General features: G+C 42.7%; 2 protein-coding genes across 2 annotated transcripts in view; both read right to left on the minus strand.

Moving 5' to 3' along the window:
• Positions 1 to 19,201: 19,201 nt before the first annotated feature.
• On the minus strand, positions 19,202 to 46,127 carry TFAP2B (transcription factor AP-2 beta; the record flags this gene model as incomplete). The annotated part of the gene is made up of 7 exons (XM_084201693.1): positions 19,202 to 19,502; positions 21,513 to 21,654; positions 24,334 to 24,452; positions 26,970 to 27,189; positions 35,194 to 35,254; positions 40,368 to 40,826; positions 46,047 to 46,127. The coding sequence occupies 7 exons, from the start codon at positions 46,125 to 46,127 to the stop codon at positions 19,202 to 19,204; spliced, it is 1,383 nt and encodes a 460-aa protein (XP_084057819.1).
• A 22,188-nt stretch (positions 46,128 to 68,315) lies between these two features.
• TFAP2D (transcription factor AP-2 delta) overlaps positions 68,316 to 72,089 on the minus strand; it is a gene marked incomplete at its 3' end in the record, with an annotated part of 48,929 nt that continues 45,155 nt past the window's right edge. The window contains exon 8 of the mRNA XM_084203669.1: positions 68,316 to 68,535. Within this exon, the coding sequence (XP_084059795.1) occupies positions 68,316 to 68,535 (220 nt within the window). The remainder of the gene's footprint in view (positions 68,536 to 72,089) is intronic.

The raw sequence follows: 72,089 nt of genomic DNA on the forward strand, positions 1-72,089 counted from the left end.
CCAGATGCCAAGGAAGTGGGGTCTGATAGCTCCAAGCTGTCTGCTGTGGAGGATGGACTCATAACTCCTTATGTTACAAATATTTGAGTTTCCCACTGTTTGAATATTTTTTTTCTTCTTTTTCTGAAGTCCAGAAAGGCTCACTGGAATGGACAAAACCTGGCATATTTTTCTCCTTTCTTGTGAAGCTTTTCTCATGTTCCTCCCACATCTTCAAGCAAAATGACAGTTGGCTAAATGCCTGCTTTAAAAAAAAAAATTAAATGTGAAAGCAAATAAAAAATTAAGTGGATAAAAGATAAAAGAGGGTAGAACAATGAAAATTGGGAAAATTAAGATCTAGAATAACATAATTCATAAAGTGAGGAGATTCAGAAGTTACTAGAACAGCTTGTAATTTTTTCACATTTAATTTTAAGTTAGTAGAAAGAAGGAGGAATCAAGACAGAAAAGAGAAGTAATCCTTACAGCTGACCTTACTGGTGCTTTTCCTCAAATCCAGGTCACACTTCAACTCTTCCTTGTGCACTGCATCATGTCATTCTGCTAGCTGGCAGAGCAATGAGTGAGTTGACGTTTAAAAGCAAGCCAGAAAGGTGTTGCTCTGCACAAATGCTAAATGTTGCTGTTACCAGGTGAAAACTGCTGCTCCATTGATCTCACAAGGTGGAAAGGGAGCCTGGTGTGCCTCTGGCTGGGGACACAGCCAGGCCAGGCTGAAGTCACACACAGGCTGTTGTGTAGGTGCTTCAGGACCCTGCCAAAACAAGGTCTATAAATGCGATATATGGTTTGGAACCATGGATCATGGCCAGCCCTTGGAAAACTTGCTCACGTTTCAGCCTGCAGGTTAATCAGGGAGACTTGAGGGAAGGAGGGACTCCTGTCCCCATTTCTGGTGGGGCTGCCAGGAGCTCCTGCTGCACTTTACACTCCCAGAGACAATGGGGAAAGGAAAAAACTCCTCACAAATTTTCAGCTGGTGAGTGCATCAGGAAAGCCTCTCCCTCTCTCTCTGCCACCACTCACGCCCAGAGTTACTTTCTCTAAAAACCTTTCACATGGCCTGAGAAAGGCCTGGCCAGTTCCTCTCTTTTCCCCATAATAAGAAAGAGCAGAAGAAACTTTGCAGTTTATGGACGCAGTAATCTCATTAAAGCTTCACCGTGGCTTCCAGAAGTTTTAATAAACCAGCTGGCTAATCACAATAATCTCCCTGCCCCCCTCCACTTTATGGAAAGATCCTGCGGTCAGGAAATATAAAACTCTCAACACATTGACCACAGCAAGGATTACAGCCTCATGCAGTGACACTTTTCCAACTGGAGATCTTGTGTGCTGCACAAACCTCAAACAACCTCATAAACAAGTTTGAAGCAGACCTAAAGCCAGGCTTGCCAAGGAGAACATCAAGAGTGATTCTGTTAATGAGGTCTGGCTGGAGCTGAAACACCTCTCCTAAGTGTGTTATTTTTAATCAAGTCATTTCCAACAGGAACCTTTATGGGAGTGTGCACTGATTCATTCCTTAAAATTTACACTTGAAGGCCCCAGTCTTGGGCCACTGATGTCACCAAAGGCTGTGGCAGTGGTGGGTGGCTGTTGAAGCAGACACCACGCTCAGTGACTCAACACCCACAGCTCAGAACTGAATCCACGTCCTCAGACTCTCATCCCTCAGAGAAGGCTGGGAACATAATCCAAGGGCTTTCCTCTACAGCAGAAAAGAACATTAATCACAAATCAGAGAACTATCAAAGGGATGGAGCACTTTTATGGAGACAGACTGGGAGAGCTGGGGTCGTTCAGCCTGGAGAAGACTTTGGGATGACCTCATTGCAGCCTTCCAGTACTTGAACAGGGCTTATGAGAGAGGGAGAGAGACTTTTCACATGGGCAGATAGTGACAGGACAGAGGGAAATGGGTTTAAAACCCATTATGTTTCCTAAAAAATGAGAGATGGTGTCACTTCCAGTCCATAACCACTTCTATTCAAAGTGTAACTGAACTAAGAATTGTTTTTTCCCAGAAAAAAGGAAATTTAGGGTTAGTGTCCTGCTCCACTAGAAAGATTTCAGGTCTCTGTTTCCCAATAAGGCGCCATAAACATGAGGCTACTTTAGGAAAAATAAAATAAATTAAAAAAAGAAAAAGAAATCTCACCCCCTCATGCTGCAATTAAGTGATTGTGAAACCAGGAAAGAGGAAACAGGGGAGTCTGATTTCCCCTTGGACAGCTACTGTGCCCCCCTAGACTTGTCTTTGTATTACAAAGAGTGGCAAGTGTTTAATGTGGAGACCACATCCAAAGGCTCTGTGCTGCTGGTAGACATTGTGTGCTCCTCCTGTGGCAGCAGAGCAATGCCAAGCACCTGCAATTGTGTCACAAGTGTGACTCTAAAGATGCTGGGAAACTTGAGCTCATGTCTTACCTATTAGGCCTCGAAAGCTGAATTCTCCTAGGTCAAACAAGTTAAATCCCCTTGCACAGAAAAGCACAGCACAGGGAAAGACAAAATTCTGCAGTGACAAGACTGCTAGGGAAGTGCAATTTTTTGTCTGAAGACCTCAAAATTCTACTCAGCATAAATTAAGCAACAAAAATCATCTTTTTGCCACTTATCTCTGGCTAATTTAACAACTTATCAGATACAGCCTCTCAATTCATTGAGGGCATCACTAAGCAGAAAAGGCAGTTCATAATATCTTCTTTTAGTTCTCTGGGTGTCTGCAAAGTCCACTGAGAAGCAAAGATGTAGAAATTATGCTATTCAAGCCAATCTTGGTACTCAGGTCAGGGTGACACAAAGCACCCACTGGACGTTCTTTCTATCCATTTAGAGGGAACCTCTGCAGTATTTACAGGTGTCTCCTTATAGTCACATAAAATCAAGTGAGATTCTAGTGAAGTTAATCTAGTGAGATTAACTTCAGTCTTAGTAAACAACCAGAATATGGCTCTCTATCCCCATTTATGAACATTAAAAATGAGGGTTAAAGTAGCTGCTCAGGTGGAGCTGAGAAAATACAGCATTTTTTCCTCATTCCCATTCCATGTCTCTCACCCAGGCACATTGTTTCTCTAAAGGTTTTCTACTCCTGGAAATTTACTATTTCTGGATAATGGTTCCCAAGTAGTTGCTTAATTAAAGTCCCCATGTAGCCCATTTTATTCCAGAATTCTGGAATAGCTATTCTGGTAAATTCTGAAGTGTCAAGAAGCCCTAAGGCATGAGAAGAGAAGTGTGTGCCTGTCTCAATGAGAAGCCATTTAAAGGAAGGTGAAAATAATAGGAAACTTTCATATATTGGTAAAAGCCAAAGAGTGTGTTGCTGGTAACATCACTTTAAATCATTCTGGCACACAAACAACTGGAGCTGCACAACTAGTTTGGAGGGGAAAAGAAGGATTGAATTAATGCACCTTTCTTTTTTTGTATCACACATGGTCTTCAAGGTTGCAGTTTAGTCATTATCTGAATTAACACTCCTAATAATTTCTTGGAGGCATCTCAGTCTCAGGTCTATGAGCTGTTGATTGTATGTGTTTGATACATGAAAATCAAGCTGTGCTAATTAGTTTTGATTTTACATATAGTTTATGATGTGTTAGCTCTTTGCCTCGATTGGATTAATGCAGCTCTTAGAAACACTTGTTACACACCAAAAAAAAGAGTATTTTCAAGTACCTCTGACACAAATATCCTTTAACAGTCGTTGGAAATTCCTTGTTTGTGCAAATTTTCCTGCAGTAAACTTACAGGTTAAACTGTACATTAAAAAAATATGGAAAAAAAAAGGGAAAAAAATACATGCAGTATTTTATTTGAGCAAGAAGTCAATGTTCTGCAGACTAGCCCAGCACTGCTCACTACTGGGTTCATTAATTGCATCCACTAGTTTTGTAGCCCTTGTTGCTGGCACTGAGAGTCCTCTGCTCACACACCAGCCCCATCAAACACACACACACACACACACTGACCTTCAGCTTCAATCATGCCCTCCTGCCTGCACTAACACGTACTCACTCAGACACTTTCACATTGGCTTACGTGCACAACTCCTGGCACTCACATCCAGTTATGTCCAGGGTGTTACACCCACACTTAATTACAATCACACCCTCACACTCCCCATCCAGTTACACCACCAGGGCTGCCCACCTCCCCCCACGGTCAATTATCATCACATGTGATTAAAGCTGCAGTTCTGCACCTATAATCCTCCACTGGCATTCACATCCACTTATGCTCACCAGCCCTCCCTGGGATGCATGTCTGCTCGTCACATCCATGCATGCATGGAAACACTGGGCTCCTTCTTTCATTCTGACACTGCAGTGGGTTTTTTTATTTTAGTTTTCCTTTCCATGGCACAAAGAGCACCCACTTCCTACGAGGAACAGAAAGACTTGCTGTTCTTTAGACTGTTGCCCTCACCTTGAATCCTTATTTTATACTCCTGAAGAATGTATGAAGTGGTGGTTTTTATTTTAGTTACTGGCAGGACTTTAAATCAAGGCACCATTATGCAAAATGCTGTGTACTTGAAGCAAAGGGCAGTACCAGCACTGTAAATTCAGGCTGTATCTTTCATCTGGGGAGAGTGATGAAGTTTCTTATGGAGGAATACAGTCACCTCCTCAATCCCCTGTTTCATCCATGGGAATGCTACAAAAGCAAATTCCTGATGTTCCCTGACACATGGACTAGAACCCACCAAGCAGCCTGCAGGCACCTGAGGTGGTCCATAAAAAAAATTATCCCCTCTGCATGGTTGCATGGCCTTCCTGAGCAGTTGGTCATGAGCAGGTGAAATCCTTCTTCTCCCAAATTCAGCAAAAGGGTTTTTCAGTGACCACAGGCCCAGAGGTGTCCAAGGCCAGGTTGGATGGGGCTCCCAGAAACGTGGTCTGGTGGAACATTCCCTGTCCATGTCAGGGGAGTTGGAACAACATAACCTTCAAGGATGCTTCCAACCCAAACCATTCCATGATTCCTTACCTCTATGACCTCTCTCTTAGGCTTATCAGGTCTTCATGAAGACAAGACCCACCTCAGAGATGTATGAAACCCACACAAATGTTAACAAGAAATCTGGGAGGCAATGGGACTGGTTTCACCAGGGGCATTCAATTCCAGGAACACTAACCACAGCCATGAATATTAATAAAAGATCAGTAAGAAAAGAGGATAGAAGAAAATGTTGTGTTCAGACACTTCAGAGGCACAAAGAGAGAAGGTTTATCTGTACCAACTCATGTACACCCACATGCACAGATATCACATTTTTTTCAGTATTTAAAACCCACAGTCAGTTTGAACCAGACTTAAGAGGAAGCTCTGAGAATCTGAGATAATTTCTAAAGGAGGTTTTGATTTAGGAAGATAAGGAAAAGACCTGACTAAAAAGCCAAATTATTTCTGACAGAGACTTACTTGGACTGTAGTTTTTATTAATCAGGACAAGATCCCAACAAAATTCACTTCTAGAAGTAGTGGCAGGTGGTGGGAGAAAGGAAAAAGAAGAACAAGAGAAGAAAAATAACATAACCTAAACCATCCAAACCTAAAAAACCCTGCAGGACGAGACAGAGTCTATGGATAAATGCCTGCCACCACAATAGGATACACATGGCCTGCTCAAAAATGCCTTTGCAGGAACCCAGGCCACAAATAAAACAAGACATATGGTGTGGGGTTGAATTGGCCACTTTTTATTAAATAAACAATTGATCCACATAAAGTAACTCTAAATCATTTAGGAGGTCTTTGTTGATCCTGACCAGAACTAACATGTGCAGATAACCTGCACTTGGCATCATGATTATCACTCCCTGTACATCTACCACCCATCAGAAATCCCAATTCTGTGTGTCCCAGAGGGGCAGGAGAGCAGAGGAGAGAGAAGGTAGGGAGAGACACAAAAAGAGGGAACAATCTTGGGAACAATCTCTTTTTTTCATCCAAACATCTTCAGGACTGTCCAAGTCTGAAGAGATGCAAACCACGGAGGGGGACACACCTGTGTCAGTGTCACAGGGATGGCACCCCCATCCCACACCCACCACTGTGTGCTCTGCACAGCATTCCATGCAGGGACTAAAATACCACGACTGCTCCTGACATAATTCTTGGCAAAGCCAACAGAAGGCGGTTATAAAAATATGGAGGGCTAAATGCATCTTGCCATGTCTTCATGGAAAGATTAAAAGCCAGATTTTTGACACAATCTAATAACTTTAAAGATATAACAGAAATTGTAATGCGGCATAGAAAAAAATAGAAACTATTTCACCACAGCATTGTCATAATCAACAAAGATCACAATAACAAAACAGAAAGAATATTTTGAACAAATGCCTTGCAAAGCTCTTGTGTTTGAAGAGGGTGAGATTCAGGTTTGGCTGCTGTGAATACTGCAGGTTCACTTCTGTGGTTATGGTGCCTTCAGATAAGTTGTCTTGCTGCAATGTTCTTGTATAACTTTTATAAGTCAGAGGAATTTTAATCATCATTTTCCAAGCTGCTGTTTACTGCTTGCTCTTCATTCTTTTTCAGGAGCCCATCTTTTAACCACCATTATTTTAAAGCCACACTAAGTGCCACCACTCCATAGTCACCACTCTCACACACTCTACAGAAATTGAAGCATTTTGGAAAATCCAATCCTGATGTAACTAAGATAACACCTGTGAGCTTCTGCCATACTTAAGGCAAGGTTAAGGTCAAGTGGCAAAGATCTGGGTTCCAAAGAATGAAAAGCTTTATGGTGACAGTGAGCATTACAATTCAATCATTTGCTGGGAACATGAAAAAAATTTTAATTGTCACTCTCTAGGAGATGCATTCTGCTTTTCAGCTGATGATCCATCACTGCCTATTTTGATTTTTCAACAAAATATGAAAAATGCCTTCAGAGTAGAATTTTTCTGGAGGCTTGATCCTCAAAGACCAGACCCAGCCCTGAGGGTCCATCGGGATCTCAGCAGTTTCTGTGGCACCACTGGCTTCCCAGTGCTCAGTTAACTTTCTCTTGAGAGGGTTTTTGTGGATTTACACCCAAAATGATCCACATCTGATGTTTGTAGAGGGCTCATTTCCTATGGAGTAAAGGAAGGGAGAAAAATCATGCAGCACAACATATGCCATTATTAAAACAAAAACTATTATCAGGACAGAGCAGAGAGAGCAACTTTGCAATAAAAAAGATCCCAATCCACATTTTGGCTTCACACCTCTCAAACAGCTTGTGGGGAAATAGTAACAGCGACAACAATAAACACAGGAGCAACAAAAATGTGGAATCCCAATGCCTGTGCCCACAGTGAGAATAAAAAATGCAAAGCCTGGGCCACCTCGCCTTTAATTTCCTAACTGCTGTTTTGTAAGGCTGTGTCATGCTTCTCAGTTCAAACACGCTTTGGCTCTTTATTATTCATGGGCCTTTTTCTCAGTCAGTGGTGTTGAATAATAAAACAGCCCAGGATCAAATGGGCCAATTCTCCACGCCTGACACCAACTGCTACTGTTCGCTGGGCTCTGCCAAGCGTTGCCTCTGATAATGAGTGGGATTTGGTTAAACAGTAAATTAATGAATAATGAAATATCCAGGTTGATCAGTTAGAGAGCACGCTTGCTTTGCCCCCGGCCAAGTGCTCGGGGCAGAAATTACTCTCAAACGGCACTTGCCTGTGTGCTGGGCTGGATAACTATTTTACAGCCTATTGCTTGACAGGATGTTGGGAAGGGGGCGAGGGGAAGGGGGGAAGTCGGGGAAGCAGAGCGGGCAGAGCAATCTCCTTATCACCCCGCATGGAGGGGAGAAGGGGCCGCTTTGGGGTTGTGCAGACCCCCCTAGAAAGGGGAGAGAGTTGCAGGGTTGAAGGAGGTGGTGATGAGGCTGGGAAAAGGATCCCTCTAAGGTCTTCCTCCCTCTTCTCCTGGCTTTTTTATTATTATATCTATTGCGGCATCATCATCATCATCATCATCATCATCAATAATAATAATAATAATAATAATAATAATAATAATAATAATAATAATAATAATAATAATAATAATAATAATAATAATAATAATAATAATAATAATAATAATTCCTAGTCAGTATTGCCGATATCACTGAGGTTAGCCCAAATTTACCCCCTTCCCCATCACTGTTAATTCTCGCTCTCCAGCAGCCCTGTCTGAGCGTGTTTCAGAGCGGGGCCATCTCTCCCGGCAGGGCTTGGTGCCCAGACTGCAGAAAGAGCCTCCCGGAGTCGTGTGTCAGGTGTTTTGGGCAAATAAAAGAGCCTGTGAAAGGCTCTGCCTGCATGGGATGGGGCACAGAAACAGAGAGGTGGAAGAAGCAAATGCGGAAAGGAGGAAACAACCCTGAACCCCTCATTTTAATAACCCCGTACCCTTCATTTTCTGCATCAGAAGAAATAGGTAGTTGTGAAATATTTCCCGCAGGTCAGTAACACAAGCACATGTAAATACACAAACGTACAGGCATGATTTTTACCGCTGGAGAAGGGGAAAAAACCCTGCTTGACTTGCACACGCTGGACTGTATCCCAGCCCAGGTTGGTTTTTTTGGGGTGCTGGTATTGCTCCATATCAGCGAGAAAACCACTACAATTATCACCTTTTATCCAGACGAGAAACTCTCAGTAATCAACTTGCCTTTTTTTTTTTTCAATGGTTATTCTTTCCAAACTTTCCAAACAAGCCCAAACTTCTAAGCCAGCGCAAGGAGGGAGAGGAAAAACTATATACACATACTAAAATAAAAGAAGGGAGTAGAAAACCCATTTCTTTTCAGGTCGGGGCTCAGCTACTTTCGCTCGTCTCATCTCACTTCTAAGTTAAATTTTAAAGAAACCTGCGAAGCGTGAGGAGAAGGAGGTCCCTGCTCTGCCTCGGCCATCGCCCCGTCCTCCCCCGGCAGCTGCCGGGCGCAAGGAAAAGCCTCCGGGCAGCGGCTGCGATGGCGAAGTCCCGGGAAATCAGGATTGGAGGGGTTTAACCACTGCCTCCTTCAGTCTCCGTCTCCATTCATCGGCGTTGTGTGAGTGCAGGGACGAACAGACGGCTCTGGGGCATGTCAGAGCCGGTGTTTGCTTCATTTCTCACATTCACCCTCTCATCTTAATATCAAAATGCAGAACTTTTCGTTTTCAAGTGTTTCGCTGCGTTCCCTCCTGCTCTCCAATTTAAAAAAGCATTTTTTTACTCCGGACTATTTCCGTAAAAACCATTTACCCAAAAAAATGTTTTCTAGCCCCGTCTGCAGTTCTTCCACCACCACCCCCCGCCCTCTTCCCAGTTATTATACTGTGATTTTCTATACAGAGCTAGAATCAGGCTCCCTTTTTCCCAGCCAAAACAGGTTCCACTCTGCACTGGAATAAAGTGGAGTTTAGGGGTGTCCGGGACTAATCTCACCCCAATCTTTGGTCACAGCTTTTTTGAGAAAACTGCAGCTTTTGGTTAAGTTGCTGGCAGTTTCACAGGAGAAAAAAAACCTGCCAAGTGATGCTTTGTGCACGAAAATAAACTATTGTCAATGCTGATTTCATGAGGCAAAAAAATCTTCCCTGGTACTTTGACGAGTTTTTACGAGGAAAATAAATGCCCACATGCATTTCATTCACATTGGTGTTTTAAACGAGTAAAACTATCGATCTAATTGCAATTTTAGAGAATGTTCTCAGTAAATCTCGACGTGCACTGATTTAACACCTGGAAGGAGCCAGAGGTTTTTCTTTTAAAGGAAGTGTTCCTCTGGACCTGAGGAAAGCGTCCTCCTCTTACGCTGTCAGGAGATGCATGAGATTTCTGTGCATACTTAACAAGACTAATAGAGACCCCCACAGCACTTCCCCACCCTGGGGAACCGTGGAGGTCCAGTGGTTGCCTTTGTATTAAAAAACATTTTGCAAATGTTAGATTTGGGTGGTTTGGGGGTTATTCTGGTCGGGGAATTTTTTTGTATGTTTGCCCCATTCAGAGCTGGAGGGGGTAAAAAGATTCTGAAAATTCGGGTGAGAAATACATGCGCAAAGACACACACACACACTTTAAAAAAAAAAATTAATGTTGTTTGGAGGAGGCTCCAAGTAATTGCGGTCATTTCGTAGTTGCGTGAGGTTCTGGGGTTTTTTTCTTCTTCATATAAAGCAGAGAGTATAGACACACTCTTAACTCGTAAACCCCCAGAGATTTATCCCTCCCTGCGGCAGGAAGCGTTCGTAGGCAGAGGGGGGATTTTGCTGGAAGGGTAATCGGGGCAGCCCTTGCTCCGCTGGGACGCCGGGATGCGCGGAGAGCAGCAGAGCCCAGCCTGAGGGGAGAGCTCCGGGAAGGACCGGCCCCTTGCACCGGCTGGACTCTCCTGCAAGGGTTAAATTCCGAAGGCAGAGACGAGGCGCATTTTTGTTTTTCCCTTAACTCCTAAAAGCCAGTGGTGGAACGGACTCTGGAGCTACGCGAAGTTGTGAGACAAAATGTAACACAAAGTCCTGGTACAGCTGTGCACAGACACAGATACACTTCCAGCTGCCCGGGAAAAATATGTGTGGATGCCTGGTTACGAGACAGACAGAGAACACGAAGGAATTCGGTGGATATATCGGTCCTGGGGGTTATTTAAGACATTTGACTAGTTCCATCATAGGGACACCAGATGTTATTTATGAGGTCTCGTATAAATGTGGGCCATACCATGCAGGTAGGGAGGGAAAAGGCAGGGTAAAAGGAAGGAGAGAAAGGAGTTCACCCCAAAGGGATGAAAGACAAAACTGGTGTTTATAACGATATAAATCACGCTGAAGTTTTGTAATGGAAACTAGAACTACCTGGAGTTTAAAGGAAGAGAACGGGGCAAGGCTGGAGACGGCGGAGGGAGGGAAGATCCCTGCTGGTCATGGCTGGGAAAGCAGATGGGAATCCAGCGCCCTGGGGAGGGGAGGGGAGGTGGTGCTGAGCTGGGCTACGGCCGGGCTTGCTGGGGTTACTGCGGCTACTCCTGGGTTTATCCTTAGCTGGGGCAGATGTCAGGAGGAAGACCAGGACATAGGTGGATAGGTAGGCAGACAGAAAGAGGGAAAGAGGGAAAGAGGGAAAGAGAGAAAGAGAGAGAGAAAGAGAGAAAGAGGGAAAGAGAGAAAGAGAGAAAGAGAAAGAGAGAAAGAGAGAAAGAGGGAAAGAGGGAAAGAGGGAAAGAGGGAAAGAGGGAAAGAGAGAAAGAGAGAGAAAGAGAGAAAGAGAGAAAGAGAGAAAGAGAGAAAGAGAGAAAGAGAGAAAGAGAGAAAGAGAGAGAGAAAGAAAGAAAGAAAGAAAGAAAGAAAGAAAGAAAGAAAGAAAGAAAGAAAGAAAGAAAGAAAGAAAGAAAGAAAGATAGAAAGAAAGAAAGAAAGAAAAAGAAAGAAAGAAAGAAAGAAAGAAAGAAAGAAAGAAAGAAAGAAAGAAAGAAAGAAAGAAAGAAAGAAAGAAAGAAAGAAAGAAAGAAAGAAAGAAAGAAAGAAAGAAAGAAAGAAAGAGAGAAAGAGAGAAAGAGAGAAAGAGAGAGAGACATCAATCTGATCTTGTCATGTTGAAGATCTCTGGGAAGATGTAATGAAGAGGAGATCAGCAGGAGCATTCCTGCTTTCCTGACACCACTTTTCCAGAGCTCAGTGTTCCAGTGTCCGAGCTGGCTGCCCGGCCCGGGAAAAGGCAGGACACGCCACTGCCTCCCGAAGCAGCGAACTGCACTTTGTTATAAACAGACACATAGCTGTGCTTTGAATTTGCAACCTTGACAGTCTCCGGGAGCCTGGGAAACTCGGGGTGAGCCCTTCCTCGTTTCGTCGGGTCCCGTTTTAGAGGGAGCCCTCGGTTTCCACAAGCGGGGGCTTCTGCTGAGCTGCAGGAGAGCTTTTCTCGGTGCATTTGTTTTTGTTTTGGTTCGGGTTTTTGGTTTTGCTTCTTTGGTTGTTTGGTTGGTGGTTTTTTTTATTTGTTTGTTTGTTTTCTTTCTTTTTTTTTTAAATAAACCCCTTTTTACATAACTGTTGCACAGTTCCTGAACAACAGAGAAACTTCCTGATCCCCTCCCTCTCCCTCTCCCCCCAAACAACCTCCCCCCAGACTCCGCTGGGAACGGCGAGGGCTGTTTTGGAAGGTTTCATGCAAAACATGTGCTCTACTAAAAATAATACCATCGGTGCGATTAAAAAAAAAAAAAAAACAAACAAAACAAACTCAAAAAGCGTGGCATGCAGCCTGGCTTTAGGGAATCGGCTCCAGCGCCGCTGGCATTCCCAGCCCACCGGCATCCTTCCCCCCCACCTGCCCGCAGCTGGCTCGGAGGGACTGGGGAGGGGAGGTTTGGGGGTCCTCGCTCCCCGCCCTGGAAACTCCAGGTAAAAATCAGGAAAGGGAAAGCAGGGGGATTCCCTTTGCTCTTTCTCCCCCACCTCGTTTCCCCCGCGCTCGGACCCCGGGCGCTGCTGTCCCCGTCCCTCCATCCACCCACCCTCCCGCCTCCTCCATCCCGGGCCCCACAAACTTGCTCCGGGCGTTTTTGCCATCACACCACGGAGAGAAAGTAGGTCACGGCTGAGTCCAAGCCTGGCTGAAGCCGAGGCAGCCGAGCCTCGAAAGCTTTCCCATAGAACACACTTTGGGGTCGTCGTTTGCAATGTTGTTTGGTTTTGGTTTTTTTATTATGATGAAGATGATGATTTATTTTGGACACCGTGGGCGATCAGCTGAGCCGGCTCCTGTAGTCCAAGCTGGAAGGAGAGGGAGAAGGGAGGTAGTTTGGGGATGGAGGTGGGGATGGATTTCATTTTTGTTACTCCCCCATCCCCTCCAAGAGAAATATTAAGTTGCAAAAACCGACCCAGCTCCTGTCAGGGCTCCTGCACCTTTCCGTCTGCCCTCTCCAACCACCGACCGCTCTCTCTAAAAACCAGCAGATAAACCCCAACCCAGACGAGCCTTCAGACCGGGTATTTAACTCAAATAGTTCACCGCAGTAAAAGAGAGGCTTTAAACCGGTTTTCCACCCTCAGGGCTCCGTTCGAGCACACGTGTGTGTTTGTTTTCAGGGTGACTGTGCGGAGGGTTAAATTGACAGTCCTTTCCAGGAAAAAAAAAAAAAAAAAAAAAAGGTGTCTTCTATAAGACCGGTCAAAAAAACATTAATTTAAAAAAAACGGAGGCCCTAATCTGCTCCCCCTCCTCCTTTTCCCAGCCGCAGGGTAAACCCAGAGTCACTCCGGAGTGGCTCCGGGTTCGCCCTGGGGATCCGGATCTCCCCTCAGCTCCGCGGCGATTACAAACCTAAATAAATCCGATTAGGGAACGGGGGCGGGGGGAAGGGAAGGGGGAAGGGGGAGAAAGAAGTTTTCGTTTGAATATTTCCTTTTGCTAATTGCTGGTGCTGCAAATGTGGACCCAAAGGTAGAAAATAAACCCACACTGTGAATACAAACATCACTCCCGATCTCTCTCTATATAAATATGCACCTATTTACAGACATCCAGGTAGGCATAAGAGAAATGTACAGTTACAATGACACAGCGGTGGGAGGGAAAAAAAAGTTTGCTGAGCTGCAGGCTTACATAAAATTTTCCTTTAATGGCTCATACTTTAGAAAGAAAAAGGTTTACTCCGAATTCAGCTGGTTAAAGCAAAATGAAACAAAAGCTCACATTAACATGACATGAGGTTTATTATAGGTCGGCTTAGAATGAAGAGGTAAGAGTGGGGAAAAAATATGGACACTTTTGAGTCAGACAGAAATAAAATACCAACATTTCTGAGAAGCAATATTTATTGTCTTTTTCTTTTTTGTCTTTTCTTTTTTTTTTTTTTTAATGTAGAGACATGTCCTGAATTTCCCCAAAGCCTAGATTGGGAAAATAAAGACTTCTTGGCATTATAAGTAAATCCGTCTGCAGAATCAAAGCAGCACCAACATTCAAAAAAACTGAAGAGGAAAATACAACAAAACACAACAATCTCTTTTTTTTTTATTCTTATTCTTATTATTTATGTAAATCAGGTCATCACTGGACAAGAAACCAATTTCTACCCATTACCATAACAGCTTGTCTATAAAGAACAGAAAAGATTCAGATAGGATACTATCTAGTCAAGCGGGAATTTTTTTTTTGTTGGTTTTATTTTTTCTTTCTTTTTTGTTTGTTTTTTTTTTATACTTTTTGTTTTTAAATTCCCCCACCCATTCACAGAGGTATAGAGTCACAGATAAATAACCCAAAAACTACTTGCTCGCCATATTTACACATTCCCATTAAATTAAGCATAAATAAATATATACAAACTCAATACTGAATGCCTCTCCGCATTTCTTCTCAGGAAGAGTCGATAAACTGATATTTCTCACTGCATGGTCAGATTTTTCAAGAAGAGGAGGTGAAAGGGATCGTTTGGGGCATAAAAGGAGAATATTTTTATTTTTTTTCTATCTATCCAGTTCCTCATTCGCTTTTTCATAGCTTTGCATTTGTTTGGGTCCTTTTTTTTTTTTTTTTTGCCTTTATTTCTTGCTGGCACACAGTGTTTCGTCTCTCTCGAAATGTTCAGGCGTTTGCCAGTGTGTTTGGGGATGTTTTCTTTTACTTTTTTTTTCCCTTTGTATAAGAAAATATACTATTTGTAAAAAGCCTACGGTCTCTCTCACACAGGGAAGCCGGAGGGGAGGGGGAGGTTGTCTGGGTCGATCTGGTAAATGCTTACGGCAGCTGAAACGAGCACCAAATTCTCCGAGAAATGTATTAAAACAGAGCCGGACAGGTCTGTGTGATAAACCGGTCAGAAAGAGAGGAGCAGGAGAAGGGAATAAGCCCTTAGGGCACAGCTAAAGGTCTTAAAACCATCCTTCCCCCGCTCCCTCCCAGCCCCAAATGCAAATTTGGGGATTTGGGGAGAGATTGGTCTGGGGTGCAAAGGGACTTTAAACAGCTTCTCACAGAGAATTTCTATTAGGTGGGACAAGACACAACCCGATTTTAAAGAAACCATCGGGTTGTAAAAGGATTCCCATGAAATTGGCTTCTTGTTTCCATCACATCTTGTGTGAATAACAACCAGGAAAAGAAAAAAAAAGTCAGGGAGCGTACGAAAGTAAAGATCTTTCCAAAGGCAAAAAAAAAATTGTTATTAAAAAAAAAAAAAGATTGAGACTAAGAATGAAATAAAATTTACAGCAACCCACCTGTTTGGTTTGAAAACAAACTTTTCATGGTCTCTCCTCAAACTTTTCCCTTGAGTTACAAAGCAAAGCCGCCTTGTTAATCCTCCTGTTTATTGATTCATGATCCCGAGGAAACCAAATCTTTTAATAACTCAATTATCAGATAAACGTCTGAGGTGCCCAGCCAACAGAAGTAGTCGAGCTGGGAAAGTGGAGGGGAGCAGGAAAATACCTTCCAGAGGGAAGCTGAGTTTAATTTGGGGGGATCCTCTGTACTCAGCACTGATAGGAGCCACCAGGCAATGCATAATTCCCTCTGGGACCAGCACAAGGCTGGGGGGAAGGACAGAGATGTGCTCCTCTCCTGTTTTCTGCCTGATTGCATCAAGTCATAAACCTCGTGAATTTTTATCTCCACACTTTGGGAAGCAAGTGAGGGGAGGGCATCCCACTGCAATCAATGGGAATTTGGGTTTATTTGACCTGAGCACTGCAGTTTGTCTCCTCCAGGTAGAAGGCACAAGGGACAGACTCAAACTCTTCCCTCAACCTGCTCAAGGTTTAGGCGTGGTCCAGGTGACCAAGCCTGTGTCTAGGGAAGATTTCATCAGCAGCAGGATCAGGCCCTCACACATGTAAGTCTTTCCCCAAGAAGTTCCAAGGGTTCCCTCTCCCCATTAACCCACAGTGGTGGTGGGATACTGTCCTCTGCAGTTAAAAGGAGAATCGCCTACATTTCCCCAAACACAAGGAGAGGCCATTCCCTACATAGCCCCAAAGCCTTCAGCTGGAAGCTCTGGGGCAGCAGGGGCAGGTTCCCGTGGCCCTGCACATGCAGCTGGGGGTGTGGAAGACTGAGAGCTAATTTGGGGTCTCCCCACACCCAAAATTCCCACTGGGCTGGGCAATGCTGAAGGGCTGAACCCGCAGGCTCCTCACAAATCCTGTTTGCAGGGAGAAGCCAAAGCAACATCCAACACTTGGTGCTCTGCTCCAGTAAACAGGAAATTCCCATCAGGCAGAGAAGGGATCTGTGCTTCCAGGTGGAATCCTCCCCAGATTCCCTCTTTCCCTTTCCCTTGCATCACTGCTGGGCCATGCCCTACACTGGAGCCTGGATTGTCCTTGCCCAGAAGCCTGGCGAACTTTGGGGTGGTTGGCAAGGGGTAAGATTTGGAGGACTGGGGATGATGTTTTTCAGTCTGAAGGTCCCCAGCCTGCTGGTGGGAGATCCATGGTTTGACCACCACACCTCCTCCTCTTGGTGACATCCACAGGGATGTGACAATCCCTGCCGCAAGCCAGGGTCTAAGACTGCCTCCAACTCATCCCAACAATCCATGGAGAAGGCTGCCTGCCTCAGTTCCCCCATTTTCTCACAGGAGAGTCCCCAGTACCCCAGAAGAACCAAAGGTACATGAGCAAGAAGCAGCTCAGGAGGGGCTGGATGATCCCTGGATTTCTATTGCCACGTGTGCCCAAGTCACAAGCAGAGAACAAGAGCTGAGACCTGGCTGCAAGAAGATTTGAAAAGCAGAGCAAGCCCTCAGCTGCTACCATGCCTCAGAGAGCCAAGGTCACTAAAGGGGACAAGAGGATCTGCTCTTTTGTTTTGAGAGCATTTCATCAAAGGGCGCTGAGAGCATTGCAGAATTATTTCTCCCTCACTCTCCACTTTGGAAGGTATCTCAAAATGAAAGGAAGGCTAAGGTTTCTCTCTCTCTTTCTTGTTTTGAGCTCAGGTGTGCCTGCCTGGGATGGTGGGACTGAGTCCTGCAGCTTTTACAGAGATCCTAGGGGGAGGCCTGACCCCACTGGAATTTTGCCAGAGACTCCAGGAGTTTTACCCACACCCAGTTCTGACATAAGTAAAAAGATGTGTTAGTGCACAAGCCCTACCCCACTGAGAAACATGCAATTACCCAACACGGCAGAATCCAAACAGAAATTCATATCCTTACACTTCAGCGTTATTTTTACCACAGAGGACAGAGAAATGTATGTTGAAAAAAGAAAAAAAGAGAGAGGAAAGAAATAAGACTTCCCCTTCACCCCCACCCCCCCAAATCATATGCATAAGACATCCTGTCAGACACAAAACCACCAAGAAAAACATTGGAGTTAAGAAGTTTTTGCCCCCCTCACCACACTGACTTGTTCCAAAGCAAGAGTCACAAGATTTTTTTTTTCTTAAAAAAAAAACTTTCTAAGAGAAACAGATTTCCTCAGACTGAGCTCAGAAATCAGGATATTCCCTGGCAAACCCTCCCCACTCCCATCACGAGGAGCCAGCTCACATGGCAACTCTTTCCTCCCTGGGTACAAAACCCTAGTGCCAAGCAAGTGCCGTAACATTCAACACAGCTCTTTTTCTCTTTGCAACAGTACACCTCGATTCCAACTTATATTTTTATCTTGTTCAAATTATTCCCTTTGAGCTTCTTTAAAGAAGTGCACCTACAGAATTCAGTAACAACTGGCTTTGATTTGAAAAAGCAAAAAAAGCAAAAAATAAAAAGTATCAGAATATCAGAATTGTGGATTTTTTTTCTCTGTACCTGATATATTGTGTAGGGATCTCTAGTCCTCTTTGAAGAAGCTCATAAGCCAAGCGGGCAAAGCTTTAGGAAACAGAAGAAAATAAAATAGTGCATACTCCTGAGAAAGAATTACATACTCATATCACTCATTTTTTGTTGTTGTTAACAGTTCTTTAAAAATGGGGGAAGAGCTCTCTCACACACACTAGTCAAGGAAATTAAGGACTGAAACATTGGCATAGTTTGGAATATAAAACTCCCTAGAGAAAAAGAGGAGATCTCAGAAAATTAAGAAATCAGACAGCGCTGACATTGTACCAGACCTTACTTCCAAAATTTTTGCAACCCATTATAGACAAGGCATTTTACCATCAAAGACAAAATTACTAAATTACAAAGGTATGTTTGCATGCACTAATATGCGTGGCTGCGCACACATATTTCCTATATATATATATATATATGTATATATCCACATATATACATATATATGCACAAACATACAGGGGATACCCGCGCCCCCCTGGGGAGCCGGGCGTGCACATCCACAGATGCGCACGCAGAGGCACACACGCACCCAGACACACCTGTAAACGCTGCCAATCTAAACAGAGAGTCTGTCTAGACCAGGAAAAAACGCAAAACAGTTCTTAAAAAACAGAGCTGGCAGATTCAACTGAGCCACGGCGACCCCGAACGTCCCCTCTGGTGGCACCTAAAGTTAAGTTCACGCTGCTGTGAATGCAGCTGGTGTTGATGGCTTGGTGAGGGGTCTGGGAGCTCCCCTCCTTTCCTAGTCTAGACAGAACCAGGGTGGTGAGATGAGGTGGGAAGAGCTGAGGGGAATGAGGCCGTGGGGTTGCTCAGAAAGGAACACTCTGGAAGGTTGTTTTAGTCTAGGTGGAGACAGGACGTTGTTCAAAACAAAAAAAAAGAATAAAATAAAAAAGAAAAATAATAGCAAGACAGACCATGCAGCTCAAGAAATCAAAGCACTGACACCAAAAATGTTTCTCCGATTTCTTCCAATAAGTTATTCATTTCTTTCTTTTATTATTATTATTAATTATTATTATATTCCCCTCCCCCCCAATCATTATTTAAAAAATGTGAAAGAACAGAAGTGGGGAAAAAAATCCTGGTGGTTGTCTTCACATGTTCCTGGCAAGAGACTCTGAACCACTGGTCTTGCGCCATTGTGCTCCTCTGATCTTAAATTATTGTCTTTCTTTTATTATTATTATTTTTATTTTATTATTATTATTATTTTGTCCTACCTAATAGAATTCTTCCAAAGCCCAATCCAGTATTTTTAAAGCTAAAATTAAGACGGTTTTGTTTTAAAAGATTATCTCTCTCTCTTCTCCTTTTATTTATTTAACTTTTTTTTTTCTCTTTTCCTTTCTTTCATTCTAATTTTTTCCTCTCTCTCTCTCTCTTTCTCTCTCTCTCTCTCTCTCATTTTCTGTGTTTCTCTTCCTTGTCTCCAGTTTTACTACCTGGTCCTTCGCCAGATGTGTGCCTGTTAGCAGTGTTGTTGTTCAAGAACATCTTGTCCATGCCTTTGAGAGCTTCAGTCAGGTAGTTTTGGAGGGCCGTGAGGGCAGCGCAGATAGCGGGGGCCCCAAAGCCGTGGGTGATGAGGCTGAAGTGAGTCAAGCAGCTCTGAATGCCCGGTTCCAAAATGGGGGTGGGCCGGCTGTTCCCAATGGGCGTTCTGTCCTGGGCCAAGAGATCTGTAAATTCTTTACAAAGTTGCCTGCGGGGAAGAGAGAAAGGCAAAGAGAGGGGGAGAGGGAGAGAAGAGCTGTTGTTAGGCTCATCCAACACTTTTCTGTGACAACCAAGGGGCGGGTTCAGGCTAAAATTGATCCCAAGATACAAGATGGGACCTTTTTGCCACCATCCTTTCCCCCAGAAGTTCTTGGGGACCAGCCAGGGCGAGCCAGCAGCTCCCTGCTCAGAATGATGCTCTTCAGGGGATAACTCCAGTTCTGGAGGTTAAAATCTCTCCAGCAGCCACAGGGGTGCTTCTGAAGCACTGTGAAAACCCAGCCCTGCCTGGTGGCTTCAGAAACAACCAGGCTGAAAGGGAAATGTGCCCTGGATCTGCCAAGCACCCATCCTCCTGGAGGCCTGACCCTGGCTCAAGGCAGCTCCCAGAAATACTCTTCCTGAAGGAAAGCACAGCCATGCACTGAGAGCTATTGGGTGCCACAGGGACCTGGCTCAGGGAAGGGCTAAAACAGAGCCTCTGCTCAGGCTGGGCCACCTTACTGAGAAAAATCAGGATTTTGGGACTCCATGCTGGCTGATTCGTGGCATGAGAAGCCAAGCTAGCAATTCCCATTTTATTCTGGGGGCATGACACCTCAATTACCACATCAGAGTTGACATCTGGCTCTTGGTTGTTTGTCTGCACCTTTGAAAAATCTGATTCGATTTTTCTAATGAATTCACACATAAACATTTTATTTTAAATTACTCTGGTCCAAAAGGCCTTCAAGTCAACAGGTGCCTGGGCAATGCAGAAACCCTGGAGGCTGGTGGGGTTGGTTCCCACAGGAATAGTTTCTTTAAGGATACCCAAAGGAATTAGGTTTTTTTAAGACAGGTGCCTACCCAGGGACTGGAGATAAAAAAGACCAGAATTAAAAGGGGAAAGGAAAAAAAAAAAAAAAAAAGAAACCCTTAAAAAAGACTTTCAGCTCTCATCCTCTGAAATTCTCTGAAATTCCCAGTGGGTTAAAGGTTTCAGAGGGTGAGGAAAGATAAAGGTCTACTTCTATGTGTATTATCCATTAAGAAAGTGCAAGAGAGGAAACTTTGAATTTGGAGAACAAACAGTAATGAGTCCAACATTTTACATCTTCAAAGAGCAAAGCAGGGTCTGCGAGCAATTAAAGTTCTGGGACATTAATATCTTCTGACCCTGCGGAAAAGGGCAATCAAATTCCAATCACGTCTAAGAAACATCTGGACAAATTTGAGCAAATGATTTTTCAACCCTCCATATATTTCTTTAAATTACACTGTCATCGGAGGCAAGCCACGTCCCAGAGCGTGAAATAAATGAGAGCTGTTTGGGCTGGGATTTTCCTTTTTTTTCTTTTTTTTTTTTTTTCCCCTTTTCATTCCTGACAGACAAAGATGTGTGAACACTCAGCACCCACTGCCGAGTACCCGAGCAAACCATGAAGCAGCCTGGGAGGCACAGCCTGGTGTAGATCATCACTTACAGCAAACCCACAGAGGAACTCCCAAGGGACCGAAATGGGTTGGGGGGGGCAAATCGAGAATAATTAGCAGTGCATGGTGGTGGGCTTTATTTTTTTCTTCTTTTTTTTCTTTTTTTCTTTTTTTTTAATTAAATCGTATGGGAAAGGCATTGCAATTTGGTAGCAGACAGACAGGTGTGTATGTGAGCAGCAGCAGGGACAGAGAAACACACCGTGGAAGCAAATAACAAATTTTTGGTCCGCTTTACACCAAAATTATTTGACTGGGCATGGCTTGGAAGTGATGCCCAACAGCTAGGGGAGCACCACCTATAATCTCTATAGGGGCAGGGTCTGTTGGCAGGATCCCCACTGAAAAGGGGTGCACAGGTCCTTTGGGCGATTTGAGCATCCTTCCTCCCCGCGGGCCTGCTGGAATTTAGAGCCTGGAAATTCTGTCTGCTTTCCAAACGGGCTCAGAGGAAGAGTTTGAGGACGGGGAGGATTTTCCTCGAGAAGGGCAGAAGGACAAGAGTTAACTTGGCACTCACTTTGTAGCAAGCAGCATGTTTTTCCTGGAGTGGAGGTCGCTGGGGTCCGTGTGCTGTCTGTTCAGGTACTCAGAAACAGCTTTGGCTGGGAACTCCGTTTCACAGATGTACCCAAAATCCCGAGCTAAATGAACGGCCTCACCTGGAGGGAACGAGACGGGAATTACCTCCGGGCACCGCCGGCCCCGGGCTGGGCTGCCTCCGACCCGCCGGGACACCGGGCGGAGCCCACGGCTCCCCTGGGGACACCAGCTCCTCCGAGCCGTGTTTGGAAACCTCTCATCACCCCTTCCAACTCAGGGACAGGCTCCAGTTGTGTGTTTTCCCCCCACCAGCCCTACTTTGGGGACAGAAGTCGATGGGACAGATTTTGAGCTGATAAGATTGGTCTTTGCACTCGTGTGGGTCCGTACCCATCAGCTGATTGTGCAGAACGGAGGGAAGAGCTCACACACACCCACCACACACACACACACAGAGCTTTAAAATTAACTGGACCAAGGAAAAACGCAAGAGGAAACTGGTCAAATCCTGAAAAACTAAGGACCCAAACTTCTCTAAAGACAGAGAAACCATTCCTGTTTCAATACTTCATATCATTGTCCAGATTTTTACAGATGTGGATATATTATTATTCTTAATGTTAATTCTTTGTTGGATGTTATAGACACAATTTATTCATACACAGGGCACTACCATCATTATCACAGTTATCACCACATCTGTAAAATTATGGAGATAATTGCATTTAGCCTGATGGCAATTAAAAAATCTGCATTTTTAGCTGACCATCGTGCGACAAGAACTCTTTTCTGCCGAGTAGAAAGATAACAGCTAATGGCAACTTTTTCTGTGAACAAAATAATTATTATTCTAACTCTAATTCTAATTCACTTTCCCTGCCTGCCTGGTTTCAGGTTTCTTGCCTACAGAGGTTTGTGTCATCCAACTCCTACTGATGTACTTCATGCCACAAGAAGACAGTAGCTGCAGAATGGAGGAAAAGAGGAGGGGGGGGAGAAAAAACCCTCAGACTCTAGAGGGATTCCACCAGATTATAGCTCAGCCCCTCTAGAATAAAGCGTTAAACCCTTTAAAGCATCGCCCGAGGGACGAGGGGGAAGATTTCCAGCAAGCAGGTATGTCTAATAACTCCAGGACCGCGTTATTTTTAACTATCAGGAGCCGCTTTCCAACGTCATCTGCTGCTCTCCAATGGCTCTCGCTAATCATCAAACCGGTTAATGAAGGCGAGGGCACCCGGCAGAGCCTGGAGGGGGGGTTCCCGACCCGGCACGGTCCTCCCAGGCAGCCTTCGGGCACCGCGGGCCGGGACCGACCGGAGCGTTCCTGTTCCTGGCCATGCAGGAGCAGCTGTGCTAAACCTGGCTGCTGGCAGGAAGGAGGGAAAAAAAAATAGGAAAAAAAAAAAAGGAAAAAAGGAGATAAAACTCCATCAGGTGCAGCTTCTTCCAAAAGGAGGGAACTCTCCGGAGGCAAACTGTTGATTTGTACGGGAATCAGGGGAGTGGAGGGGAATGTACACCTTACTGCACACTTGACACAGATTTTAGCATCACTGCACAAAACCCCACCGGCTTTTGAACCTCACACCAGCTGCGGGGAGGGGCTGGTGCCTCTGCGAGCAGAGGGCACCGTGTTCCAGGGCACTAACAGGGAGCTCAGGGTCACTCGTGCCCCCCGAAATGCTTCACACCTTCTATAGCTGCACCCGTAACCCACCCTGAGCCTCCTCTCGGTGGAGCAGGAGCTCCCGCCCCTCAGCCCCCGTCTTTTTGCGAGCCTTCCTCCAGCTCTGCAAGCGGCAAGGTCTTGTCGCTCACATAACTCAATCAAAAGAGTGGAAAAGTTAATATCTAGCACAAATATTTGTGCTCGCTTTATGCGCAGAAGAGATAAGTGGATTATTTATACGCCTCTCGGTGTGTGTGTGTAATGCAGATACATGTAATTCATAATTGCAGCCATACTATCCCGGTTAGGTTTTTTTTGGAGGAAGTCCAACTTCTCTTAGCATAAACACGCACATAACCCTAAACTTATTAGTGGCTCTAACTTTTCCTTGTCGATACAGTAACAACAAATCAAAGAAACTCGCTGGCCACCAAAATGACATTAGTTGAGTTGAAACGTCAGTCTGCCCTTCCCTCTCTCCTTCCTGAGGAGTAGCTGGTCTCTGTTCCCCTCCAGCCACCTTAAGGGAAACAGAGCTCTGCTACTCTCAAATTCCTCTGCTTTCTTACCAAAAAACAAAGAAGGAAAAAAGTAATTTTGCATTGTTTTTCCTCGCTGAGCATCCTGTAGTGGCCATAAATCAGCTCAGGAAGAGTGAATTAACAGGAGGATGGAGATCTGGAGTTGGAGATCACAGAATGGAAATTAATAGGATGAGGAGTGGGACTGCCCTGCAGAGTTACACACGCACACAAATGTACACGCACATTTCCACACGTACACACACAGACACGCTCCCTCACTCTTGCCACCAAGAGGAATCAGTGACCCTCCCGCCAGTGGCTTCATTTTTGAGAATGGGATCCTTAACCATGACGGTGTTCCCCCTAACCCACCCTGATTTTCACCTCTACAAGGCGTTCCCACCTGATCCCGAAAGTTGGTGGGGTTTTTTTGGTTGGTTTGTTTGTTTGTTTGTTTGTTTGGGGGGGAGGGTTGTTTGATTTAGTTGTTTTGTTTTTTTTTTTAAATTTTGGGTTTGTTGTTTTTTTTTTTTTTTTTTTTTGTAAATGCCAGACGGGAGCTCAGAGCAGAGGTGTAAAGGGAGCTGCGACCCTCGGCTTACCTTCCACCAGGGAGGTGAGTAAAGTGACATTTGCGGCCTTACGCCTGCCGGCTGGTAAATTCAAACCGATTTTTTCTAGCCTTTCTCGCAAAGATCTCCCCCCGTTTTTCGATTTGGCTCTAGAATTGCAAAGAAATTAACATCGTGATTAACCCCGCAGTGTTCCTGGAAGAAACGTTTATTCTGTGCAGTCAGCAAAGCCTGGGAGGATTTTCACTCGACGCTAAGGACTCTGGGGGTGTTGGTTTCTGCTCGGGTTTGCTGGGATTTTCTTAATTTCACCCAGAGGTAGAAGTGGGGATGAACCCACTTTTCTCCCGATTTTATCCAGGGAAATCAAAGAACGCCAAACAGGAATAATTAATGGAAAGGTTCTGACCTAGAGAGCAAGTGGGTATGATACCAAATTGTATTAAGATGTAATAAAGGGATGGACAGGAAGGTAGAGGAGGATTAAACCCTCTGTTGTTCCAGGAAAGAGCCAGAATAAGACGAGGGGATTAAAAAAAAACAAATAAATCTGAGAAGTTTGAAGGGAGTGTGCATGCGCCTGTGGATAAACTGAAAAGGAGGGAAATATTTATTAAACTGTTTCCCGCCTGTGAGTGTGTTCTTGTGCGAGGAGGCGATGCTGAGAGGAAGAGCTCACCTGAGGCAGGGTGCGTTATAAAGGGGGAATGGATTGCCTGGGGGAAGATTGGAATATCTGTCGGAGGTTACTGATAAGGGCAATAAAAGGGTGAGTGGGAAATTCAGAGCTATTGTTCGAACGCCCATGCATATGTAAACCCCCAGGGATGAAATCTTGCCACCTGCGAAGTTAGGGAGAGTTTTGGCACCTAAGAACAAAGTCTATCCCAACTCTCTCCTACTTCTTACTTAAAATTTGTTTAAGAATTAGAAGTCGCACTTAGAGAAAGGAAATCAGGAACTACAGAGGAGCCAGACTGGCTTCCCACTATTTTATATCGAAGTAAATAGGGCTGGATGGCAGAATCGCAAGAGAGCAGCTTTCTACGTCTCATCTGCTCTGAACCAAAATCTTGTTTAAAATTTAGATTCAAGATAGGAACTGAAGTCAGCAGCAGCCAATAATTATGGCTTGGGCCACGTCCAGAAATCTGCTGAAGTCCAATAATAATGCTTCTTTACCTTGGTAATTCTATTTTCTACAGAGCATCTCTCAGATGTTCTCCCTGCTCCATTTGTAGCTGTACAGAAGGAGCAGGCAGGTTTGCATCTGTAAGTAAAAATCTCTGCTGCTCTCCCTGGCAGCTGAACAATGATTACAGACATTCACATGGAACAGCAGCTATTTTAGGAGACCCCAATTCTCACGTGGATATTTGGGTGACTGGCCGCATGTGGCAGAACTTTCTCCCTCATCTCCAGACACGGAGCCAGAGCCCTTGACGTCATCACAGGATTTTTTTTCGGGGGCAAGGGGGGAGCCCCAAACATCGACTTTATTTTAAGGCATCTTAGAGCCAACATATCCCAGTTGCTGCTATAGGAGTTTTCAAGATATTTCCTCCTCTAAGATTAGCAACTTTTAAACAGGATCTAAGTTTATTCATTGTCAGTTCGCATGCATCTCTCCCCATTTAAAAGTTACGATTTTTATTCCAGTCTGGTGTCTGCCTCACACACAGAAAATGAAATCTTGTGCCCTCTCAGCCTGAGTGTGTGAACTGGTACCTCATATTGTAACCTCGTGGTTTCTCGCCTGTTGTGACTGGAGACAGAGCCTGAGCTCACCTTTCTTACAGACAATCCACAGTCCCTCAGGCACTGCCAAGAAGAAAAAGCCCTTTCTCCCTGGTAGCTTTTCCAGCTAATGGCCTCAGAGCTTAAATTCTTGCTGCTTCTACATAAAAGCCCATTCTCCCACTTATGATGGAGTGGCAACCGAACCTCAGGGTTATTCCTTGCTCCCCACTTTCTTTAGTGCCAACAATGCCAACTATTTAGAGGTCTTCATGAAAATTCACCAGGACATTAGTGGGTGATTTGCAAAATATTGAGCAGCAAAGGCCTCGAGACCAGCTGTGAGCGGCAACAACTTTTTCTGTGTGAAGCACAAAGTTTCTGACTTTCAGAGCTACCTGTTGGTGGCTTTCCTTTAGTCAGGGTCTTGCCTACCTTACAGTTTGCCTGTCAGATCCCTGCCCATTCCTTGTGTGACACCGCGTGTCATAATTGACATAATTGCTTGATCGTTACTGCCATGCAGAGCAAACCTCGTGGGTTCATCCAGGAAATCCCTAGAAATACATCAGGTCCTGAAATACTTGCAGTTCAGCCTGAAACACACCCAACAGGGCATTTTATTTTGTCCACTTTCTGAGAGAGAAGTATGAGGAGGAGAAAAGATAGTGTGTGCATGGACAAGGAGAAAATCTTTCTCTGTCAGTTCCTTCATTTGTGGCTAAACAAGGTCAAATATTTCTCCACTCTCCGTGCATCCATCCCAATGTTTGAACACAGCATATTTTTGCCTTTATCAGCAGCGTTACACACACCGGCTCTGACAGTAGGATCAATGCATATTTGAAATCATCTGTACTGTTGACCAAGGGTTTCTGGTGCGTGCACGGAGGCCCAGACACATTCACACGTTTGCCCCAGCCTCTTACCTTCTAAGTACTCCTCCTAGGAGGGATGCGTTCAGACACTCTGGAGGAGAAAGGCGTCTCTGAACTTCTCCCACAGTTACTTTATACTTTGAAGTTGAGCTAAGCAAAGACAAGCGGCCGGGTACAGAGCAAAACACCTCTCCGGTATTGACCGAAATTCCACCCAGGAAGCCATCTTTATTCATCATCAAAGAAGTAACAGATTTTGGAGGAACCGGAACTGGAGAAAGAAAAGGGGAGGAGGGGAGAGAGAAACCATCACGCCACGAAGGAGCACAGGGTAACCACAGTCTCTCTGACATGCACAGAACAGCAAAATGAAAGGGAGTTTTGAATCTCTGGCTACCTCCAGCAACCTAAAGGGTGCTGCTCCCCCAACCTCTAGGAAAGTGCTCCATGAATGATGGATGGAGAGAAGGGTGGTACAGTACAGCCTCTATGCAGGGTTTGATCATTGGGAAATAAAATACATATTGGCAAGCACCTGGCAACTTTCGGGTTTGAGCCTGTGTCTCACCCAGAGCCCCCCGATGCCTTTTGTACAACGGACAGCGCCTTTCTGGAGGGGAAAAAAAGAGGAAAATTTACTTTTTTTTGGCTAATGTTTCCATTACTGCTAAGCTGAGCCAGGAATAAATTCACTACACAAAGGGAGTTGCTGTCTTAAATAAGTATCAAGGCTGGAGGATACAGCAATGAGAAGACAGCTCTGTTATTGCTTTGTGTTTTTATTAAGTCTGGTTTATGAAATAAAATGAGTCTTTTCCTTCAGAAAAATGAACACCAGGAAAAAAATATCTGGTCTAACCGTGGTGCTCTCCACTCTGATCATATTGTGCTGTCCGTGAATTAGAAGGAACTCTCCTGCCTCTAAATAAAACTGATTTACTTACTGCAACACGTATTTAAAGGTAGTTATAGGGAAAAGTAAAAGGAGAATGATAAAGTGAAACTAAACAAAATAAAACCATGTTGTTCTCTCTAAGATAAAAATAAGTTTTTCTTTTCTCTGAGAAACCAGTGAGGTTATTTTAAGAGTAACCAAGGGATTATAACGAACAAATTCCTATAATAGCAACCAGACACACTCAGAAATAAACAAAAAAAAAAAAATTGGATGAGCTAAAACCGAGAGCAATTCCCCCGTGACATGAATTTTGTTTACAAATGAACTTAAATAACTCCCTCATAATTGTGTGTAACTGTTATGATTTACAGCAGGTGCTCTAATCAATCACCCAATCACTTTAATTTATAGGGAGCCTCGCTGCATTTTCCCAGTTGTTTCATTTCTGCAAGTAATTGATAACAAACCATACTTAAGGTATGTTTTATGCAGGAGTTAATAAGAGCTGACAGCTGCTACTGCAGCTTCCTCCCGGATCCGCGGCAACACGCGTTTCCTTATAGAAAATATAGGCTGAAATCGGGGCTTTCGCTGGTGGGAGAGCCCGGGCAGTCCAGCGGGCATGTTTCAGAGGAGAAGACTAATTGATTACACACCCTCTTCAAGCAGATACTGCTCCACAATCTCCCGTTTCCACTCAATCAATTGCAAAACCAATTCGGCAAATAATAAGGTTCTATTATGCACATATGCCAGCTATTTAGGTAGTTATAATACATGTCAGTTAAGTCATAAAAGCCCTGTTTATTTGCAACATATCTGGAGAATCAAACCATTAGGGTTGAGCGGATATTTAAGTCGTCTGGAGCTGCTAAACAATAAGATCGGGTATCCTAATATATTACCAAGTGCTAACTACTGGGCAATTGCCAATTTTATAACCTCGGTGCATGGAATAGACACAACCGTGTTTCACTGTTTTTATTGCAGATCATTTCCTACTGCCAGACCAGACCCCCACAATAAAAGCTCTATAACAGCTAAAAACCAAAAGGCATGTCGATTTTAGATATACATATTGCTTCGAATGCCTTGTATATAGTCTCCAGTATAAACAAATTATTTTGAGTGGCTTGACTTCAGGGAATTGGAAAGTGAAATGGATTCCTATTTCTCTATTATTTTTAGTTGGGCACTTTATGCAGCTCATAAAGGCGGTTTCAAATAGTTTGAGAATGGCTCAGAAATAGTTATAAAAGAGTTAGAAGCCCACTCCTACTTTCGTTGATATTATTAGGATTTTTTTTTGCCATTGATTCTATAGGAAAAGACCTGTTTGTATATCAGAGGCAGTACCAGCAGACCAAAAAATTGTATTTGTATTTTCCCCCTCTATATACATAAGTATATATCTTATTCATGCACAATGATCTGTCTGAGTGAAGCATCAGGTAGAAAAAAATAGATCTTTTTTTTAAAAAGTTGGATTAAAGCAGTGCCACCAGACAGATTTTCATGACTGGCATTTTTTTTCCTTGGGACAAACACACGAGCTCTGTGGTTCGAGTACACCTTTACCGTGGCTATATTTAGTGACCAGTTTATCAGGTCACTGTCCAGTGAACTGAGAAATTAAACAAGAGGCAGCAATTCCACGAACATCTGATCTTAGTCCAAACTCACTAAAGAGAGAAGGACCCGTGCAATGCTTAAATGTACCTCACCCCGCTCGCTTTGGCCTTTCGGAGCACTCATTACATTAGTTAACCTTTGAATTATGGATTTTCACGTGCTCGGTGGTTTTTTTTCCCCCTTGCAAATTGCTTTTGGGAAGCAGGCTGGCTCCCTTCCCTGCTATGCTGAGAGCTCCTCAGCTTCTTTTCCTAGCAGCGTTTCCCTGAAAAGGACGGTATGAACAAACCCATCAGCTGCAGCTTGATAGCTCTGAACCCATTTGAGAGGCTTGCCAGGCGGTGTAAGCATATCTATTGCAATTTCATAGCTTCAGAGAGATCTATTCTATCTAGGCTCTATATCTTCTGTAAATTACCTAATGCTGCCTCAAAAAAGTGTTTGCCATGGAATGAATTATCTCTATCTATATCATATCTATATGTTTATCATGGCTGGAGCTTTTCAGACACAGCCCAGACATCAGCAGAGATAACAGAACGTGGAGCTTTTGTGGGTGAGGAGATCTCCACGTCCGTGCGTGCAGCTGCATGTGTCAAATCCCTGCGCGTATGTAAATAAACCCGAATGCAGAGTGTATTTTTAGCCAATGTCAACTTCCCCAGTTGGTCAGGGACTGCCACAACTGCTGAAATGACACAGAATAACACACACGTATCCACGCAGCGTCCCCACCGCTCCTGCTTTCACTTTTTCCCATTTAGTTCCTGTCATCCCCAGCAGAAACTGTTCGATTTTCTTTCACTCCCAAACTCTACTTGCTGAGTGTGTGTGAGCACTCACAAATACATAATTCCCCCTTTCAAAATCTCTGCTTTCTCTCTTCTTTTATTTTTCCTTATTTACCTCCTTTCTCTTTTCCCCCCCTCTTCTTCTTTTCCATCCCTTCATCTCTTTCCCCCCCCTTCTCCTTTTCCATCCCTTTATCTCCTTTTCTTCCCTCTTTTTTTTTTTTTTCTTTCTCTCCTCCTGTGGTTACTTCCAGCCTCTTTGTCATTTCTCCCCCTTCCATTTCTCTTCAGCTTATCAATAAACCGGGAGAGCAACAGTAGCCGCTTGATTTGTTAGTAATTATAAGCATACTGTTCCTGCAAACGGGATCTCTAGATGAGTGAGATCGCTTTAGAACGACAGCAGGAAATGGTGGGGAAATGGAGCATGGCGAAACTCAGCGTGAAGCTTTCAGTTCTTTACATGTTTACAATTTTCTGTGCATACATTAAGTCTTAGGCTTTTTCTTTCCTTTTTTTTTTTTTTTTCTTTTTTTGGTGGTGGATTTCTGTTGGGCTGCTCGCCACAAACGTGTGAAAATGCCCAAAAATGTGAATGCACAAGTGGAGATGGGGTGAAAAAAACTAAAGAAATAATAGGGTTATGTCCTGCAAAAAGCTGTTCAATAAGGGATAAGGGTTTAAACTATGGCTATCATTGCAATAACCCAGCTGAATAATATCGTAGTCGGACAGTCAGATAAATTACCAATCAGAAGAAATACTTCTCGTGTTTCTTGCTAGAAAACATCGTGGGCAACTTAATTACTAATAAACTATCAAACTAATTCCAAAAATTTTACTCTGCCTGGGCTTCAAATGAGCAAGAAGTTCTTTGTCCATGCTAACAACAGGACTTTGCTCTAAGTGGTGATTCGGTCTGACTCAGGAGCCAAGCCTAAAACGTCCGGGAGCAGCGTCTGAGGCGCTGAAACTGAAGAGACCCGGATCTTATCTTAATTTTAAAGAACAAGCACAAAAAGTGCACGTTCATCTCGCATTTCCTTCTGTCCCTCTCGTCCTCTGCTCTCCTCCAGCCCCTCTCCCCGTCCCCTGAAAGCTGGGGCTGAGTTTCAAGGTGGAATGTATTCCCCCGAAACCTCTTTGCATTTAATTACAGGGGATCCTCAGGTTCAGTGGGTAACCCGGGAATAAGCACGAAACCGAGCGGCATTGAAGCAGCATCTCTCGAGCCCCAGATCCACCACCTGAAAAGCTGAGGCCAGAGCGGTTCTCAGTTAATCATTGATCAGCTGTTCCGAGGGGTGGGCAGGAAACTCGTGCTGGATTATTAACAGCTAAAAACAAAAGGTTAAGACACCTTCTTTCATGTGTTTCCTTAAAATAGGAGGAACAACGGAGGGTGTTTGCAAGACCATGAATTAAGGTCTTCAAGTTAAAATGGCCTTTCATGCTAAATCAGATGTGAGTGTGCGGACGATCGTCAGAAACAGCTGAAAGTAAATAAATACATCAGAATAATTTAAAGGTCACTGACTGTGCCCCAGAGTCACAAAAAATTAACTTGGGACTCAGGCCATGTTAGGTTTTGCAGGAAGGCAACTTCTTTCACCATAGAGAGTGCCAAGGAAATTTCAGATGAGCATTTTACAAGGGGACCCGATCTTTTATTCCTGACACATGGCACACCTTCTCTACATTTCATCAAAAATCGAGAGAAAGGCCTCAAAACGTGCAGCCGGTAAGCTCTGAAAGCTGAGTTGAATCTGATATTAATGTTCTTGGTGATTATTATCATCTTGATGATTTATCTGGTTCCCTCCCTCCCACTTCCACCACCCAAATCTTAATGGAAGTGGGAGTTAAAGATGATTTTTTAATGTCTCGTTGGATTTTTAGGCTGTTAATGTACCGCATCCTTCTCATTATTAGTTTATTGATTGTTCATCGACCAGCCCCCTTCAAATCGTATTAACCACCCTCTGCCAGTTTAGATTAGGGGAGTTTAAAAAGCACCTTTCATTATTTCAGCGCCACCACCACCACGGTGGAGTTCAGGCTTGGTAGCTTAATGCTCGCTCTAATGGGGCAGCTAAGAGACAAGGGGCCACGGTCCCTGCCTATTGCATTAATAGCTCAAAGGGGGCTAATACAGAAAATTAGCCTTAAACGAGCTCTGGAGATCTCCAAATGAAAGAGCCATTTATCACGCTGGCTACCTTCACTCCACTCGTTTGCTCTCTCTACTGGGAACAACTCATTTCCTCTTAACTAAATTACTTCAGAAATGTCAAGTAAGCTCGGGTAGCAAACATAACAAGAGCCTGGGTATATGTAAGCTGTTGTGTGGGATCGATACGTGGGATAAATCAATAGCCGTGTATGAATCCCTATATAATTTCCTTAATATTTTGGCAAACCTTTTGCATGGAGAGATAATTCCCTCTGCAGGCCTCAGAGGCCATAAAGGAACAGACACAGCCTGGGTGATATAATTAAGTTTAGGCTTCAAGTCCCATCATAGTTTTCCCACTACTTTGCAATGAAAGAATTTGAGGCCCTGAACTCGGATTGGGTGGAGCAGACCCCCTGCAACCCTCTTCTACAGAATATGAGTCACAGGAGTGCTCCACTGCACAAAAATCTGTCAATACCTGTGTGTCTATCTATCCGTGCCATCTGCCTGCAAGAACGACTCACAGAGTTGAAATAACTTGTTCTTGTTTCAAAGTACACCCTCACAGCTACAAACTGCAGGGAACAAAGTGAAATTGATACTGAATGCTGTGCTGCTCCTTCCCTCGTCCTGATTAAATATTGACTGCCACAAATGTGACCTGCTATTTATTACCCGTTTCTCTTCCTCTGCACCCACGAAACTAGCTGTGCAAAAAACCAAAAATTAAAAAAAAAAAAAAAAGGAATGAAAAAAATAATACAATATTCCTTTATGCTGGAAAGTTCCTTGGATCTCAGCCTTACTTCTAAGGAAGAAAATGCTGCTACAGTGACTTTTAAGGAGTTGCAAATGCATCTCGGGCTCTTTCTTAGTAACCTTGTAACCTTATTTCCAAAGAGCACGTGTCTCCTGTTCATCATGTGCTAACTCAGAGTATCTCCTCTGGCTGCAAATAGGCACAAGTAATCCCACCTAGATGGGACTGGGTCTCTTCAGGCAGCAGCTGCTCCATCTGGGGCCGTTTCGATGCCCACACACACGAAGCACACCTAAATATATGCCTAATGCATATAAAAACCTCTACCTAATACGCAATAATTGCAGGCATTGACATTCTAGCGCTACTCGCTGTCTAATTGCACCACCCAGCACGCACATGGAATGTCTCCGCTGTCCTCGTCAGCTGAAGGAGGGAGAGACACAGGCGTGCTGTGTGTTACAGGGGAAAAAAAAAAAAAAAAAGAGTATTTTGGATTCTGTATTCTGCGAAAGACCATCATGGAACAAGCTTAGAAAGGAGTCTCTCGACCACAAATCAAGTGCCAATTAATCAAATGCACCCAAGAGGGAGTGTATGAGGTGTCAAGTGGGGGTGGGGAAGAGGGAGGAGAGTGAGAAAAAAAAAAGTTAAAAATACAACCAGAAATCATCAGGTTACAGACCTTGAGTACAAACACCACCAAACATTCAAACTGAGCCAAAACAGCAGAAACATACAACCCTTTTTTTTTCTTTCCCTTTTAAAGTTCAGTAACTTTCAATTTCTTAAAGAAAAAAAACCCCAAACCCTTCGACCTTTCAACCAATAGTCATAAATGGTGCTGTCAAATGGTCTTCAAGTTTTCATTAGTCCTTACTCAAATAACCAGACTTGATCTTGTGTGTGAAAGAGAGACCGTACATGGATATTTAAATTTAAAAAAAAAAAAAAAAAAGAAACCAAAAAACCCAAACAACCAACAGCAAAACAAACAATAAATACACGGAAAGACCTCATGCTGCCTTCAACACATTTTACATAAACACCCTCCCTGTTATTTTGCTTTACATCCTAAAAAATCGTCGCTGTTAAACTATTTGTGCGCATTTGACAAATAGCAAGGTCCTGGAGATAAGTGCCGTTGATAGTAAGCATAAGGGACAGCGGTTTTAAACCTCATCTCTGGGACTTAAAATTGAATCTAGAAATAGAAACTCCTTAGATAATTAAAGATAGCTTTCCCTCCATTTGCAGCGTGTGATCTGTTTAATGTCTATCAGCATAACACAACACTAATCGCCAAGCATCTTCGAGTGACTGTCAGAGAAATGTAAAAAAATTAAGCAGCTGCAATACGCCCAAAATGAGTTATTGTAATTACATTTAATTAGTTTAATTAGTTAATTATTTTGCTTACAGCTGTACAAGAGACTGCAAACATTTGTTAATATCACATTCGCTTTAACAGTATGGGGTGATTCTGCAGTTACACTAAATCATGGGCGCATATGTAGAAAGATGTAAAAAATGGGCACGGGGAAGGGGGGAATCTTGGGGGAAGGGGGGAATCTTGGAGGGAGCGGGAAGGGGGCTGAGTCTGCCTTTCCGTGGGCATCTCTTTCTCTCCTCTCCGCGTTTGATTCGCCTGGGAAATGCATTTAAGCCCCAAAGGGAATCAACCCCTTCCCCCATTAAAAGCCAAGGGGTCCCCACCGAAGAGTATCGGGGGGAGAAGGGGAGGGAAGGGGGGCGGTGGCAACTGCATCGGAGCACGGGGTGCCCCATTAGAGAGCATTCGTGTAATTAAACCCTTTGAAGGGCGGGGAAGGCGGGGATATAAACTTTTCCTTTCTCGTGTCTTATCCCTTCGCTCTATCTGCTGATCCAATCAACTATTCATCTTGCTGCCATGGGTGCCTGCTTCCCGGAGAAATTCATTGCCCCAAAGTCAAAATATATCATGAAGATATCGCTACACAGTAAAAGTTTGTCTAGCTTGTTGGAATAATCCATACCTTTTTTAATGACAGACTGGTCCAATAAGTTCATACCGCTGTTATTGGCATCTTCAACTGACTGTGGATATAAAAACATCACTATTCAAATTGACTGGATATTAAAGAATCACGTACATAAATCATGTCATTCCAAACTGGAGTCCCTGTTATTTCCATTTATATTAATTCACTAGGGGAGGAGGGATTTTTTTTATTGTTGTTGTTATTACTATTATTATTATTGTTCTTATTATTATTTCCCCCAATCGACAAGGAAATTAAATTCTTACAAATTATATAGTCTTCTAATAAAACAAAAGGAGGTGTGAAGCATATGGGGTGCAATACTGGTTTTGTTATCTTATAAAACATAGATATCACATAGGCTTCTTTGCATTCCATAAAGCTTTATATTTCTTCCTTTGAAAATGTGGCAATTTGGCAACATCTGCAAGATCTATTGCATGACATAAATGAACACGATTAAGGACAACTTAAATGCTCCCTCCCCTTTCCTCCCCCTCCTCCTTTTTCTTTTTTTTTTTTTTTTGTTTGTTTGTTTGTTTAACCCTGCTACATTTTACTAATTCAAGGGCCATTTACTTTTTATATATCATAGTTTACATTATGGACTTTTAATTAAAGCCTGAGCCTTTCGGAGCGCAGTGCAACGCCCACATCGTAGAGGGGACGAGCAGAAAGAGATTTACAGCTCCCGAGGTTGCTTCCATGTCCTGAATTAGTGGGGACGGGGAGGGAGGAGCAGGAATACACATTATCAAAAGTAGGAACCATCAAATTGATTGTCTAGGAAAAAAGTCTCCGAATTTCAAAGCCTTGTTTCCCCCTTTTTTCCGCCCTTTCTTTCCAGCCTGCCGAGGAGCACACCTGTTATTATGGCATTAACTTCTTTAGCAGGGAAGAGAACAAAGACGGGCACAGAGGACACAGCAAATGTTGGGTCTCATTTCTCAAAACGAAAGTGGGATATACAAACCGCGCCCCCCCCAGACAAAACAAAATTACTGGTGAGTCTGCGTTTGGCACAGTAAAGCCATGTCCAAAAAAGAAGAGGTGTCATAAGAACTATTTATAGCAGAATTCTGACAGGTTCCGTTTTAGGGTAAATTCTGAGGTAAAGGGGGACCTTTGGGTTTCTTGGCTTCATTATTCTATTTTTCCCATTACTATTACTAAAGAGTTTGGGTTTTTCAGTGTTACTGCGTATTTGGGGAGCTGTCACGATTTTCCTTGATGAGCAAAGCACCTTTCCAGAAAAGCAATGATTTACTTCACCATGATTTTAACTTTATCTTTGCTATGCCGAGAAGCTGAGCTTATTCGGATCCGGCCCTTATCTCCATCTCTGTGCTCAGCGGAGACATTCCAGATGGAATGTGGTTTAGGAGAAAATTACATCTCCCCAAAATACGATGGAACAATATTTTCTATGAGAGTTTTCCCTTCATTTTCCTTGAATCCACCCTCAAACGAGTGCACACGCAGAGCGGTGCCTTATGTGCTGTGTTTGGGCATGGCTGTGTCTCTCTCTCATAATCAATAGGCTACATACCTAAAGGGCACAAAATAAAATTACAAAGTCTTCCCTCCTTTCCCTGAGCAGCTCCCAACGAGGGATGATGAGCAAATCCTGCAGCCTGCTGGAGTGCAGCGTGGTGCACCTCGATGGCACAGAAACCGAGGTAAACGTGAAACATCACCTTCTCTTTTTCTTTTTTCCCTTTTTTTTTTTTTTTTCCCTTTTTTTCCCCATCTTTCCTCCTTATCTCACCTTATCTCTGGAGTCGATGGTTGCGCGCACCCTTTATGCGTGTGCGTGCACTCAGCTCGCTCCATCAGCAACGTGGGTTAGTTGTTGTAGTTAATGAGAAGACTCCTGTCTGATTTTCTATCTAATTACGCCCTCCTGCTGGGTTTTTGTACAGGATATTCGCTCAGCATGCTGGCAGTTAATAGTCACAGAGAGGATCGTAAAGATTTAATTAGGACTGCATGCGGAAACGTGGAAAAACAACTCAGACTTTTAATTACTAGACTTCTTTAGTTAAAAGTGATACCAGGGGTTACTTTATAAGAGACTTGGGTGTTTTGGTGCAACTTAACTTTCCGTGTCTCTAGCTTGTACGTAGTAGCAGCGTGAGTGAGGAGGAGGAGGAGCGGAGGTGTGTATGCAGGGAGGGGAAAGGTGATGAGTTTCCAGATATACTTGAAAAATCTGGAGAGGAAGATTCCCCTCCCTTCCCTCCTCCAATAATCTGAGAGCGTGAAGCTTCCCAAGTACTACCTATAACCACCTTATTCAACTTCTGTGGATGCATCTGAGTGAAAACCTTAAAAACTGACCTCTATATTTTCCTTCAAAGAGTCTACAGAATCTGAATTTCCCCCCTCCATTTTTCCTTCATCGAATCCTTTACTACTGTAATCCTACTTTAACCCAGCCGGTGCGAAAAATATCTGGGAGTGCAAAGGTGGATTTTTTTTCAGAGTCCCTATTAGATGATGCAAATTTTTGTTCAATAAGGAGGTCTTGGCTTCTCTGTTCCCTGTCTGAAGGCTGTAAATAGCAGACTGAAAATTCCTCTCGAGAGGGGCAGCAATAGCAATACAGTGTGTCCTGTTTACAAAAACAGAGCCCTATCGTGTTACAATCACTTAATTCTAGCCCTGGACAATGGCTCACACATGGACTGGATTTGGTGTTTATAAAATAACCACTGTTTCTTTCTGTCACGCACTCTCTTTCTCTGTCTCCTTCTCCTCAGCCCAGCCCATTCTCATGGCACATGTTTGATCAAACATGCATAAGCTACAGCAAAGAGAAACATCTTTATCCAACTGTACATCTAGATAGCCGTTCAACTTTTTGGACAACTGAAATAAGGAAAAAAAGCCCAGTATCTGAAACCCTTCCTGAAAATTATATCTAGTGACTGTGGATAATGAGTATACATCGCCTGAATAAAAATTCCTGTTGCTAGAAAAGGTTCCTCGGATTTAGAATAAATCCATGTTAAATACCAAGGTGGAAAACTGCCCAACTTCATCTGTCACTAGTGGAGGGACAAGAATAGAAAATGCTGAGTGGCAGCAGCGAGTTTTGGGCTGCTTTCCCTCCTGCCTGCGTTGACTTGCAGTTGGACACCTCTTCCTTCACGTGTTTCTCCTTGGGATACCCTCCTCTCCCTCTTCCCCTCCTCCCCCAACCTGGGAACAAACTTTCAGAAATAAGGGGCCTGTTTAATCTCCTGGTGTCCCAGTGCCCCAAACCAAAGCCCCAGCCCTGCAGGTCCGCAGCCCCGTCTGTCCCATCCCATCCCCATCCTATCGCACCCACCCTGGCCCCGCCAGCCCCGGCCAGCAGGTCGCGGGTGGCCGCGGGTGGCCCCGATGCTCCCAGACCATCGAGGGGAGGCACTTTGCACCAGTGCAGTGCCCTTCCCGCAGAAGGGATGTTTCATTGGGAAATGGATGGGGAACTGCTTTATTTGAACTCCTTCTTTCCTATTATTTCTTCTCTCCCTTCTCTTCTTTATGTCTTTCTTTCCTTCCCTATCTTTTCCCTTCCTTTCCCTCTCTTGTCTTCTCGTCTTTTCCCCTCCCCTTTCGTCCTTTCTGCATTTTATCTTTTTCTTCTCTTTTTATCTCTTTCCTCCCTTTCCCTCTCCTCTGTTATACTCTCTTTCCCACAAAAGCACAACAATTAGCGGCTACTCTTTGGGGAAAGTGTAAATATCCAGGCACAAACAGTACCTAAAGCCTATCGGCTGCAGAGAGAAAGGAGGAGAGCGATCTGCTTTCTGCATTCACAGAGGTAAAACTCGCCTTGACTTGAAAACCACTTTGTCTGAGCCAGGAATGCGAGACAAGACCTGCGCATCGCACCCGCGGCGGCCAGGGCTGCCCCCAGGTCTCAAAGCCACCTCGGAAACCCGCAGAAAGCAGCGACCCGACGGTCACTGAGCTCGGAGGCAGGAGCAGGTCCAAACAGCAAAACCTTGCTTTTTCTAAAACATTTCGCCCCAGCCAAGCTCGGGGATTTTCCCGTGCAGCCCTGAGACAAGCCTCAAGCCAAAGCAATGCATCCCCTCTGCTTCCCTGCCGCTCATTCCTCTCATGTTCAGCAGCATCCCTTTTTCACGGCTATTTTTTATCTTCCCAGCTCCTCTTTCCCCCTTTTTTTTCCTTTTCTGTGACTTTGAGGTTGCTATTTCATTCAGTGGCCCATACCTTTATACATACCAAGACTAAATGCATATACGGATATGATACATGATAAAGAAATTCTGGGGGGGGGGGAAAATATAAAAACGCATGGAGGGGAACCCCCAAATCCCGATTAGGAGAGACTGAGGCAGGACTTGGACCCTGGAGGCTCCAGCCCCCGCCTCGGGGTCCCCACGGGCTGGCCATGCCCTGCTCCAGCAAGGTGCAGACCGCCCCAGCAGCGAAGCTGTTAAGGGTCCTTCTGTTTTTAGGGAATAACACGTGATGATGAGTTTCGCGTGGGATGGAAGAAAGCTGGGAAATACTGTGCTTTGAGCCCGGCGAAACTCCTTTGTTATCCAAAAGAGGGAATGAAAGTATTTAAAATCAGCGCTACCTTACCAAGAACACTTAACAAATAAGGGGGTGGGGGGACGGACAAGGAACTTCAGTTATTGCTTTTGATTTGGGTTTTGTTTATAATTTCCCTCCCTCCTAGATGAAAAATGCAGTAATTCGACAGTTTCATCAAAATCTCTGAACGGCAGGAAATTGGTTGGGGGGAGGAAGGGGAGGGTGGAGGGGAGTGGAAGATGAGATTGCATGGGAAATAACTGGGATTTGAAAAGCCAAGCTTGAACTCTGCCAGCTTTTGAAACACGTGGAATATTTAGAGCAGCATGTCTGCCTTCCCCCTGCACTTTGCTGCTTTGCCATGTAGGGGAGGGTTTATAAAGCAGAGCCTGTGCGTGACAGCGAGGAAATAAATTCTCTTATTAAAAAAAAAAATTCAAAAAATAGAAAAATAGAGGAAGAGGGAGGGGGAGTACCACAGTTACAAAACCGGTGTGCAAAAAGAATGGCAACCCACAGTAATACTGCTGGAAATCCCTCAGTGACCATTCCTAGCCGAGGGACGGGGACTCCAGCTGCACGGCCCAGGAGAAAGAAACGCGGTGCCTTACCTGGACCTCCTCCATGCCTGGGTGTCCGATGCCATGCAGAGAAAGGCTGTCCCCCATGCCGGAGTCAAGGCCATGGTGAGCTGAGTGCAGGAGGACATCTGGCCTCCGTACTGAGTGGTAGTCCCGCCTGGGGTCCAGTCCCGAGAGCTGGGGCAGGGCGGCCCGAGGCTGTGGCAGCAGTGACCCGGTTTCTGATCCCACCTCTTGCCTCTGCCTCTGTCCCCAGGGGTGCTGCTGGGGCTGATGCAAGGGGTTTAGGGAGTAGGGGTCATTGACATGGGAGTAAGGGTCCTGGCTTTGGTGGTAAGGAAGAGGCTGGTAGGGGGGTGGGAAATAAGGCGGCTGGAAATCCGAGGATGGGGTGTGAGAGAGCGGAGGAGCGCTGGAGTAGGGTCCCTGCGAGACGGATCCCAGCTGGGACAGCCTGGAACTGTGGCTGGGCACTCCATCATGCCGGTCCTACAAGCGGAACGACATACAAACAACAACAAAAAAAGAGGAACTTTTTAGAAAAAAAAAAAAACAACAACAAAACCAACAATGACAAAAAAAAAAAAAAAAAAAACCAACAACAAAAAAAACCCAAAAAACCAAACAAACCACGAAAAATCAAAAGAAGCACAAACCCACCCCGGAGTTAAATAAAATAAAATAAGATGTAAACAGCTGGAAAGTGGGATTCAGATGTGCCCCCTTCTCCCTCCACTTATTAGAAATGTTCCAATGTTTTGCACCCACGTCGTGCCTATTCCCAGGAACTATCAAGGAGGGGGAAGGGGAGGGGGTGTGAGGGAGAATTGCTAAATGTCATAATTAAAAATGTAGGACTAGTGCTCCAAATACATGTACGATCTGCAATTTCAGACCAGTAATATAATTCCCAATCCACAGCCCCCTCAAATCAAACCAAAGGGGAAAAGAGAAAACATTAAAAAATTAAGAGCACCAAACCACCCGTCTATCCAGGCAACCCACCCCTTCTCCTGCCTAAAGTTTCCCAACATCTGTTTATTCCCTCTGCTCAAGTCCTGTAACTCAAAATCACCAACCCATTTTCACGTGGAAAAGCCCAAAAAGAAAGTTGCACTTCTCGGAAGACTCCGAGGTGAGAAGTTGTGTGAAAATGGACTCGGGGAAAAGAAAAAAAAAAAGGAAAATGAAAAAAAAAAAAAAAAGAAAAGAAAAAAGAAAGCCAGAAAGCCAAAATAAAAATTACAGGGAATTTTTGCTTAAAGGGGGTCAAGCCCTTAAAAATATTTTTTTTTTAAAAAATCAAATCAAATAAAAATGAAACATCGGTATTGAACATCCAGACGCTATGATTTCTGCAGCAACTTCCAGTGTCTTTTGTTTCCTTTTCCAATATTATATTCCGGAGAATGGGGTGGGGGTTAATTGTAATGAAAAGTCTTTGGGGTGTGTGGGGGGGACAGGGGGTGGGGGGAGTGTGTAGAGGCTTCAGAGAAAAGGTGGGAGAGGAGTTTTGTCCAACTCCAACGCACTGAAACTGCGAGGTTAAAGTAAACAAGAAAAATATCTATTCCACAAAGTGTAGTTCAAACCCCCACAAGCAATGGCACACATGGCTTAAAAAAAAAAAAGAAAAACAACAAGGAAAAAAAGTTCTTTTTCCCCCTGCTCTCCCCCCAAACTCCCCTAGCTCAAATCGGGAACACACAATGCAAAAAGGGAGAAGCAGCTGCAAGCCTCCTCCAATTATTGTGCTAAATTACCAAGCCAAAGGCGTTTAAAAAGACAGAGAGAGGGAGAGAGAGACACAACAGATCGAGAGAGAGAGAGAGAACATGCAATTCTAGTACAACATGGATCCAAACTCACCATGGCGGAATAGGTGTGGACTAACATCTGGAAATAAAAAAAGTCTTGTAATAGCTAAAAATAAAATAATGGTGATAATACTAACAATTGGAGGGAAAAATATCAAGGAGATCTGCAAAGGGACGTGTTGGACACAGGAGAACAGCTTGAGATATTTCGAAGTCTATCCATCAAAAAAAAAAAGGTTAAAAAAAAAAAAAAAGAAAAAAATAAAAAAGACCAGTGCCCCCAAAACCGAGCCTGGAAACCTCTATCTACATATATGATTTACCCCTCCCTCTCGGGGTTTTTTTCCTCCTTTTTTTTTTTTCTTTTTTGGTTTTTGTTGGTTTTGTTTTTTTTTTTTTGTTTTGCTTTTTTTTTTGCCTTTGAGCTCCCAAATACAATCCTCTTCAACCCAAGGCTAGGCTCAGACTGCTCCGCTACCCCTTCCTCCCTTTCCTTCTCTACACCGCCTCATAATAATTGATATTCATGACTATTAATATTACACGACTACTTTAAAGGGAGAATGCAGGACCAAATGGAGCGTGAAGCTGGCAGCCAGCTCGAGAGCTCCCCTACTATTGTAAATGACGTTCATTCAGTGGAGAATTACTAGATGTAATCAGACGAGGGGGGCTGGCAGAGGCAGAGTTTGGGGAGAGGGAGAGGGGGAAAAAGTTTAGCGAGGAAGAGGCAGAACTTCAATTAACTCGAGCGGAGGAAGATGCGGAAAGTAGAGACTGCTGAGCTGGAGCAAGGAAGCGAGATGAAGCAATGCTTGAGGCAGAAAAGAAGAGGAAGAAGAAGAAGAAGAAGAAGAAGAAGAAGAAGAAGAAGAGAAAAGTATATTTACTTTTCGTTTTAATATATATTTAATTATACATTCCTAATGCGAAGAATTGATTGCCTTTGGTGCTTTTGTTCTTGCAGTTTGGTGTTGGGGTTTTTAAGCAAATAACGAAGAAAAAGGATTTTTTTTTGTTATTTTTAAAGGAATGGAAGAAGAAGCGTGCAGCCACTGTAACATATATCTATTTACAGTGAAGATTAAGCCTTTCTGCTGCATGTTACAGATCATACTTATTTGCAATAGCCAAATAAATACTTGAATCTGCATTGTTGGGGTCCACTTTTTTTTTTTTTTGTCTGAATCATCTTTCTACCGCCTGATATGAAAAAAAAATATATATACGGACATAGATCTCCCGATTTCCACCCAAATGTGAAATGCATGGAGTGAATTTTAAAGGATAGTAAATTTATAGTTTTGAGGCAAAGCCAGGGGCGATATAAAACCTTTTTGATGTTGCAGGAACCCGTTCAACTGGACTGTCTGCCATTTCTGTTAAAGTTCAACTTACGTTCCTTCCTAAATAGACTCACACTTCTCAGAGCTGCCCCCCCTGCACGCACACACACACACTTTTGTTTTAAGAACAGATTCAGTTTAAGTGGCTGAGACGCCATCGAGCTGTTAATTATACATCGGAAAGAAGAGAGAGAGAAACACTTTTTAACATAAATCTAGAGGGTTTAAGGCCTTAAAAAAAAAAAAAAAAGAACAATTTTTTTTTTTTTTTTTTTTATGGCGAGGCTACACATTACAAAATGCCCTGGAGCGCATCCCCAAGTTAGGATACACCCTGCCCGCGGCCAAATCCCACCCAGCCGCTCCCCCAACTCTTCTCTCCCACGGCAACCTACAAACGTGGGTGTCTGTAAATCCACAGCGCCTTAAAACCCCCCATCAAAAGCAGGGTGGAAAAAAAGCCTTCATCCCTCGGCAGCAGGGACGGGAGATGTTTTGTCGCCTGCTGCTGCAGGCAGAGACAATGGCCGGGCTGCGCCGGGAGACGGGGAGGGAAAAGCAGCGAGGGTTTAGCGGGCTGGGGACGCGCGGGGACACGCACAAACACACACACGCACACGCACACACACACACAAACACACGCACACACACAAACACACGCACACACACAAGCACACACACACACACACACGTGTGTGCGCTCGCTCCCTGCTCCTCCTGCAAATGCTGTTTTTTGCCGATGGTAATTAGCCTGACGGCAGCTTTTGGGAGTGAGACATTTCTCCCGTGCGGCCGGCGCGTCCCCTCCCCGCTTCCCTCCATCCCATCCTTTCTCCGGCCGGGAGCAGCCGGAGCTGTACCTTCCCTCGGTTTCTTTCTGCGCTTTTCCCGGGAGTTTCCCTTCTGTAAGTGCCAAGGCGCTCCCGGAGGGGAGGTGATGCGGGGCTGGGGACGGGGCGGCCCCGACGGCGCTTCCCGGGGGGCTGCGGCCGCTTCCCGATCCCAGCCCTGCCCGGCTCCTGCCCGTCCGCTTCCCAGTACACGTCCGCTGCCCGATCCCCGGCCCCTGCCAAGCAGGCAGCCCCTCGCTCTGTATCCCCTCTCTCCTTGGTGCCCAGCCCCTGCCCGCTCCTTGCCCGGTTCCCGGTGGCTGCCCGGTCTCACCCGGCTCCTGTCCGGTCCCACCCCGGTCCCGGTCTCCCGTCCCTGCTCAGTGCCCAGTCCTCTCCCGGCCTCTGTTCTGTCCCCGCTCCCTGCTCCGTCGCTGATCCCTGCTCGATCCCCAGCCTCTTCCCAGACCCTGCCACGTTCCTGACCAGCCCCTGCTCGGTCCCCGGTCCCTGCTCAGCCCCCAGTCCATCCCCAGCCCTTGTCCTGTCCCCGGTCCCTTCCCTGTCCCCGGTCCCTTCCTTGTCCCCGGCCCCTTCCCGGTCCCCGGTCCCTGCCCGGCCGCCTCCCCTCGGAGCAGCTCCCGCGCTGGAGGTGGCGGGTTGCCCTTCTGAAAATCTCCCCCCATGATCGCCGTGCAAACACCTCCCACTTAATTAAAAAATAAAAACAATAGAAAAAAATTAGAATATTATTTTGCGGAGCGCCATCCTCACTCATATTTTCAAGGTTTTTTTTTCTTTTTTTTTCCCTTCGTTTCTGAAGAATCCCGCACGCTGGTTTAACTTACAAGGAATACACTGGAGGACCCCGTTAGGGAAAGATCCGGCTCAGGAAACCGTGCAAAATTAAGAAAGGTTTCGCAGTGTTTGAGCTGAGATTTTTTTTCCTCCCCCCTTGGTTTGCTTTTTAACCTCGAAAATAAGGTCTGGATAAAGCTCACAACTTTCCGTGTCCGCGGACTATGCGGAGCTGCCTCTGACTGTATCGGTTCGGGTGTGTGAACTCACACACGCACAAGAATGTACGTGCCGCTTAATTAATGCCGGTATATGTACACATGCACATCTTATCTGTGGGTGTAGAGGTATTAAAAAGTCGTAAAAAACATATCCGATTGTGAAAACAAGAAAAAACAATAATAAAAAAAAAATCCATATTCGGGTTGATCTGAGCTTGGAATTGCAAAATAAAAAATAAAAGAAAGAAATGCATCCAGTCCCTGAATACCGGATTGTGTTTCTTTTCTATTTTTTCTCTCTTTTAAAAATTTTCCTTAATATTTGCCTATATTTAATCGAATTATATATAATTGGAGGTCTAAACAATCAAACTCTTGCCTTTAAGTTGCCTCATTCCAATCCCCAGATCATTTCTTTGATGTTTTAAATCGCATCAAACAGCTTTTCCATGAAAAAAAAAATTAAAAAGTTTAGGACTTGGCATGCTGAATACAAATATGCAAATAAATAAGCATTTAAGCATTTACTCTCTGTTTCCCATCTCTATATTCGTGTGTGCTGGTGTATGTCTCTATTTCTGCCTGGATCTATATGTAGAGATATATATGCATTATATAGCCATGCCTGTATCTATATGCTAGATGTATATTTAAATATACATATACCCTCTTACTCATATGCATATTATATACTCACCTCATAGATATCTTCATACTTGACATTTTCAACCAGTTTCCAGAGCATGATGGCAGGCTGTTCTCTAGGAGGTGAGTGCATTCATGTGAAGAGCAGATGTCTGGATTCTCAGTACTTCTCTGTCTGTAATGATCCATCTATAATTGGAAATGGGGGACAGACACCAAATCCGACGTTCCTCTTCCATCGCAACTTATATCTGTTGTCTGAAACAATAGGCTGCAGAAGCCTACCTCAATGGGATAGTAAAAAACATTATCTGCTGCATAGTTACATATAGCTACAGACATATATGTGACTAGATATAGACATATACACACATATAGAGACTTATATGCAGGCATATAAAATATATACATACACTGAGCTGCACGACCACAGATTTACACATACAGGCACCCACACACACGTTTATCTCTGAACAGGCAACTTTTCCCCATGTATAGACATATTAGTTGCCACATTTAGATATGTAAATTATATCTATTCTTCCACATGTGGGCACATGGAGACTGCATGTTACATAGGCACATGTGCACACAAACCTGGTTAGTTTGTATAGGAGTGTATTTAAATGCATATATGTGAATCTAGTTAGACATTTACACACATATATGTTGGTATAGAGGATTAAATACACACGTTGTGCAGTGCATATATCTGCTATTTTAGCTGATGGTTGGATGGATGCATAGATAGATAGATAGATAGATAGATAGATGAAATTAAATTATTAATTTTTCAATCCTCCCTATGATAAAATAAAGGATAAGTTGCCTCTGCACTAAGTGATTCATCACTTACAACGAGATATGATGCTTTTCCCCACATGCAATATGCTTTTATTTACATGTCCAGAAATTATCCTCTCATATGCAGTTAAACACCAAAACAGCGTCTCATCAAAGCACATTCAAGCAAATCTAAAAGGAGCAAATTTAGATCAATGATTTCCACTGGAAAGCCTTAGACTTCAGGCTTGGACTGTATATTTTATAACTTAGAAGTACTTAATATGGGGAAAAAATAAAAGGGAAAAATAGGAGTTTTACAAACCCTTCTGTACACACATTTGAATAGCGTTTGCTACTTTCAGAAAACGATTAAAAATAGAGTTGGATTTGGGCATTTCCCGGGTAGCCCTCGGTTTGGAAGGGGAGAGGAGGAGTTAGACCAGTTTTAACCTTTATTTTTTTTTTTCCCCCAGGCAAACCTTCCTTCGCATTGTCCGATTTTTTTAACACGTTGCGCGGCAAAGAGCCGACACAGGCAGCAGAGCCCATCTCTGCCTTTGAAAGGAAACAATCGAGCTTTGCAGTGGGCTGGTGCACCAGGAGGGGAAAAAAGATGGGAGAAAAAAATGAGGCACAGAGGCAGAGAGACAGAGAGAAGGAAGGTGTTTCTAAATTCAAGGTCCTGTCTCTGGAAATTTCAAGCTCTACCTATAAGGTTCCTACAAATCTTTGTTATTCTGCACGGGATCCTATGGGAAAGTGCACAGTGTCCTTTGTACTTTCAAAGGTCCTACAGGTAAAGATGCTTAATATATATATATATATTTATATATATATATAAAATCTTGGAAATGAGGAGAACTTCATCAGGAGACACATTTGCTGCTGTGTGGTTGGCTGGTGGGAAGGGTGGGCTTTGCTTTTTCTGTTCGCTTTGGCCTCAAATTAAGGCAGAAAGTATAAATTCATCCTTTCCCCCCTCAGCCTCTACACCACCCTGCCACCCCTCCCCATTTCGCAGTGTGCATCTTCTCCTAAAGCCTCAGCCCACAAAAGGCAAGAGGCAAATAGCAGCCAGATATTACAGCAGGAGCTGGACAACGGTGTTGCTAGAAGTTATTAAAGCAGATACGAGGTTTTGTTCTCAGCACAGCCAGAGCTGCACTGAGGAGGAGCAGAAAAAGGGCACATCTTTGAGTGGGTTGGACTGATCATTTCAACTGAGGCAATAGGGTGAAAAAATGCTGAAAAAGGAGAAAGGATGTGAGCTGTTTGCACGGGGATGTGCGGAGATACCCATGCAGCCGCCCTTACGCACCTATAGATCTGAATGACCCTCTTAGAAAAATACCAAGCTCATAAAGGGACAGTTTGCCATCACTTTTGTGGAAGTCTTTGAGTCATGAAGGCTGGCACAGGGCAGAGTGAATGAGCTTCGTGACGGCTAATGCTTCACAATTCCGTGGCACCCTGAATTAAATACGTTCTGCGAGCTGGGGGAGGGGAGAGGAGGGGAGTGAAAAAAAGAAGGCTCTAAAATAGACCTGACGTCCACTGTCTCCTTGCTAACATATTGGTATAGACAGTAAATTCTGACTTTTAAACCCCACTATTATTACATTTGTCTTACATTTGCAAGACATGACAAACGAACAGGCGCTCATTTGGAAAAGTGAGGTTCTCCACATTTTATTTTTTGCGCTTGTTTTGCACCCCCGCCCCTGCAGCTGCCTCCAGTTTAATTCAGCAATCCCACGCAGCAACACTTGCACCGATTTATCCCTCACACGTGCAATGAGCCCTGCGTCCAAAAGGCGACATATACAACCAAAACTGACCGCTACTGCCCATACCTTCAAAAGTAAAAAAAAAAAAAAACAAACAAACAAAAAAACAAAGGGTGAGAACCAGAAAACCAGTCCTTTCCCGGTAGTTTGTGTTGCGCTTTTACAATCTTTTCAAAGGAAGACATGGGGATTTTTTTTTTCCAGCGGTGAGCTGGGCGCTGCAGCCTTAACCTGGCAGGTACGAGGGCAAAGGAATATGTTATTTACATATATATATTTTTTTTTTATTATGATGCTGTTTTTTGTTAGGGATAGCGTTCTCGGGGGCCGTGCCCAGGCGGAGGAAGCCCCGCTCCCCCGCTCGATGCCCGCGGAGCTCGGAGCGCGTTGAGCGGGGCAGCGGCGCCCTCTGATGGGGACTCGCTCCCCGCAGCGGCACCGCCGAGCGGCTCGGCTCGGAACGGAGCTGAAGGACCGTCCCGATCCATCCCTGACACACCTTCCGCTATCCCGGGCTGCTCCAAGTCCCGTCCAGCCTGGCCTTGGGCACTTCCAGGGATCCAGAGGCAGCCACAGTTTCTCTGGGCAACCTGTGACAGGGCCTCAGCGCCCTCCCAGGGAAGAATTTCTTCCCAATATCCATTCGAATTCTCCTCTCTTTCAGTTTAAAGCCATTCTCTCTTGTCCTGTCCCTCCAGTCCCTTGTCCTGAGTCCTTCTCCAGCTCTCCTGGAGCTCCTTTAGGCACTGGAAGGCCCTTTAAGGTTTCCCTGGAACCTTTACCCAGCCTGTCTGCTCCAATCCTCAGAGCATCTTTGTTCTATCCTGTACTTGATCCAAGAGATCCGGGTCCATATTTGGGAATTACAAACACCCAAGTATTTCCTCTGTTAGAAATGATGCTGATATGAACCTTTCCTCCTTAAGGATAAAGTTGCAGGTTCTTATTTACATTGATTTTTTGATTAGCAGGCCATTCGGTGTTTCAACCTCTACCTTAAAATCAGAATAAATCTTCCATACCCCGTGTTCAATACCAAGAGTCTTACTCACTATAGAATAGTGAGAATACAGACTGGGTTGAATATCCTAATTATCCCAATGAAATATCTGTTAATATCCCTGGGAGGGAGAGAACCCACAATAATAGGATGTCTACTTTGTTGAAAACTCGAAAAAAAATTAATTTTAATTCAATAAGTTATGCTACCTTTGTCTCATATGCTTTTTCCAGAATTATTATTTTTTTTTTTTAATTTTGCCTGCCCCTAATCAAGGCCCAGTTTCAGAAATGGGCCTTAAATCCTGCTCTGCCTTTTAAATCTGGCATGGATCTCTATAAATGAAAGTCTACCTCACTGAGTATCCAACTCCCAGCAAATCCGTATTGTTGGCTGGAGTTAAAAGAAATCCGTTTATCCCAGCGCCCTCTGCTGCTCGCTGAGCTCATAGAAAGGCAGATTTCCGAGTTCTGGTAAAATCCAAGCTTTTTGAACATGTTTGGTACCTTTTCCTCCAAACCAGATCTTTTTTCCTCCTGATATTTTTCTTCTGCATGTTCTCACGTGTATTTTGGAAATCAGTACTTTTCATTAAAAAGCTTATTTTTAATTATGGAGCTTTTAATTTGCATTGCAGGTGTCTTGAAATTTACTGTCAGCCTACTAATGGATTTACAAAATCATTGCTTTGGTGGGCACTTTATACCTTTTCTTTGTGAATAATGCCAAGACTCTTCTCTTAAAAATCCAACTTTCCATAATGTTTGCTGTTAAATCTGTGCTATATCTCCAGACATAACCATCTCCAGAAAAACAGGGGTTTTCATAGAACCATACAACTGTAGGATGATAGAATAATTTGAATTGGAGAGGGACTTTCAATAGCATGTAGTCCAACCCCCTGCCTTGAGCAGGGACATCTTCAATGATGTCAGGTTGCTCCAAGTCGTGTCCAACCTGGCCTTGAACATTTCCAGAAATGAAGCATCCATCACCTCTCCAGGTAACCTGTAACAGTGCTTCACCATCTCCATTGCAAAAATTCCTTCATTTTATCTAGTCCAAATCTGTCTTTTTGCAGTTTAAACCCCTTGCTCTGTCACTACAGGCTCTGCTAAAAATGCTGTTCCCATTATTTTACATTTTCCTGAACCCACCAGTGTTTTCTTCAAGGAAGGGCATCACCAAACCCAGCAGCAAGAAGGATACCTAGAGCAGCTTTTAACAAGGCAGCAAAGCTCAGCCACACGTGTTGAACCCTTATGGACAGGTCCAAGCTGTTTGCCACATTTAACACCCCCAGGCTCCTCAGTCAGGTTCTCTACATCCTTCACCAGCTTCATTTCCCTACTCTGGAGCCATTCCAGCACTGTTTTTAGTGAGGGACCCAAAACTGAAGTCACTGATTTTGTCCAATTGTGATAAAAAATTAGCTCAAGTGTCACTCACTTTTTGCTGGTACCCATTTAGTGGCCAATTTTGGATGTCAGGAACTCATCCCATTGATGGGTCAGGTCCAGTTTCTCCCAGACCAAACCTCACACAGCCTGTGGGCTCTTTGAAAAATGAAGCCCCTCCAAGAGCTTGTTGCATTACTATACCGAGGAGAACTCTTGCATCCAAGATTAAATTTATTTGCAATCCGTGTGTTTTATCCCTCTGCACTGCCTGGGTTTTTTTTCCCACAAGAAATCCAGGTACATGATGCCAAAAAGGACCCTGAGTTTGAGGCAATGTTGGGGGGGCTGCAGCTTTGGCATTCCCTTTTCAAAACTGTCCTGCAGACCCCAAACCCTCTGGAGCAGAATCAGCAATCAGATGTCCCAGGTTAAGAATGAAAAACATTTCAGGACTCTTTTTCTCATTCCAGTATCCTTTAATTTTTATTTTGATCTGATGTGGGTGCTCAGCTCAGGCTGAGTGACCTTGAGAAGTGCTTGGCTCCCTCAGACAAGGAGCTCAAAGCCTTGCTCAGGTTGTACTGCCCTACCAGCTGAGCTTGGATTGCTCGTGTTGCTGCATTGTGTTTCCTTGTCTCAGGACCAAAACCTCTTAGAATACTGAGTGCCTACTTCCCAGCATTCCATGACTGACAGGAAAAGCAGGAGTTGGGTGATAGTGCATTAAACTGGAGACATTATGGATGATTTATCCCTTGGAACACATAAGGGAGGCTGGGAACTCTCAAGATCTGCTCTCACTGCTGCATGGTTATCCTTTGTCTTCACATCCACCTTTTGAAAGTGAATTAATCCTTTCTAAACCTTCTTTCTCCCAGAAGCCAAACAAAGAACACTAAAAAGTTGCTGAACTTGTTTCCTTGAAAATTCGAAATCAGTCATATCAGGTCATCTTTCATTTTCCTCAGCTAGGATATGGACCACCACTGAAATTAGCTGTATCTAAATAAAACATACCCTTTTTATGTCTCTATTTTTCCCATTCCCAACCAACGTCCCTACACCTAAATAGAATCAGAAAATCAAAAATGGGCAAACTGCACCCATTAAAGGGAGGTCTTAATTTTAGTGAATATTTAAAATGTCAGGAAGTTGGGACATTCCCTTTTTATTAGTTTAATTTAGTTCAACTATATTTATTTGGCTAAAAAGTATTTGTAGGTGATTTAGCAAAAAAAAAAATTAAATTATATTTACGTGAGGAAATACACTTCATCCATTTTAGGATGTAGGTAAATTATATATTTAAATTTCATGGCAGGAGAAAGCTAATCAGTTTTAAAGGGAGAGAAGAAAAGTTAGGGCTTGGCCCATTATCTGTTTTGAGAATATAACTTTTTTTCCTCCAGTATCACTCCCAGCCCCCTTGCTTTTTAATTTCGCCACTCTCTTAACTTGCTTTCTTGCAGTAGGCACTCAGAAAATATGACCACAGGCAATGCTTTAGGGAGAGAAAAAATTCTGGGTACATGAAAGAAGACAGAGCAAAGTCAGCAAACTGCATCTATAGGGGAAATGCATTTCAGGCTCCAAAAATCGCTCATAATGTATCTGGAGTTGCACCATTCCCTGGATTCTCCCTTCAGTTTGTTCATACACTGCATTGTGGCTTTCAGGGACTTTAGCCCAAGTAATAGAAGGGGTTTAGGTCCCTTCCCTTCCCTTCCCTTCCCTTCCCTTCCCTTCCCTTCCCTTCCCTTCCCTTCCCTTCCCTTCCCTTCCCTTCCCTTCCCTTCCCTTCCCTTCCCTTCCCTTCCCTTCCCTTCCCTTCCCTTCCCTTCCCTTCCCTTCCCTTCCCTTCCCTTCCCTTCCCTTCCCTTCCCTTCCCTTCCCTTCCCTTCCCTTCCCTTCCCTTCCCTTCCCTTCCCTTCCCTTCCCTTCCCTTCCCTTCCCTTCCCTTCCCTTCCCTTCCCTTCCCTTCCCTTCCCTTCCCTTCCCTTCCCTTCCCTTCCCAGAAGGAACATTTCTGATTACTCAATTTTCCTATTCCTCAGAACTTCACATGTTCCTGGTATGGTTTTGGCTCATATCAGAAATTTCAGGCAGCTTCCAGGCACAGTTTGAGGGGCAGGAAAGACCAGGCACTCTTCCCAGGAGTCTGAATCAATGTGATCACTTTGATTTAGAGTCCATTCAGTCACTTAAAGTTTATTAATATGGATATAAACTGCTCTGTGCTAGTTAAGTTATGGCAAATAATTCAGATAGAACCTAAAAAATTAGGTACAAACTTGTTTGATTTAGGTTAACTGCATCCTCACCACTTTCCACGAAATATTCATTCTAGTTATAGAACATGATATTAATATTAATATAAAAATGCAATTTAGAGTTGTATTCCTAAGGTAATTGTATATCATTGCTTTCATATTATAAATGCAGAAGCACAATAAAAGTCAATGTTTCCTGCCTAACAGGCATAAGAATGAGCAAGTATAAATGAATAATTTTTAACAGTTCTGAAATTAAACATTTTGTTCTCCACTACCAAAATGAGAAATTTGAAAATTCAAATTTTAGCTTTTCTCCCACTCCTAGTTTTGAAATGAACATCTAATGATTTGATTTGGCTACCAGAAGAGTACAATGCAAAAAATATGAAAATCTGCACTTTGTTAAACAGATTTGCTGATGGCATTTCAGAATACTTTCCTAAAGATGTAATGTCAATGCTCCTTAAAAAAATGGCTCTCAGAATTGCTGTTCCATTTTGACAACATTGGCCTTTGTTATTAAGTTTCATCATGGTCAATTTTTTCACCAACAAGGGTAATCACTTATTTTTTGGGGGCCTACTTTTTTACAGGGGCTTTACCCTGAGTTTTCTCTTATGCTGGAATCACAAGAGCAGTGTCAGAGTTCCCTGAATGACCAACCTTGCTTCAGACTTTGCTTTTTTTAATGAAGCCCCTCTTCTAATTAATTCTGTTTATAAGTCAATGATGAATCTGTAAAACTTCAGTGAAAACATAAACCAGAAATACTCTTAAAAGCCTATGGGGTACAAATGAAGCAACCTTGATCAGGGTAGTGGAGAGGGGAACTGGAATTGAGGAGATGCTTCCCTTCCCATCCCTACTTGGATTGATCCTGTGAGCATGACCTTGTCCACACCAATTTCTTTACTGAAACTCCATTTTGACTTACCTTGTTTGTTGTTAATTATCATTTATAGAATGAGAGAATCCCAGAATAGTTTGGTTTATGGGGGGACCTTAAACCCCATCTCATTCCAACTCCCTGCCATGGGCAGGAGCACTTTCCACCACTGCAGGTTGCTTCAAGCCCTGTTCAGCCTGGCCTTGAACACAGTTAATCAAAACCAACCTGATAACACCCCAGAGGCAGGAACATCAGGAAGATGCCTGGTTGACACAAAATGGAAGGGATCAATGTTGCAGCACCAAGAACAACATCCAGCAAAGTTCCCTGTGATGTCAGCATTCCTTATGCCATGTAGGACCTCTTGTGCAAATGAAGGGTGATGCTCTTTGGTCAGCTTCTCTCATTCCCCAGGGGGTTCCATTTATGTATCCTCTGAATATGGAATTAGCCTGAAGTAGAGCAGCAAATCTATTTTGTGCAAGTCATGAAAATAGCCACAAGATAGACCAGGAACCGTGGGATGATCACAGCTTTGTGGAAACAAAAGCTGCAATTGCTCAGTTAATGTAACTCATGCAGAACATGGGCCAGAAAATCTGCATGGAGCAAGTGTTCCATGTGGATGAGCCACAGTGTTCCTGCAGAAGCACTAAGAATAACTCTGTCTTGGTTTTACTTTTTAAGGCCATGGACATAAAGTCTTTGCCTAATTTAGTAAGTTATATCTTTCTGAATCGCTCCATCTGATAAAGATATAAATCTGTTTTCCATTCAGGGTTTTATTGAAACTGAATCCTTGAACAGTAAAATCTTTTGATAGGGTGTATCTGTCAGCTCTTGCAGTTAGTTCCTGGTATCACCTTGCTGTTAAGATGACTAAATTAAGCTTGTTTTGCCTTTCATTATATAGATTATATAGATTCTCTTACACTTCACAGAATTACAGAAGGGTTGAAGTTGGAAGGGACTTCTGGAGGCCAGCATGGTTCATCCCCCCTGCTCAAGCAGGGCCACTCTGCCCTGGTGTCCAGGACCATGTCAAGATGACTTCCAATAGCTCCAGGGAGGGAAGTCCACAACCTTCCTGGGCAACCTGTGCCAGTGCTGTGCCACTTCACAATAAAAATGTGTTTCCTGCTGTTTAGAGGAACTTCTGTGTATCAGTGGGTGCACTTGACCTTTGGTCCTCTCACTGGACACCACTGAGAGGAGCCTGGCTCTGCTCTCTTTGCATTCTCCCTTCAGGGATTTAGGGATGGATAAAAACACCCTTGAGCCTTCTCTTCTCAAGGCTAACCTGTCACATCTTTTTCAGCCTTTCAGCCTTTCTCAGCTCCAGAATCTGAATCACCTCAGGGGCCCTTTGTTGGACTCTCTGAAGTCTGTCCATGTCCCTCTGGCACTGAGAAGCCTTGAACTGGACACAGCTGAGAGCTCACCAGTGCTGGGCAGAGGGGAATGATCCCCTCCCAGCTGCTTCCAACACCTCCAGTGCAGCCCAGGACGTCCCTTTCCCACCTGGGTGTGAAGGACACATTGCTGGCTCACATCCAGCTGGGTGTCCACCAGGAGCCCAGGTATTTTCTGAAGAGATTCAGACAATGTTTTGGTGACACCAGGGGTGCCACATCACTTTTGTCAGCTCACCAACAGCGTTATGAAAGGAATGTGTCAGAAATGAGCTTCATATTCCATGTGTTGTTGCTTCATATCTGCGACATGACCTTTATGGGTAAGCACATTATATCCTTTTGTTTAGTGAGACAAAAGACACTTGGCCTTCTGCCCTCAGGCTCAAGCTCATGCCTGGTGGATCATCCCCCACAACCAAAAACTCCCTTTCAGAGCTGTTGCTTTCCAGAGCAGACTCCACAATTTCATAGGGGAAAATATATGTATTTTCTTCTAAGATGTAGAAATTCCATTTTCATCTTTTAATAAGTTGATTACTGACAACCAGCTTGTTGAATAATCCAGATCATGGTACATTTTTCCCCTTAATCATTTTTTCTGCAATCTCTCAGTCAAATTACAAACATTATCATCAATGGTATTATTTATTCTCATCAATGAGAATATAAACTATTGTCAGGGCACGAACTGAAACCTGAAATTCTTTTAGTAATTTACATGTTTAATCATTATTCTCTCTTTTTCATCAATTTCTGGATCACATAGATAGATTTATATGCGCTTATGGCATTTAGCATTTTGATGGATTGTTATATTTGTAGGCAGCATCCTTGTGGCTGCAAGTTAAATGTGCTCTAGAACTTGATCAAATTTGTCATCTCATTAAAAGGAAGAAAACTAAGTTTATTTGACAGCATTTATTTTCTGTAAACCAATATTGATTAGAGTTAATTACATTATCATCCTTTAATTTTTTTATTAATTGAGTCCTCAGTCAGATAATTCATTAGTGGGAACAGAACTGATGCCAGACTGTTAAGTATCTAATTATGTGGATTTTACTGTTCATATTTTGAAAATTTTAGCAAGAAATTAGCTACTATGTTTCACCAAGTTATAAAAAAGAAATATTTATTTTCCAGACAGCTGATAATTTCTTTGAAAGCTCCCCAAGTTGTCATATTGTAAGATATTGTGCAACCACAGATGAAATTATTCCCTTTTTTTATCCATACCATTTGTTTTCTTCTTTCAAGGCACTAGTTAATAATTGCTGTGAGAGGTTACAGGGCCTGCTGCTCTGGTTTGATTATTGCACTAGACTGATCCCTGCTATTAAAATCTCCTCTCTCTCTTTTTTCTCATTCTTGAAATCTCACAAACCTGGAATTAATGGTTTTCCATTATTTTGGATGTAGTATAGAAAAAAACCCTCATGTGTTAGATGTAAGAAAACCAAAAATCACCTCAAAAAGCCAAAAACATTTCCACTCCTTGTGGCACCTTGCCTCCTCAACATGGGGATGAAATCAGAACAATTGCTTCTAATGATCTGACAGATTCCCTGCAGAGCAGAAACTGGAATGCAGGGAGCAATATCCTTGTGTGGATAACACACACCTCTAAATATACACAGAAAATACACATTGAAATCAGACCAGCATTTATATGGGCTCCTGTGCATTCCTCCCAGAAGCAGGCTGAGCTCAGCTGCGTGGACACACACTGTGCTTGTAGGACAGGTTTTTGGTGGGACAGCAGATGCTTGGGATCAGACACCTGGATTTCAGGGGCTGAAGAGAATCCAGCTGTGTTGTCATTGTTATTTTTGAGAATGAGAATTTTGGGGAGTTATGAAGGAATAATGAAACAACAAATAGCTTGAGCATTGCTCTGCCATCTCTGCTGATCTCCTGTACTCTCCCAATGTTAGAAGAGCTCTTGGAAAAGTTTTGACTTGGATTAACTAGCAGTCTCCCAAGCATGAGGAAAAAGGGATAGCATATATCAGACATCTTTCCTCTGGTGAAGTCTGATGTAGTCACCTCTTTTGAAGGGGAGAAGCCACGCTGTGATGCTTTTGGGAGGAATACAAGAAGTCTCATAGAATAAGTGGAAAAAATATTGCTAATAAACAGAGCTGTCTGGAATTAATCCTGGCCCTGTTGAAGTCCATGGGGATTTTGTTATTGACTCAGTCAAAGGCTGAACAGGGTCATTAAGATAGCCCCAAGGTACTTGAGTACCAGAAATCAAGGATGTAGTGTGATATTGGAAAATAAAAGGAATTATCACTCTTTAGGGCTATTGTGTAACTAGGTGAAAGGAGGAAACTAGGAGGTTCTCTTTGAACTGGTATTTAGAGGACATTGTTCCCATGGTAAATAATAGACACATCTTATCTAATCATCTTTAAATATTATTCAGTGGATCAGACTTTTTTTGTCATCCCAAGAATTATTAGAGTGGCACCAACACTAGAAGAAAGCTTTAGCATTTTGGGATATAAACAGACTGCCATTCTTCCTCTTCTTCTTCTTCTTCTTCTTCTTCTTCTTCTTCTTATATTATATTATATTATATTATATTATATTATATTATATTATATTATATTATATTATATTATATTATATTATATTATATTATATTATATTATATTATATTATATTATATTATATTATATTATATTATATTATATTATATTATTTTACACAGATCATCTTCATTGACACACGTTATTATAATTTGAATAGTGTAGCTGTTTATTTTGTCTACAAGATGTGACTTTTACTTTGATCTGGGGGTCATTCAGCAGCTACAGTTGATGCAGCCTTTCAGTTGGAGGCTGGGAATGTTCACCTCACTGAGGTTTCCTCTGATCCTGACAAGACTTCCTGAAATATGGGGCTGACAGATATGACACAGGAGCTGCAGGAGAGCCACATCATAATTCTGTAAAACTTGTTTCTACATTATGAAATGAACAATGTACCTTACTCCAAATGCTAATTTGTGATTGACTTCTTCTGACTTTGGCTTCATCTTTGGCTCTCTCCCCACATGGTCCTTGTTGATAGTTGCTGTGGAAGGTTTGTCTGATTTGAATTATATGCAGATATTTTGTGGAATGTTTTTAATGCCCTTCCTGAGGCCAGGCTGTCTTTATTGCACTTTGCACAAAGTTCAAGATGATCTGTGTGTCAGAAGTGACTGATCACCATTTTATGTGGTGATACATAATCGACCACTCAAAAGAAGCAGCTAAGAGGCAAGAAGCTGCTTATGAGAGCTGAAGTTACAGACTCCCAAGAAATTCTACCCAGAAGTTACTAACAGCAGCTGAGACTGAAAAGTCAAAATCCATCTTCTATCATAATTGAATGAGTAATGAATGAGATGCAGCTTAAGTTTTGGCAGGCTATTAACAAAAAAAGAAATGCATAGAGCTGAACTGTACTAATAAATAAAACTGAAATATATTCACTGCCCCAAATATTGATTTTGCTGATTGAAATAGCTGGAATAGCACATAGATCATCCTGCTGCCTGTGTGTCTTGCAGAACACATCACGTGCCAGGGAACTTACCACATCCTTGGTTATGTGGTAGAAACACCTCTACAGCAGTCTAAGGATCAGTTCCCTGTCTGGTTTCCAGCTGAAGTTTAATTGTAGAGGTGTGGCCATGCTGTGACAGTTGGCCTCAGGACCAGAGACCAATCTGTTTAGAAACACTAATGAAAAAAAACCCAAAACTGCAAAACCCAGCCAACTCATAAACCAAGTTATTCAAAACTTCATCTGTGACTGCTTGGTTTCCCACTGGTGTAGTCCTTCTTTCTGTGACCCTATTGATTTCCATGAGGAATATTCTCCCTATGCTCATTCTTGCTTGTCTGTGCAGTGGCCTTTTTTGAGGTGCTCTGATTCTTTTTTTTTCCTCAAGACAACAAACTTGAGTCAACTCAGCAGGTTAATAACAGTGCAGAGTCTGGAGCAGAGGCTGTAACACCAGCAAACTGACTGAGACTGGAAACACTGTCCAGTCTGGTGAATGAAATGAACCTGAAAAACTGGAGGACAGGATGGACAAGAGATAAGGTTGCTGAAATTCTTTCTTCAATAGCCCCAATTTCAGTCCTGGGCTGAGCTAGTGGTGATTAGAAGTTCCTCTCATTTAGTTTTAACTGAAGGTAAGTTTAGTGTGGGGTTTTCCCCTTTCTACTTAAATTTAGGTGTTTAATCAAGCTAAGCTTCCTCTAGAGTCAATGGAGTTGCTCTAACCAACCTGTCTAAATTTATGCCTGACTTCTATGTCTAAAATTAGAGAGCTGGGCAAACCTGTGCTTTTGTTTGGGGGTTCAGTGAAAGCATATTAAATGGAGTTGAAAACTAATTGTATGGTAACAATGAAAAGTGGGCAAGGGCCAGTGGTACCTCTCAATTCATTTTGCTACAAAAGTAAAAGAGAGGGTCCACAAAAGCTTCTGCTGTAACAGTGCACTTGGCTTGTTAATCAGGCATGAAAGATTTTTTTTACTCTAAACAGTTGGTGTCACCACAAGCACACTTCCTCAATGCAGTTTTCAAAAGTGGTTCTGCCACATAGGATTTCTGGTTTCTGATTTAATTGATAGGAATAAAGGGGAAAAAACCATAAATTTTAATGTGATTCAAAAAAAAATTTTTTTAAGCTGTTTTCCTCACACACCTGTCCATAGCTCATTGTACAAGATTTTTATCTGTTTGCTCATCTTCCATTTTTATTTTCACATCATAGGCAATTTTCAAGGGAAAGCTTTCCCACTTATTTCTCAGATCCAAATTTGACCAATAAGGAGATAATATCTTGGCATACTTCCAGCAGTTTATTCACAAAGCATCCAGTTCCACTAATGTGCTCTCTACTGGCCATTCCTAATTTTCTGTGTAGTTTTATTACTGGCTTCACACTGCATGTGTTAATTGGCAAAGATTCAGTGCTTTGATAACACCTTAATTTATCTGACCATAATGATGGCCCAGAGTGGTTCGTTAATATTTTTGTTAAATGCATTAATTAATAAAAACCCCATATGTGAAAAATAGATAGCTCTGGGTGATGGCAATAATGGGATCATTTTCCTGCCATCACATGCCCAGACTAAGACTTTGGATTGCAGAATCACTGAATGGTTGGAAAAAAATATTTACAATCATCAAGTCCAGCCATGTTCCCCTCTAAACCACGTCCTCAAGTGACACTTCCACATGTTATTTTATCCATGTCCCTGGGCAGCCTGTTCCAATGCTTTACAACACTTTCCGTGATGAAAGTTCTCTACATATCTAATCTAAATCTCCCCTGGTACAACTGGAATCCATTTCCTCTCTTCCTGTCACTTGTAACCTGGGAGAAGAGACTGACAGCCACCTGACTACTGTCTTATTTCAGGTACTTGCAGAGACCAATAAGATCTTCCTTCAGCTTTTTTTTTCTTCAGATTAAGATGGAGATTTAGGTGGGGGCCTCTGAACTAAAATATTACTACTGTGCATGTAGACAGCCAAATGCAGTGTATGCTTTTTCTTGCTGAGAGATAATGCTCACCAGCATTTCCTTGAGGAAAGGAAAACCTCCATCAAGGTTTCCTTCAGAATCCAAAGTATGCACAAGGCATTGACAGATACAGGTCAAATAAGACCCTGATCCTTCTAGAGGAACAGTGGGAGTCAGACAGGGTAGGCAGGGCCCGCCTCCAAATCTTGATATTTTGAGTTGCTTCAGGAAATGCATTTATATATCACTAATTCAAATATCTTTCCATTAAAAAACTCCACAACATAAACTCTGCCCAGAGCAAAATGCCCTTTCCATTAAGGCTTGAATTTCCCATTAATTTCTTACTCATGTTCTTTTACGGGAAGGTGAACCTGAACAGGAGTTAAGAGGTTAGATTTTGTTAGATTAGGCTTTTGGTCCCTGCCTAGACACAAAACTGTACTTTCCAGCAAAATATAAATACCCAGCCTTTATAACAAGTGGGAGCTCTGCTGTTGAAATAAAGGATAATATTACCATACATACTTGAACAACTCTGCTGATTCCTGGAGTTCAGGACACTCAGTTTTTTACAGATTTGATCCATTTTTTGCCTGGTCACTTATTCTGAATGCAAATTTTCCCAAGCTCTCTGTATGCAGTTTGCATATAAAACGTGACAGAGATTAATTTTTTCCTATTACTTTTTTTTCCTTTTCATCTCCTTGTATGGTGCACTATCTACAACTTAGAGGCTACTTTTGCACATTGACTTGTACTTTGGCACTGCACCCCTGCAAATCTCAGTGGAATTGTTTTCTTTTTGTTTTAATGGATTGAGTGGAAAAATTAACACACCAAAGTGAAGGGAGATAGGAAAGGCAGCCTCTCATGTGACTGTGTTTAAAATACTGATGAATTAGTCACTGTTGCATTTCCTCTGATTTTGAAGAAGAGAACATACAGAATTAGTTAGAGGCACTCACTGCAACACCTGGGGAATTATATTTCCTAGAATATTATAGGGGTAATATTAATTATTGAGAGTTCAGTTGTTAGGGAACAGAGGTGATATTTGGATAAAATAAGTTTAAATATGTGGGAGCTTCCTCCCAGTGCATTTCTTTTTCTACCTGAAACTCTTCTGAAGTCTTTTCTGACTACAGTTTTGCCCTTGGTGAGTTGTCTAGGATTGCTCAGAAAGTCAATTCTGAAACAACACAAAATGAAAGATTGTCATCAGGTTCCCAAACAGTTTTGAATATGTATGTCTATAAAATTGCTGTTAAAACCACATAATTTTGCTCTTTTTTAATGTTTAGTGAAAATGTTTAGATCCATTTGTTCTGGAAAGCTTGGCTAAACCTCTGAGCTAGAGTTGCTCTAAGTCATACCTGAAAGAGGATATGGTTTACATCTAAAGACTTTTTTTAAGAGTGTTGTTTCTGCCTGGAAAGATTCAAACCTTGTGCCACAATACTGGAATCAAAATCTCGAGTGGCTGCAGTGGCAGTTAGCCCAGACCCTTGGCTGAAGCAGCACTTGGAAATGAACTGCTATAAATTTTCAGGGAGAAGATTAAATAATTAGTTTGAGGCTGTGGGGATGAGGATTTGATTGCCAGCATTGTTACAACCTTTCCCACAGTTATGGGAAAAGCCCATCTGAGGGCCTCTAATTATTAAATATCAGTGTTAAGCAAGTTTTCCAGGGTGCATCCATTATGAGTAAATAGACATGAGGACTCCTGCTACTTTTTCTAATCTAACCCACCACTTATCTAATATAAATCACCCTAACCAGTTTGGATTCCTGCTTTAGGACAAGATGAATTGCCTTGCATTAGATCTTCCTCTTTACATAAAAACATTAAATCTGGGTGACAGATTCTAGACCTGATAACTATTTAACATAGTCACATTTAGGTGGGATAAATCCAAAATTTAACCTCTGTATAAACTGATTACCTTGCTGTAATTTCAGAATTATAATCTTATAGTTTCTCTGCCTTGTATGCCTTACCTGTTTGATGAAAATTCTAGGTCTTGTAATGTCTTAGATCAGGTTCCTGGTCAAGTTTGACAATTTTTATTCAGAGATGGAAATTATTTTGAAGCACCAGACAGATCAGGGTTAAATCAACATAGATTTTATTGCCGTGAAATGTTTGATCAAATGTGGTCATTATCCTCATAGACTCATGTAAAACAGGTAGCTTGTATAGGAAATAGAAATATAAAAGATTATGTTTTTCACCACTGAATTATAAATTAAATTAAATGGAAGGGAAAAACCAAACCAAAACTCCAAAGCAATAAAGAGGACATTGTTTGTTGGTGACCAAGTGCGCACTCACATTTAAATACAATCACAACAGCTGCTGTACAGAACAGAATTAATTGTACAAAATAAAGAAAAGTAAAGAATAGCAATAAAAAGATCAGACCTTTCCAAATGACCTTCACCTGGCAAAGGAAAATGACTTTATCTTCCTCCCTCATTCCCCACACAGCTGTATGTGAATTCTTGTTAAACCTGTAATGAGGCAGAGGCAAAGGATACTTTTATAAATACAGTTCCTGTATAATTTATTGATTCTTCCTTGTGTTGCAGGCTTGTGTCTTCTACAAATGCTGTTTCTTCTTGTCCTTAGAAATAAAGAATCAGAGCAGCAGAACTATTTCTCCAAAGGATAAATGAAAGTCAAAAGACCTTGGAATTCACCAGCAGCCCTTTTGGATCCCTAAGACATCTAAGACCAAAATTGCTTGTTGGTATTAGGAAACAAAGAAACAAACAAAAAATAGCAGTTAGAGATTGTAAAGTTAAAACTGGCTCTTAGGGCAATAAGCAGCCCTTCTTGAGCCTGGCTGCAAAATTGTGAGCTGCGCCTGTGCCACTGAGTCACGTCCAAAGGAAGAGATGAACTGGGGAAATATTTACACAGAGGTCCAGGATTTGGAAGTACTATACATTGTGCCTGCTTCGTAGCAGATTTTTCTGGTTTTAGGAAAAGTCAAAGAGAAACTTCAAAGAGCAGATTCCATGTTGATTTGGAGAGCTGAAGTCTTTTCCCAACAAATGTTGTTGTTTATCTTTAAAAAGGAAGCAAATGAAACGTCTAAATTCACCCCTTCTGCCAGTTCTCCAAGGCAACAGAATGACACCTAGGAGTTAGGTTTAAAGATGCCAGCACAAAGGACAAAGCTCTTGACAGTCTTCAGTTGTGGGTGGCAGAGTCATCATTGCTTGGCTGTTAACAGGGCACTTGAGCTCTGTTCCAAGTCTCATCATCTGATAAAACTCTCCCTTTCCTACATTACCTCTCTGTCATGTAATGGTGCTGAATGAGGGCTGTGTGAACAGAGAACCAAATCTCAGGGCAGAGGTGAGAACGTTGCTCCTACTCTGCCAGACTCCCCTGCTAAGCTTAGTCAGCACAAGAGCTGCTTGTACTCACAGTGAGTAACACCTTGCTCTAGAAAAATAAGTTTGTAGTTAGTCAGTGTGTTTGCTCCATGAGTAATTTGCTAATAAATCCAACAGTCAGAAGCTGCTCTTAGTGAGTCAAATGTGCCAGGACTTAGGATAAGGAGTAAGTTCTGGGCTTAAAATGTTTTGAGATTGGTGGTGGGGAAGGTGTAACTCATAGAGAGCTGAGCAATGGGCTGAAGCACAAAAGGATCCAACTACTCAAACAGCACCCGGATTATGAATCAAGTTTTGGGGTCCAACAATCATAATGACTCATTGTCCTGGCCATGAAACTTTGGAGACTTTTCTCTACTCCTTTGATGGTTTTGACATTGGATAAACACATCCATAATCTCTTAAAGGAAGATATTTTTTTTCCTTTTTCTGATCAGATAAATTTCCAAGTCAAGGAGGTACAAGTATATTTCAATCTGACACCAGAGAGCACCCAATGACTTCAAATCATGAACTTCCTTCAGGTTTATCTAGGTCATGAATGTGTTTTGAGATGGCAATATTTCCACAGAGACAAGGACTAAGAAAATAATAAAACCCCCGAACCTACAACATGGGAACATGGGCATATAAGTGGGAACCTAGGCTGAGATTTTAACAGGGGCATCAGTGATTTCATTGCTTAAAACCTCACTGAAAGTTCCAGTGTCAAAAACTAAAGGTATTTTGACACCAAAGTTCCAGTGTCAAAACTAAAGGTATTTTGACACCAAACTGCTCAGACAGCTAGTTCAGTAGAAAAGGCAATGATAATTATTGTTCGCTCAATAAAGTCATTAAGTGTAATTAAAAAGAAAAAATAGAGAGCCTTCCAATGTCAGCAAACTTGAAGCTACATTTGAAAAAGAATTTTGCTTTTAAAATGTGCTAAAGTACTAAGGGAAAAAACAGAACGTTTGACATGGAAATAGAAATAACTTCTTAATGGTAAGGACATATAGCAGTTCAATCAGGTAGAATCAGATCTATACAGATCATCAACAAAAATATACAGGGGTCATTAAGCCAAAAACTGGAAGTTCTGGGGCTTGAAGTGTGCTCAGATTTATTAATAGCAATCCTCAGATTTATTAATAGCAATAGATCAAAGGGTAATCCAGGACAAAAATAATCTGCTGCCTGTGGAGCAGACACTCAGTGATTATGCAACAGGGAGAGACACAAGTCTTGAAAGAAATTATTGTTGGGACCTTGGACCATATCCTAAATAGGCAAATATTTCATATAATGCTGTACACATATTATTTGCAATGTTAAGCATTTTAGTTTGATGGTAATAAAATGTTGCTTTAACAACAGTTTCACAGATTTATTTGCCGAACCATTTATGCCTCCTTCTCCAAAAAGTTGATATTTTAGTGGAAAAAACTTAAAAGGATCTTAAAAACCTTTTCCTTATATTTTTTGCCCAAACAAAATCTAATTTAAATTTATCTACATCTTGAAATAGAAGTTCAAATTAAATTGCTTTACAGCACATATTTTACAGATGTCTGCAAATCTGCAAATCTGCATATCTGACATAGTGAAACTTTTGATTTTTCCCTTTCCTCCCTCTCAGTTTGGGCAATAGAAAATGCAGAATGAGTTTCCTTTTCACTTTTAATCATGGTTACCTACTTTCACACTCAAGTATTTAATGTTCTAGGACAGTTCCACAATGCTTCTGCTGAATACACCTCAGAGGACTGTTCATTTGACTTTAGCATTTCTCCAGAAGCACTGGTACATATTCACTAAATTAATTTAATAAAATTAAATTTTTTGAGGCACTTATCTGATCTTGGTGTGTTAAGGAGGTGGAGTCCCATAGAGATACACCTGTTTCCCTCAATGCAGGAGGGTGACTGGATAGCATTAAAGCAGGTATCTGAGTTATATACCTACCCTGAGCAAGGACAGCTCTGGGCAAAAGCAGAGGATTTTTTTTCCCCAAAATTTCTTTAAATAAACAATCAGGAACTCCTTACTTTCTAGAGTGTTTTCTCATGGTGATGGCAGTGTCCTTACTGACCTTGAGAGGAGCAGCATCATGCCATCATCACTCTATTGCCTTCCATAATTTGAAAGGTAAGAGTGATCATGTTAATTCAGTTTAATTCCTTGCATCTGGCTCTAAACACTGCAGGTGTTTGTCACAGTCCCTAGGTTTAGTCTAAATTGATCATCCAAGGTGTAATCCATGCTAACAGCTTCTAGAAAGTGAAAATGTGTGTGAGAGCTTTTGTCACTCACTGCTGTCTCTGGGATCCTCCAGCTCTTCCTCCAAGTGAGTCCAGTTCTCCTAAAGATTTCATGTCATAACTGTCAAAACTCTGTCTTCGATACCTAAAACATCTCATTTGGCTCTAAACGTTTTCACATGGACAACTACAGTTTTTCCTACCTCAGAAAGAGCTGAATTGTCCCTTGGAAGAAAAGGTCTGGTTCTGCTGGTCTGAAGTAGAGTTTAGATGGACAACACCAAGCCCTCCCAGCAATATCATTCCTTCCTAACTTTCTCAATAAGGTGATGTTAGAGAAACAAGAAAAAGAGTGGAATAAAGGTCTCATTGAAAAAGGAGTTAGAAAGTGACTGGGAAAAGTCCCTAGACTCAAAGAGTCTTGATCTCAAGCTATACCTCCCATGTTTTCTGCGTGAGGATGTGTGGCAGGTGGCAAAGTAATATTTCAAAGGTACATTAGCAAGGTTATTACCACTCAGCTGTTGTGGACTAAGCCAATCTGTCTTATTTGTTGTTATGTTTTTACTTTATTTCCAGTGAGTGGATTCTGTTAGACCTCTGCACCTCAGCTGGATTTATAAAGACAATAAAGCTGCAGAAACAACCTGTTGAAGAAAAGAAAGCATCATAAAATCAAGGCAACACAAAAGGTGACTCCAATTGCCTGCACTGATTGTGTTGAACAGAGACCCAGGTACGGCAGAGTGCTGTGGTACCAGGAGCTGAGAAAATAGAGAACAGAAGCCCATGCTGCCATTTAAACTGAAGTTCACAGAGGGATCAGGGCTCTTACTGAGACTATCAAGGTTTGTTTTCCTTTTAGTCTGCCATGCTCTTTTCACAACAGACACCATGGCTGCTGCTTGAATGGTCAGGACAGAGTCCCAACAGGTTCTGGCCTCATTCCAGTGCAGCTTTATTGTGCATTCCCATGTACAGGACGGTTCATTTGTCCCATGACCCAAGAATTCCTCTTTTACCAGATTTCCATATTGTTTTTTTCAATGGTGAGTAGATCAGGCATTTCCCATGGACCAGAGGAAGCCTTTCTTTCAATCTATCCAGCATGAGAGCAAAGTCAGGATGCTGGAACTGTGTGTCCCACAACTGATGCACTGACCCTAACTCTGCTGCCAGAGAGGAAGTGCTTCAAATTTCATGTGCCACCTCAGCCAAGTCCAGAAGTGCTTATAAAAAAGTGTTAGTGTATCATTCAGAACAATCAAATACTACGTGCACAAAAAAGCAGTTTAGAGCAACATAAATTTTAAAAAAGTGACAATTTCATCACACAATTACTGTACACTGCTGTTCTTAGGGTTGAATACTTTCCTCTCTCACGCTCTCTCTTTCTCTCTGTTTTAATCTTTTTTATTTTCTTTTTATTTTCTTTTTTACTATTTTTTTCTTTCCCCCCCTCTTTTTTTTTTTTCCTCTGGATTTGGTCCACTGGAGATAAATTGCCCTCAATGATATATATATTTAAAAAAAATATCAGCAGCAAGACTCTCTCGAAATAGATTCTGTTTGATGTAGCTAGTCTGTCTTTTCTGTTTTGCCCTCTTTCACAGCAGCCTCTGAAGTTTTCCGCAGGGGGGCTTTCTCCGAGTTGGCGTGTCCTTGGCCGGATTCCGCCGCTCCTCCGTTTTTGTGCGATGTGTGCTTTTCCAAGTAGTTCAGCATTTCACTGAGAACAGTTTGGAAAGTGCTTAGGGCAGCACATATTGCAGGAGTTCCAAAACCATGAGTGATCAAACTACAAATGGGAGGGAGACAGAAGAAGGAGGAAAAAAAAAAAAAAAAAAAAAAAAAGGGAAAGAAATATACACACGCACATAAATATCAATGTGCCCACAAACACTGAGGAGTTTACAGTACGCTCATTTTGTTATACTGAAATTCAAGATTTGCTCCCTAAACTATTTATTACCTGTGGGAGAAACAGAAAAGAAAAGAAAGGAATAGAGCCAAAGAGCAGACTGCATGCAGCTTCAAAGGTTGTTTTTGGTGGAGGCTCAGTTCTGAAACACCACGGGACAGACTCTAAGCAAGTGCAGACTCACACAGGGCTGTTGACTTCAGAGAAGCCAAGACAGAATCCATGGCCTCAGCTCTGCAGCATTGCTAATTTTCCAGTGTCATAAAGTCTGGCTCCCCTTTCTTGGGTAAATAAAAAGAATTCTCTGTGGTTTATTCAAAATTCTGGATCATACTCAGTTGACTTGATGATCTTGGAGGTCTTTTCCACCCTTGATGATTCTGTGATTTTATAGCTCTTAAACATGACCTGGCTATTCTAAATGAAGATATGACTGTATCTGTACTAGGAAATTCAGCAAAGCCAAGGATACCATCTCCAACCCTCACCACAATTGACATGATTTGGTCATATCCCTGCTGCTACACTCATGGACCATCGAACAGGGTGAGATCTGAAGTTGGGAATAGACCCTGGCCAATACCCTTGGACAATACCCATGCTCAATCAATGAACAGAAAATGTTTCACATAGGGCTGGTTTAGCCAGGCTGAATTAATGAACAATCCTAACCAATTATATGGCAAAAATAACACAGTTCTTATGATGCTCCCTTGGTACTGTTGAATTTACTGGTATAGATTTGCCCTGTTCACCTTTCATCTAAACATCTGAATAAGGTGTTCTTTTAAACACTGAATTTTTATTGTCATTGTTCCTGGCTGCCACCTGTAGATCCAGAAGTGTGTGAGTTTTCTACAAGTCCCATCTCTTGGATAACATCTCTGTGAAGATCATAGAATCACAGAATTGTCTGGATTGGAAAGGACCTTAAAGATCATCTCATTCAATCCCCCTGCCATGGGCAGGGACAGCTTCCACTAGCCCAGGCTGATCCCTGTCTAACCTGGCCTTGGACACTTCCAGAGATCCAGGGGCAGCCACAGCAGCCAGGGCCTCTCCACCCTCAGTGTGAGGAATACATCCCAATATGACATCAAACTCTGCCCTCTGTCAGTGGGAAGCCATTCCTCCTTTTCCTGCCACTCTATGCCCTTATCCAAAGTTCCTCTCCAGCCATCGTGGAGGCTGTTAGGGTACTGGAAGGGCTCTAAGGCCTCGCCAGAGTCTTTTCTTCTCCAGGCTGAACAATCCCAACCCTCTCAGATTTTTCTTGTAGCAGAACTGCTCCAGCCCTCTAACCATCTTCATGGACTCCTCTGGACTTGCTCCAACAGCTCCATGTTTTTCCTGTGCTGAGGACCCCAGAGCTGGATGCAAGACTGCGGGATGTCCCTACTGCCATAGGATATGGGATGTGCCACTAGAAATTGGTTTTTAGGCAATTGACTTTGGTGCCATTTGCCTAAATATTGTGTGTGCAGTATAAGATGATCACGAAAGGGCCAAAAAATCTAAAATTACTATGGGCAACCAAGTTGTTCTCCTTGTTATAATGATTCATTTTCATGAGTGGTACGTGAAAACAAAACCCCCTGCCCTAATTGTCCAGATTTTTTGTTCTAATTTAGAAACATAAATAAAAAATTATTTCAAAGATTGAAATGCCATCAAAATTTTCAGATGTGATGTCAATTATTTTAATCACGCTTCTTAGAGAAGAAAGAAGATGAAAGGAACAGAAGCTAATTTTTGAGTTTGTGGGCATTTTTGAGAAATCAATACTTTATATTGGTTTGGGTGAGGGGAAAAGAAAAGCCACATCACAGTGATTTTGCCAAGGAAAAATAACTGTTTCCCATTCCCTGCTGATTAAGATTTTGTCCCTCCAGTGACAGCTGTCACTGACTCACTACCACATCAGTAAATCCTGATCTGATGCAGAGACCCACGTGAGGATTAGAAATATGAATATTTCACCTCAGTCACCTGTTTCCTCTGCACTTTGGCTTCTCAGTCTTCCCAGGCTTTTTAGAAAAAAAGTGAAAATGTAGGGACTAAGGGGAAAATGGTTTTACAGGACATGGACAATTAGCAGGATGTTTTAAGTGCCAAAAAACCCACATGGAAAAGGCTTCAAGATATTTTTTTGGGTCACCTTTCTGTCTGCTAGACATGGGAAACCTATTTGATAGGAAAGCTGGTATCTTATGGAAGACACCAAAAATATGTGAATTCTAATCAAAATGAGTGCTCAATATAGAAATATGTCTTCATTTCAGATTGGGAGTGGCATAATCTTTTATAAAAGGTCTCCAAAAGGCTATTTCCAAATAACTAGCATTTAGAAAATTTATCTATCAGTCTCCAGGCACTTTTCAAAGCAGAAATTTATATTTATTCCCAGTTAGTAATGTAAGGAAAATTGTAATTAAATATTTACAAGCAATATTTTGCAGACATCAATTAATAATACCACATAAAGTTTGGATGCTGGAACTTGTATCAATATAGGGATCTTTATAATTTAGCATTGCAAAGAGGTAAAAATACCTCAGTTTTATTTTATTTTCTTTTTAGGTATGCCTGGCATACCAGAAATATAAAAATCATCATCATTGTAAGTCATGTTTTAAATAGCTGTAAAAACTAGATCAGCAGTAGCATATATGAGTATTTTACTCCCTTTCAAGTCACTTTAGGAGTCAGGTGATTTAATGATTTTGTGTCACATTTTATCATAATTTCCGGTCTTGTGAAGTCCAGAAAAATGGAAATGTGATGGAGTTTGCAGAAACAATAAGCAAGAAAAAGGAAATTAAAGGTATCAATACGAGTTATGTTATTGCACTATTTTTACACTGCTTGTGTGATCTCCTGGGTCCTGATTTGGGGAACTGACTATACTGAGATACGTAAAAATCTTCATGATCTTGAAAGTAAAATAAACTAGTATTATAGAAGCTGGAAATATCTTCATTCATTCATTCATTCATTCATTCATTCATTCATTCATTCATTCATTCATTCACCCATCCATTTCCATTAGATGTAAATCATAAAATCATAGACTCATTTAGGGTAGGAAAATACCACCAAGATCATCAGGTCCAACCATTTTCCCAGCACTGCCAAGCCCATCACTAAACCATGTCCCCAAAAGCCACATCCACTTGATTATTGAACATTTTCAGGGATTACTGAACTCTTTCACCATTTCCCTGGGCAACCTGTTCCAATACCTGCCACAATTTCAGCTAAGTTTTACCAAATATCCAATCTAAACCTCTTCTGGCTCAACTCGAGGTTGTTTCCTCATGTGCTATCGCTTGTTACCTGGGAAGAAAGACTGACTCCCACCTGGCTACAATCTGCTTTCAGGGCATTGCAAAGGCTGAGAAGGTCAAGTAGATAGTAAGTTTAATGCAGGA

This window comes from Fringilla coelebs (genome assembly GCF_963513975.1).
Source record: "Fringilla coelebs genome assembly, chromosome: 3".
Lineage (NCBI taxonomy): Eukaryota > Metazoa > Chordata > Aves > Passeriformes > Fringillidae > Fringilla > Fringilla coelebs.